Genomic DNA, 72,089 nt, shown 5'->3' on the forward strand with positions numbered 1-72,089 from the left:
TATTTAATGCTCTTTGATCTCTTGTTAACGTTTTAAGTGCTGAATATACTAGTAGTTTGTAGTTTACATTGCATGGTAAGTGCCACTTCATGACCATTCTGTTAATGGAGATCTTTGGTTAAAAGAGAATAGGTGGTCAAATACATATTTATTTGATGTACGTTGTAATTGAATAAGTGTTGTTTTATAAGAACAGGTTAGACCTGGGACTGTGTTTTTAGGTACAGTTGTTAGGTTGATCCGTTACTGGATTAGTAGGGACCAGGTCCACATTTTTAACAAATGCAGTATAACCAGTCTGTTTATTCTGGCTTTTCCATAGCCTCCTCCATATTAATTGTCATTAATTTGCCTGGTCCTATGGAGCTCAATGGGCCAGTTTTGTGCCAATTGTTCCCAAGCAGAGAACTGCTGTTAATATAGACCAATTACTTCACTACAGGGAGATAGGAAAACTCAGTGCCATTCAGGGTCACTGTTTTAAATGCTATTTACTTAATAGAAACATTCACGGAAAGGGTATGTTTTTTTGTTTGCCATGGAGGCATTAGCAAGCCTTTAGTGTACTGTATGATATCTGCAAAAAATGCTCTTTTCAGTTCTGAACATTCTACAATACAATGTCAGCTAATGGTAGTAATGCACCCTAGGCTTTACAATCTCCCACTATTGCGGTATGATATCCCAAACCTATAAAACTCAATTGGCTAGTTGTTTGCAAGCACAATGGTATCCAAAGAAAATCTGTTGGCCTCACAAAAAATAAATAATATCAATTTAGCTTTGTTTTGTTTCTTTTATTTGAATCTACAACCAGAGTGGTGCCATTGCACAGCACATTGGAATATCAATGTATGGCAACACATTGGTGGGATATGGTTTTGCACCTTTGATCCCTGCCATGTTAATCTCCTTTTTATAGTATATCATGTAACAGGGCTAAGACCTCACATATTCTCTTTCTCTCCCTCTCTCTCTCTCTCGCTCATACATATATCATCATGGCTAATTTCTAAAATTTTAGAACTGGACAATGACCTTTTAAAATGGCTGAAGCTGTGACTGGCTGTGACCTTTGAACAATAAGAGCTATTTGTCAGTATCACAGAAATGTGTGCCTCATAATCTCTGAAGAGACGCTAACAACCCCTGTAGGCATTAGAGACCAAATTCAAAGTGAATTATAGAAAGGCCATCTACATTTCATAAACCAGGCCTGGCCAACTGGAGCCAATTCATCTGCTAAGACAAAGGACCCTGCAATCTCCCATTATGACAATGGTTGGAACATTAACAATCTCAGGAACCCAGACAAAGGGATATACTCCCTTTGTCATAGCCAAAGGGAAAATGTGGGAGTCATGCGACATGAATGCGCAAGGGGTTACATAGTGACACCCCCTCCCATGTTTTGTGTGTGTGCAGATAAACTAACTCTTTGAGTTCATCCTTGCTGTGGGGTTGTTAATAGAAATTGGATCACACCTAAACTGAGGGATTGGGAAATACGCCACTGCTTAAAAAGGGGGAAACAAATCAAAACACCTTTCTGTTTACAGACGGGTGGTGAGAGAGAAATTAGTGCTGTTTAAATTAACCTCTCTTCCTGTCTGTAACAATTAATGATCTGGACTTGTGGATAAAGAGTATAATTTCAAAGTTTTCAGATGATACAAAACTCAGAAATATAGAAAACAGTAAAGAGGATAGTAGCAAATTTCAGAAGGACATAAACAGTCTGGTGAAATGGGCAGACTCATGGCAGATGAAATGTAATGCAGAGAAGTGTGAAGTGATGTATTTTGGAAGGAAGAATGAGAACAAGTAACGTAAACTCAATGGTACAGTTTTAAAGGGAGTTCAGGAACAGAGACACTGGGGGGTTTTCATCCACAAATCTTTGAAGATGGCAGAACAAGTCAATAAGGCTGCTTAAAAAAAGCACTTGGGACATTGGGCTTTATACATAAAGGCATAGATTATAAAGAAAGGGTTATGCTAAAGCTTTATAAGTCATTGGTTAGGCTTCAGCTGGAGTATTTTGTCCAATTCTGCTCACTACATTTTAGAAAGGATGTCAAGGCCTCGGACAGGGTGCAGAGGAAGGTTACAACATTATACCAGGAATGAGGGACTTCAGTTAAATGGAGAGACCAGAGAAGCAGAGATTGTTGTCCTTAGCTAAGAGAAGGCTAAAGGGATGTTTAATAGACTTAGAAAGCTTTCTGCATCTAGAGACGCATAAGGCAAACAAAGCACATGCTTACATCAGTTTTCCATAGCTTGTTTTTTCCTGGAACAGGTTGCTAGCCTGAAGCCAGAGGCTATAGCTTGAGCAGCACCACTCCACATCAAGCATGGCTGACCAGGAATCTCCCTCACTCTTACCACCTGCCATAGGCATGTTTGAAGGACTTGCAGGTTGATAATCAACCTGCTTGGTTGTGTTATGAGCGCACCTTCTGTGGCATCAAGCCTGGGAGTGGGGCTCAAACCCAGAGCTTCCTGCTCAGAGCAGGACACTACGCACTGCACCACAAGACCTCCTCGGATATTTAATAGAGGTTATGGAGGATTTTGATAGAGTAAATAAGGAAAAACTGTTTTCACTGATAATAGTGTCAGTAACCAGAGGACACAGATTTAAAGTAATCGGCAAAGGAACTAGGGACAGATGATCTCTTTTTAATGCAGCAAGTTATGATGATCTGGAATACATTGCTTGAAAGAGTGGTGGAAGCAGATTCAATAGCAACTTTCAAAAAGGAGTTGGATATATACTTGAAAAGGTTAAAAAAATGCAGGGCTACAGGGAAACAACAAGAGAATGGGACTAATTAGATAGCTCTTTCAAAGAGACAACACAGGCATGATGGGCTGAATAACCTCCTTCTGCATTGTATGATTCTTTAATTAAGCTTTCTTCTCTTGACAAGGAAGTATTCAATGAACGGCATGGCACTGGGAAGTTCTGAGGAACAAAGGGACCTTGGCGTGTATGTCCATAGATCTCTATAGAAGGCAGAGGGGCATGTTAGTGGGGTGGTGAAAAAGGCATATGGGACACTTGCCTTTATCAATCAAGGGAAAGATTACAAAAGTAGGGAGGTTATGTTGGAATTGTATAGAACCTTAGTGAGGCCACAGCTGGAATACTGTGTGCAGTTCTGGTCGCCACAGTATAGGAAGGATGTGATTGCACTGGAGGGGGTGCAGAGGAGATTCACCAGGATGTTGTCTGGGATGAAATATTTAAGTTATGAAGAAAGGTTGGATAGACTTGGGTTGTTTTCGTTGGAGCAGAGAAGACTGAGGGACAACCTGATCGAGGTATACAAGATTATGAGGGGCATGGACAGGGTGGATAGGGAGCAGCTGTTCCCCTTAGTTGAAGGGTCAGTCACAAGGGGGCATAAGTTCAAGGTAAGGGGCAGGAGGTTTAGGGGGGATGTGAGGAAAAACTTTTTTACCCAGAGGGTGGTGACAGTCTGGAATGCACTGCCTGGGAGGGTGGTGGAGGCGGGTTGCCTCACATCCTTTAAAAAGTACCTGGATGAACACTTGGCACATCATAACATTCAAGGCTATGAGCCAAGTGCTGGTAAATGGGATTAGGTAGGTAGGTCAGGGGTTTCTCACATGTCGGTGCAGACTCGATGGGCTGAAGGGCCTCTTCTGCACTGTGATTCTGTGATTCTCACACAGCACCAAATGTTCTGTCACACTTGTGCAGGAGTTGCACTGCAGAGTCATGTCTGTACCACTTATGAGAGTTATTCAGTCCCTTTCCCTCGTAGGATAAATTCAGGATTCAATAGCTTGGCATTGATTATTTATATAGTTTAACACTGCAGTTTTACTGCATGTTTTGTATCTATGAAAAGCGTAGTGCTGGCTCAGGCTGCGCAGTATATTCTGCCCAAGCTGCATCAATTTGTGTTTTTTTCCTGCGCAGGACCACCTGGGAACATTGGTGATGCAGCATCCACACAGTACATCAGCTGCAGTATAACTGCGACAATTATAAAAAGAGAAAGAATTCAGATATTCCTTGAGTTACTAGTCAGAGGAAAGACTGACAACAGTTGCTCACCTCTTTGCTCACCTCTTTTTCTAACTTCAGAAATGTTGCCACCAATCAGAGGTTGACAAATAGAGCTGTCTACATTTTCAGTTCCATAGATAGGTTGGAGAAGTTGGGACTGGTTTCCTTGGAGATGAGAAGGTTGAGAGGAGATTTGATGGAGGTGTTTATAATCATGAGGGGTTTGGACAGAGTAGATAGGGAGAAACTGTTCCCATTGGTGGAAGGATTGAGAACAAGAGGGTAGAGATTTAAGGTAATCGGTAAAAGGAGCAATGGTGACATGAGGAAAAGCTTTTTCACACAGAGTGGTTAAGGTCTGGAATGCACTGCCTGAGAGTGTGGTGGAGGCAGGTTCAATGAAGGCATTCAAGAGGGAATTGGATTATTATCTGAAAAGGAAGAATGTGCAGGGCCATGGGGAGAAGGCGGGGGAGTTGCACTAGGTAAAACGCTCCTACGGAGAGATGGTGCGAATGCGTTGGGCCAAATGGCCTTCTCCTGAGCTATAACAGTTCTGTGATTCTGAGATACATCTGGTTGAGGTCAAATGCCTAAAACTACGTTTAGCCGATTAAAGAGCAGAGTGAGCAGGCAGCATGACTTAATTCGTGCTGGTTCAAAATTAATACTATCATCCCAATACAAACGATATAATTGAGGCACGTACCTGCCACAGTGCAGCCCTCTACTGGAGAAAACCTCAACTCCACAATTCAAAGCAAACAGGTACAATTTGGTACGTTAATACCTATGCCTCTTTTAAGTACTCTTGATATTTTATATTAAGCTAATAGATATGGAACGTTGTCGTCGGGCAGGTGTGTTACCATATAAACTTGAAACGTATCTTTACATACATTTTGGTCTCTTGGAAAGATTCCAAACTGCTTTACATAGAGCAAGTATTCGACACATATTGGAAATTGGTAGTACCATGGGATCTTTAACATTTCTCTGAGTCACTGGAAAAGAGAGGCAGGTTTAATATAGCTTCTGAAAGACATCACCCCTGATCGCTAGAGTGCTAGTCAGGATGGCATTTGAACCAACAATCTTCTGGTTCATAGGTGAGAAGTTACCAAACTGAGCTGGTGTATAATGAAAGGATACAGTCGCGACAACATTAGAATGTTTGTGACCTTGTGTTTGTGATTGTACTTTAACATATAAAACAGCCTCTCCTAAAGTAAATCTCTCATTCAGTCAGATCGTGGCGTGCTGTAAATAAATAAACCTGAGCGAGTCAGTCCAGGTCTTGAAGAAGTCTAGTTGCAGTCTGACCCACCAACACTGGACAGAAGAAACAAATATATTAAAATTAAAGCTATAACATTTCTGCTACCTCAATCATGACATTAAAAAAACACTGCTGGAGAATTGCCCCTGGAATCGGTGCTTCATCTGAAGACTCCTGGGCAGAAGGGGGAATAATAGCAGACAACTGAATGATTTAAGCCACACAACTTAGGAGTCATGATTGTCGCAGGAAATCCAGCAAAGGAAACATCCGAGCAAAGTGACTGACCGTAACAAAATAATTTTGAATGAGTTCCTAAACACCAGCCTAACGACCAGTCAGTAATATTTGCCATCGTAGTTTTTGATTCCAAGATTTGTACCGCTATAGCTTTTCCGAGGCAATTTAGTTCGTTAAAGATAAAAAAGATTTAACTTCTTGCCCTGCATGTGGGAGAATGTCACATCCTGTGTGGGGTCGTGAATATCCCCTACTGAAGCCACAGGCTATTCTAGATAATACTGTATGTTACTGAGCCTACTATGGGCCTACTTTGTGTAAATTGACCATAATCATATATCCAGAGAATATCCTGGGCATGGATCTGTTTCCCTTTTTATCAATATGGATGTATTCTACTCAACAATAGGTCTTTTAAACCTTCAATTTCCCTTGAATCGAATTGTACGTGTTGGTGTTCGGCGTTTACACGAAGGTTGCAAGTAATATTATTATAACATATCTCTGAGTGTGGACAACTCTCCAGGTAAAGCAACCTTCCCGGCTTCCTTAAAAACCTTCCTTCTCTCATTGCTGAGGAAGTTACGATCGGTTTTTAATTAGCTGGGTAACTATCCTCAAATGCGCCCAGGGAAACTCGCATACAGTCCAGAGTATCCCTAATGCTCATACACTACTGTGGCCAAATATAGCTTTCTCCTTCCCATATTCTACATTATGCCAGTTCTTGATCCCAGTTAATTCTCAACCTTGATCCTGCTTTTTGAAACGATCTCACCAGACAGATAAACAAACGCCTCTTTTTTTTACCTAAAGGCAGCTGCACTTAATCTTCCAAATGTAACTTTCTAACTAAGGTCACTGTTGTCGCTAGAATACATATTTTGATTTGTAGCAAGTTCAAAAATGATCTATTTAAGCCAGCTCCACGTTTTCAACAAGAAAATAGGAAAGAATTAGGAAATAGGAAACTAGAATAGGAAGCATACTGTCTAACTGGTGGTCTATTAACATTGAATTCTAGTTAATTTGGTTATTTAAAAAATATTAATTTAACAAAACTTTCTGCCGTGCGACAGTCACTTCAAATGGCAGAGCCCTGTGTTGCAGTTTGGATGCCCATGATTAATTATGGTTAGCGATTGTATTGATTGCGATCTGTAGGTCTCATTTACGTGTTTATCAAGTTAAGAGGAGAATTGATAAACATGGTACATCGTCTGCAGCGCGAGACAAGGCAGTCTGCACATAATTGTCTGATCACACTGAAACACAGTGAAATTATATTTTACTGACCATCTCAGAGGTGTGTCAGTTATACCACGGCGTGGAAGAAACGTGGTTTAATTGTTTGTTTTATGAAGCATACGCCCCTGTAGTATTTATCTACAGACACATAAACAAGTTGGGTGAAGTAATTGTGCATTTATTTAGAAAAAAAATGACACTGAAAGGCTCGTTCGTTCATATGCGAATTCAGAAGAAAACAGAGCCAATACTGGCGTTCAAGTATGATTCATTCAGTTAATTTTGGTGAATATTGCGTTAAATTCTCCAGTCAAAACAGGCAGGAGTTACATAGGGAAGAAGTGCGTATTCCCAGGCTCCAAGTTGCAAGTTGTTTCATTCGCCTTGTTGCTATGTTAGTTGCAATTGGCGCTGGAAACGGGATTATATATGTAAATAGACTGTGCTTCCTGCGTGTCCGAATCGACATTGTGCTATTTTAAAAAGGGGGAACACAGGGAATTTCACAAAACAGCCACAAAATGAGAGAGAAAGAGAGAACAAAGATCGCTTTGTTGCTGAGCTTTGTCCCAAACGTTTTTCTTTCACTGAAACGCTTTTTGGAAACTCGGTCTCCAAACAATCCTTAAGGTTCTGTGTAAATCAGCAGCGGCTTTCTGTTCAAATCCGAATAAAGTAATTTGGTTCGCAGCACTTCTCCAGAATGAATTCATAGATTGCGCTGAAATCGAAAGCTGTATATATTGTAGGAAACCTGATAGCAGAGGGACATTAAACCAATTATTTGTATTGTTTCTCTCATGCCATGGTTTCAGACAAGTGCGTGTGTATTGAAATTGTACTGGGTGAGTTCTGCAGTTTCCACAGAGGTACAGATATGCTGTGATCTGTGCTTAAATTAGTGTAATCCTCCAGCTAGCCAGAGTGAATAGTCCTTTAAAATTACAAGTACGTTAAATATGAGTTATAGCTATGTTTATTTAAATGCAAACTGCAAATGGTTGCATCACTTTTAAGTGTTGCGATATTGTCACCAACTTTAATGCTGTAGAGGTTGCCTTACTGCTTGATTCTTTAAAAAAAACCCCCGCAGACCTGCCCGCACTTGTGTAAAGCAATCCCAGCCTAGGGCGGTTGGCGTCAGGAAGATGTGATTTCACACGATCTGAAGGCAGGGGTCGCTCAGATTGTCCACAAAATCCCCTTTTCCCTCGTCAGACCTTCTCCAGCAGCCTCTCCGAGCAGACACTTCGCACTGCTTTTCTCACTGACGGACATTGGATCTGGCAGGAGAGAAGGAGCCTAGAGCAAAACTTTCTCTGGCAACCCTGTTCTCTTTCCCAGAAACTCCTTGTCTCTCGATAGATAGATTTTTTTTCTCTGTTGCGGTGGTCTCCGGTAAATCGTTCACCATTACTTCCAAAAGTGAAGACGATTTCTTGACGCTGGCTGCGTCCAGGATCAGCCGGAGAAAGCGAGTGATTGGAGCGGCCATTGGGGTGGCCATGGTCTTGGTTCTGCTCATCGCCATCCCTTTGCTGGTCCAGAGCTCCAAGGCGTCTGCCCACTACGAGATGCTGGGCAGCTGCAGAATGGTCTGTGACCCCTACAGCCCAAAGCCCAGCTCCACGGCGGCAGAAGCCATCCAGGACCTCGCCGTTATGTCCCCGCCACCCTTCATCCACGGGGGCAAAGGCGACCAGGGACGCCGAGGCAAGCCTGGACCCAGGGGACCTCCGGGAGAACCTGGACCCCCAGGTCCAAGAGGTCCACCTGGCGAATGGGGGGATCTGGGTAAACCGGGACCACCTGGGCCACCGGGATCAGGTACAGGGACATTCAGCACAGCCTTTCACAGCCCTAAGATCGCCTTTTACGCCGGGCTCAAGAAACCGCACGAGGGCTACGAGATTCTTAAATTTGACGATGTTGTGACTAACGTCGGAAACCACTACGAAGCTTCTACGGGCAAATTCACCTGCACGGTGCCCGGGATCTACTTCTTTACTTACCATGTACTGATGAGAGGAGGGGACGGGACCAGTATGTGGGCAGACCTGTGCAAGAATGGCCAGGTAAGTCCAATACTCAAACAAAAGCTTGCAAAGTTAACTCAGTAAGAAAAAGTTCCGTAGTTCTATCCAGCAAACTTCAACAGAGATACTGGAACGACCTGGTTTGAGAACTCAGACATACTTAACTTCATATTCAGGGAAGATTCGTTTGTTGAAGAGCAAATCTACTGATTTTCGGGGGGAGTTGTTGCTGGGGGGTGTGGGCGGGGGGAGGATAGCTGTTGGATGGATTACCAAGTTTGCCTGTCGTTCTTAGCTATTTTTCACTCTCCTTTCTCCCCACTTATTGCCTTTCCTTCCATGGTACGGAGCGACGTTCAATAACATAAAAGAAGCCTGGCCCCACGCATCAGACAGAAATAAGGACACAATTCCAAAGAGAGTTCAAAGAGACGAAAGGTCCGTGCGGTTAAAAAGGGTTGTGTGTGCAGAAGTGTTGCATATATGTATCATTAGAATCATACAGTACAGAAGGAGGCCATTCGACCCACCCTGCCTTTGCGGATCTCTTAAAGAGCTAGTCCCTCACCCCCGCTGTTTCCCATAGCTCTGGAATGTCCTTCCTCAATATACATCAAATTCCCTTTAGAAAGTTACTATTGAATCTGCTTCCATCACTTTGAGGCAATCAGGCAATGCATTCTAGATAAAAACAACTCATGGAGTCAAAACAAAATATCCTTATATTTCCTCTGGCTTTTTTTGTCAATTAACTTAAATCTTTGTCCCTTGGTTACCAGCCCTCCTGCCAGTGGGAATAGTTTCTCTCTGTCACACCCATTAAATCTTCCCTTAAACTCCTTTGCTGTAAGGAGAACAACCTCAGCTTCTCTAGTTTCCCCACATAACTGAATTTCCTGATTCCTGGTACGGTTCTGGTACATTCCTTTGCACCCACTCCAAGACCTTGACATCCTTCCTAAAGTGGAGTGCCTGAAATTGAACACTATTCTAACTGAAGTCTAACCAGTGGCTTATATAGATTTATCTGAACATCCTTGCTTTTGTATCTTATGCCACTGTTTATAAATCCCACGATCATGTATACATTTTAATGTGTGTATATATTATACATAATTATTACTAATATAATTATTGTGCAATGACAAGCAAAAAATATGTTCAATGTAATTCTGCGTTAAAAGTGTAAAGTGTACATCAAACCTGTGTAAAGGAAGAGAAGTGTTTGCCTTTTTTTGTATTTGTCCCCCATAATCCAACTGTATTTTAGTTTGTTTTGCATTTGGGAAATCTTGCATGAGCCCATGGTCACTTCCTATCAAAGTAGCATACATTCCAGGCTGGACTACACACCTGGAAAAACGCAATGCTGTTTACTACTCAGCTCTAACGAAAAGCCATGGAGAAATATCCGTACTTTTAGTTTAACGTTTCATTAGCCACAATATCCTATTTCATAAACATTTGTGGATCCATCATCTTGCAGTCTTGCTACTCAATGCAACCGTGATGTCATGCACTTGCCGCAGGACTGTAGTGAGTCTGTGGGCTGGCATATGTCATAAGCTGCTGATGTCACCCAAAGCTGCTACCTCGGTCAGCTGCATTGGCAGTCACCTTATGGAGAGAAGATTTTGCGCTTTTTGTTTATGTTTCATTCGCTTTAGACTATGACTGGTAGGCTGCAATTACCTATCAAAACCCAGGAGTGTTCAGACCTGTGGGTTACATTCAACTCCCGAGCTCTGGCAGTCTGGTCTGCAAAACCCACGCAACTCAACGCTATTGCTCTTATATATCTTATTTGCTGCTTTGGCCGGCATGGATTTTAAGGGTCTGGAACACTGTTTGTCACATTTAAATCCTAAGTAGGAACACCAAGATCTGTTAGTATCTGTAACTTGAGGTATCTACAAATTAATGTGTTTAAACTTCATATGTTCTGTACCTTCTCTGGTAATGCACTTCACAAAGCCTTGGATTTCCCTAATACTCTCAAGTAAACTGATGAGATTCAGGCCCACATCAAAAGCTGTCATCCCGCACAGTGGGATTTCTCCAGTGCTGCAAAGAAAGAGATTGGCACAAGTGCAAAACTCCAGGTACTGACCAAGTCTTTCAACAAAACCTTTTAAGCAGCTTTCTACATACTTTTCCCCCATGCACTGTCAAGAACTAGTCACAGCCTAAAAGCATGTGGAAATATGGAATATTTGCTAAATAACAAATAGTTATTTAAATATAAATAGTTATTATTTACTGTTGATTGGTATTAGAAAATATGCCACCTGAAACATTATGAGCAGCCATTGCTTCTGAGCTAGAGTGTTGGAACTAACTAACTGATTTTACTGGGAGCAGTGGGGGTGAAGGGTGGGGCCCCTGACACCATTGTGGGGACAGAGCCTTGTGAGCAGCTGAGGCGCCTTTTCTCAACTTCAGTTCACAACTAACAGTCAGTGTGCTTTGGATAATATCTTATTCACCCAGGAGGAAAAGGAACTGAATGTTATTTTTGCCAATAATATTACACAAAAACATGTACTGGCATTCTAACGTGGTTTAAATAAGAAAAGTGTAGTTAAACATTTTTTGGTAGAGATGATATTCCTTTAATAACTCCCAGTGACTTGATTACCTTGGCATAAGCCATACTGCAAGCCCTTTGGGGAATACACTTAACTAAAAGTATCCTAAATGCAACAAAATATGACATATTTTGGGGGTACAAACTGCAAACAGAAGTATAGTGTCACTCACTTCATTGTATAACTCAAGTAATTGCATGAGAATCACAAGTTCTGAATCTTATTCCCATTGTTTTCTTCATTAAACATAAACATCTGAATTAAATGCAGTTACATGCATAAATTATTTGTTTTCAAATTTGTTCCATTCACTTATTTAAAGATTCCAACAATTTTCTGTCCTTAGTCAATGTAACAGGAGGGCAAAAATGTTGTGAATAAAGATGAGTGTAGGAATAAAATCAAGAATTAAACTGCTTTGTTGATGCTCTTCCCAACATACTTTTTGAAACAACAGATTTGACGTAGAAATACAAATGGGATGTGGGATTAATTATGCTTAACTGCATAACCTATTTGATTGCATAAAATCTTTGGTCCCTGCATCATTTCTCATATATTTGGATAGTAGTTGGTTTTCATTTCTTTTTCACCCGCTCTTTCTCTCTTTCTAGCAATGTAACAGTGCTTTTCCCATTTTACTGTGATCATTGTTTTTAGTATTATTTTATTAGAAATATTGCTTCTTAAAAACAAACAAAAGTGTCTCTGTAAAGCACTTTGCCCTTCTTGCTTGTTCCTTCCATGGCCTTCAACCTGTGCTGGACTTACAATGTCTTTTCAGGGTCAACAGTTGAACTTTGCTCTCTCAAGCATCCCCTTTCCTCTTTATTTTCTTGAATTGTGAATTCACAGTGCATGATAGTTTCTCTGCCCTCATCTGCTCTATAGTCCTGTTTTACTTTGTTCCACCTGATTGGTTTTGTGCTCTCCTATAAAACTGACATCGCTTTAAATTTAAAATATAAATCAAGGCAACGTGACAACCTGCTTTTCTTTCCCCCCATCCTTTTGTGGTAATTTTGCTGTTCATCAGGATGAAGATTGTCAGTGATTGAAAATGGGACAATTTTCCTCTTCCGGCAGCTAGTATCCAGCATCCATCAAGGATTTTCAGGTTAGGTATGGTTTGGCTAGATGCAGAGTAAAGCTTCCTGTACTCTGCTCAGCTATGTGCATTAACCCCAATCTGAGACGAGCAGCCTCCAGCACACCACTGTAATGTTTCCACTTCCCAACGCAGCCACCTTTATGACCTCTCCAAGTAAGATTGTCAATTTGATGGCAATTAGTACTCCACTTGCACTGTGCAAGCATGTCTACAAGGAACAGGGTCGTAACCATCCAACCTCATTTGGTATAGGCCCCTTATCAAGAGGAACATTTCAACCCATCTCTCGTGGCTGAAGTTGAACCCACTACACAGGTGAAAGGGTGATGTGCTAACTGCCTGTGGACCCAATCCTTGTGATTGCTATTTTTGACACCAAACACTGCAGCCTTGTATTGGCTTAAAACCTGTATGTACTGCACATTCAGCAATGTTACCCTTCTCAAGGACAATTTGGGATGGGCAACAAATGCTGGCCTAGCCAGCGACGCCCACATCCTATGAAAGAATTATTTTTTAAGTGTCACTAGAAGGGAATGTAGCTTAAGCTGTTACTTGATTATTAATTGCTGGAACACTTATATTGTGGAAAGAGGTTACAAGACCCATACATCTAACAATTTTCCCAATTTCAAAAATAAGGTGCTCACAAGAGCATTAAATAAACTTTTAAAAGAAATCCACAGTCCATTTAAAAATGTTCAAGTTATCAAATGACAGTACCTACTACTGGTCACCCAATTAAATATAGGAATAGCCAAAGCTAAAATTAATACATGCAGGATATGAAATCTAACACTATTCAGCAGCTGGCGAGAAAATAAATCCTTCAAAGAAGCTGGGCTTCCAGGGTCCTAAATCTACTAAAGAATTGCAAACTCGGTTAAGACTGTACTGGTTTATACCTTTTGAGAGGAGCTGAATAAGTATGTGTTAAGGAATGGGATTGAAAATAAGCACAAATGGGGATGATCACATTTTGTGTGAAATATGATGATTCCTGAGCTAATGGGACCAATTAACTGTCACATAAAAGAAAGCAACTGGTGTGAAATGTATAATGTAATATCATTTTAAATGGTCATTTTGGAACTTGAATCAATTTAATTTTGTGGTGGGGTTGGGAGAAACTTTGTCAAAATTTCCTCAGTCCAAGGTACAGTAGATTGAGTATGACCTGCAGAGGGTCATTTGATGGGCTGTATTTGGAATATATCATATTCATTGAAGAAAATCTGATTTCCTCCATTCATGAAGTCACAGGAAGGGTCTTTGTAGATAGCCAATAACCAGTAAATGTGAAGCGTAAAATATGGCAACAAAGTGATAACTTGAGAAACACCAGTAAGTATTGAGGTATCTCTCTCTTTAACATCTAGGATTATGTGGCATTTCATACTTGCCTTTTATCCTTATCTCATGAATGGATATGCTGACCATCTTTATTGGTACTTTCTCTGCAATTTGCAATTAATTAGGTGCATATGTTGAAATTTGTTGTATATATGGCTTTTAGTTGAGTTAAAGGCATTTATAAAATTAAACTGTTACTTACGCAGAGTTGGACTGATTGGATGTCTCTTTGAAAGAGCTGACACAGGTAATATGGGCTGAATAGTCTCCTTCTGGTCTGTATGATCTGTGATTCTACTTTAATTAGTTAACTGCATTGTGAAAAATTGCGGCAATGTACAGTTGCCACAACTGCCAATGTTGCAGCACAGTATTAAGGGCTTACAAGTAAATTATTCTAGCTCTCCCCAGTAACTGAGCTTTCCTCCTCCCTAACTGTCCCCATTTGACACAATCACTGAAAAGATTACCAAAAATCTCTAATGTAAGACTTTAAATGATAGCACAACATGTGATCTGTGAGATATTTGTCACATCTCCACAATTATCTTAAAATGAAAAACGTCTTTAAAAATGATATTGCAAACATGTGGAATAATTAAAGCAGATCACAATCAGCAGTGATGGTATGATGAATATCATCTCAAGACATCAACAATAACTCATTTATGACTTTGTTACTTGCAAGTTATCCCTTCAGCCTTACTTGTGCAGGTATTTATCATACCTCATTGCTGTCTGTGACATCTTCTCTATATAATAAAATGCAATTGTCTTTTATTTATGAATTGATTGATGGGCTTGTCCTGGGTGAATACAAGAGAGGCTAACTTTACATGTGTGTGGACAAGAGCTGATTGAGGGGAGAAATTTGCTTGTGCATTGAAGGGTGACCTTTCTACGCCTAAACATGCTGTCTTCTCAATTAGGTCCTGATCTATAAGTTCTGTTGTACAGTTTGGCTTTTCTTGTATTCAGCCAGGACAGGTATGATCAATTGACCTATAGCCCAAGGACAATAAAACATGTTTTTCTTCAAAGCTTGTTATTTTAGTAAGTTTTCCTTGGAATAGAAATATGGTTTTTGGGAATAAAACTTGCCTACTGATGCCCAGCAGATGTACAGTGCTGCACAACCATGTGGGGGCACAGAGAGGTTAATCTTGGGCTCGTGCTTGTTATTCGCTATATGATGGGTTCACAGCATCAGCGGCGCCTTCATGGTGAAAGGTGCAAAAATGGAGGTGTGTGCTGTTCCTCATGGGGAGAGAGGGATGGAGAATCAAAAACTGAGCCAAGTTGGGCCTGAAGTATCCAATTCAACCCCGGTGCTACTGGCATAGTACTAGAACTATCCTGGATTCCATGCACTAGTATGGAGTATAACCAAATATTAGTGAAAATATCTCAATTTATGGCAATTTAATAGGTGCTGTGAGAATCCTGTCTACTTGAGTATTAGATTTTGCTGTACAATTCAGAAGTCTAAGGCACTAACCAAACTCCTTTCATTTAAGGACCTTATAGTCAGGAGACAGAGATCAGTTGGACTGGATTCAAAAACAGATCCCTGAGATGGAACAATAGCTTACCAGCCCAATGTACAAATCATAAAACACAGTATTCTAGAAGCCCACACCATCCAAGAAAGCAATGAAACTCTCATTCTCTCTTGCAGGCTATATTTAAACCCAAGTAACAACTGTAAAAGGATAATGTTTTGGTAATTAAGTGATCTAAACCTATAGTCCCACCAGCGTGCTCCCTCTACACAGAGAGAGCCTTACTATCGAGGTTGATTTGAACCTTTGCCTTTGTCAATGACCTAGTGCCCCATCAGATAAAATAAGAGATTTGGGTACAAAGAGAAACAAGGAAAATATCCTAATCAAACCCCCATTGAAATTAGACTTCCATTGTTTTTTTGTTGCTTGGATTGATCCCAAATCTCTAAGTTGATGGGAGAACATCCTAATTTCCTGTTTTTAAAAATACTAAGAAGATAGTACGAAGTGCACGAAACGACTTCTTTGACAACAAATATAAAATTTGGATATAGTATCATGTTAAATGGCTTGAGTGTGAACTTCATGGGGCATATGGAAGTTACTATTCCCCTTGCTCCCATGAATTGAAAAGTAAATATTACAATCCACTTGACTTGGAAAAAATGGTTGGTGTATGTCCCATCCTCAGTGAAAGAGCTGAGGATGACAATGCCCAATTAAGAAAAGAGCTGGTGTAAACAGATTACTACCTGGATACTCTTCATTTATGACTAATAATATAGTCAGCTTCAATTATGTACATAGTTTGTTCTTTGCTCTACTCTATCCTTATACGTTTCCAGTATATCCCCATTATCTCCCTGCTCTGTATTTCTTCATCTGCTGGCCCTGACCTTCCTGGATCTATCCTTCCCTATCTCTTGATATTAACCGTACACTCTCCTGGCTGAGTTTTCTATCTGCTGGCCCATCCTGCTGTCTTCCAGCTTTGTCCTTTTTACTTTCGCATTGTAGCTCTGTAATCCAGGGGTTTCAAAGCACACATCCACCAATGCTATTGCTTTAGAAAAGCTACTTTTGTGCATTGGCACTTGAAAAGGTTCCTATGTACTTTGCAACTACAATGAAAGAGCATTGATGTTGATTTATGTACCAATGATTGCTGATCTCTGCTTCAGCCTAATAAATGTAGCTTAATTTCCTTTACATGTGTGTGTGTTTGTGCACGCATGTGTCTGCATCCATCCACCCCTCTCACTAACAAGCGTGCAAGGGCAGCTAGAAATAATTCACTCTCCAATGTTCTGTCCTCCTTTCAGAAGTAATACCTCCCGGCTCAACCTGGCACCTCTTCCTGACAGCCTATCTAAGATCAGGAACTCACTGTGTGGAGGAAAATGCAGATCTGAGCCCATATCCCACCATCCAATGGTGTACACACCACAGTGGCATTCTAAAGCATGATACTATCAGCCACAATTCCATATTTATTAATGTGATCGATATTGATATGATAAAAAATTGCAGAAAAATGATGCACGCTTTCAAAGTTCAAGGGCACTCAGTGGCCAAAAGTTCACGTTTCCAAATGGCCTTGTAATTCCTGCAGGAGACTGACAGAACCCCCCGGAAAAAGGAAAATACTTGGTTGCAGTGAACTTCTATCCATCCTTTACAGGGCTATGAGGCAGATCCAGCAACTCTGATGCCATAAACCAGGAGTTCCTGCTCCTTGGGCTCTAGTGAAACTCTTATGTATCAATGGTGGCCAAAAGCTGAGTGAGTGGAGATGTAGCAGCTTCCATCAGGATGGATGTGAACCTGAGCAGTAGAATCTAGACTTGGGAATCTTTGTAGATACTAGTAACAAGTCAGGTGAAGTTACTAGGAAGATGGAGATGGATCTTCCACCTTGGATAAGGACAGGTATGGACTTAACTCTAATGCCCACTATGACTGAAAAGGCTGTTGATGTTCACTGTCTATGGTCACACAGGAGGAATCTAAACTTGAGCAAGGTACAGGAGAAAGGAGGGTGCATGTGGAACTATAATCCAATAATGCTTTGCACCTCCCAGGAGAAGAGGGAAACAAAGGAGCAAAAGTCCAGATTTTGTTGTTTATTGGCATTGGTTTCCAGTGCTGCTAGTGTAAATGCCAAGTGCTGGTCAGCTTCTCAATGTGCTTCTCCAAAGAATGGCATCAAACCAGCTGTTACTGGCACAAAATATGAATGCAATTCTCCAAGTGTAAATTGCTCCTACTTAGCAAACTATATCATCATAAATTAAAACTTTATGCAGCCATTTAAATGGAAATAAGACAGGATAATTGGGCAATTTACTTTGACTTATACATAAAGTTTATGGGATAAATATTTAACATTTCCTTGGAAATTACTTGTGGTATTTAAACAGCGACTTAAATCAGTTTAACAGTAGTAAACCAGTGCGTCTCTTATGGTTTTAATACAAGTTACATAAAGCTGAGTGTTAATGTTTATGCAGCAAGTGGATTTATGGATTTCTGCTGTATTTCGCTCCAGCTAAATGGGATGATTTCCAGAGCGGTTTCCAGATGCTAATTAAGCCAACTGAAACTCAATCCCTGTTGAATTGATTGAGATATTTAAAAATACGAACGTATTTGAATTCGGATTCCCTTCACCATTTCCAAATAACTCAGAATCAGTGAAGACATTAAACCAATTTTCAGAAGGTGACTTGATCAGATTACACAGAGGTAATAGTTCTGATAGGTGGAAACTGCTGAGAGCTCAGTGTTAACTGTGGCAAGTGATTATAAGGTATTACATGTTTGAATGCTTGTTTTTTGTGTCTACATTAATAAGTGGACATCATTGTCTACTTCTAGTATCTCTCAATTAACTAGATCCCAGGCTTCAAACATGACATTCTATTGCAGCACTATGTAGGGGTTTTGTTGCATGTACACATAGGGAGCACAGCATCGAGTTACAATGTTTGTACTTCAGCATTTAATTATTGGGGAAAATAATTCATAATAGTACTGATTGTCATCTCTTTTTTTGTCCCGTGGCTTTGATTTATTTTATTTATTCATTAATTCATGAATGTGGTGTCACTGGTTAGGTCAGCATTTATTGCCCATCCCTAATTGCCCTTGAGAAGGTGGTGGTGAGCCGCCTTTTTGAACCGCTGCAGTGCATGTGGTGTAGGTACACCCACAGTGCTGTTAGGGAGGGAGTTCCAGGATTTTGACCTAGCATAATGAAGGAAGGACAACATATTCCCAAATCAGGATGGTGTGTGACTCGAAGTACTTGTCAGCTGGCAGTGTTCCCATGAGCCTGCTGCCCTTGTCCTTCTAAATAGTGGAGGTTGTGGGGTTGGGATAAACCTTGGGGAGTTACTGCTATGCATCTTGTAGATGGTACATACTGCAGCCACTGTGCATCAGTGAAGGGAATAATTGTTTAAGGTGGTGGATGGGATGTCAATCAAGTGGACTGCCTTGTTCTGGATGGTGTTGAGCTTCTTGAGTGTTGTTGGAGTTGCACTCATCCAGGCAAGTGGAGAGTATTCCATCACACTCCTGACTTGTGCCTTGTAGATGGTGGAAAGTATTTGGGAAGTCAAGAGCTGAGTCATTCATTGCAAGATACCCAGCTGTGACCTGCCCTTGCAGCCACTGTGGCTGTTGCAGTTTCCAGCTTGCTGATGGTGAGGAATTCAACAATGGAAATATCATTCATTGCCATCACTGTTGGAGATGTCCACTCTGTGGTACTTTGTGTGACGTGAATGTTACTTGCCATTTATCAGCCCAACCTGGATGTTGTCCAACTCTTGCTGCATCTGAGCATGGACTGCTTCAGTATCTGAGGAATTGCGAGTAGAACTGAACTCTGCAATCACCCCCCCCCCGCTTGTCTTTAATCCTTCCTCCCTCTCTCCATTCCTTAGGTACGTGTTCACGTATATGAGGTCTCCCTTTGTGTACTTCATTTGCCGAATTCCCTTCACCATGTAATCTAAGTCACCTCATGTGCATCCTGAGACAAAATAGGAAAACAGGGCTATCTCTGTCACCCTTTTACCCTGAAACTGGTCTATTATCACTATAACAAGGTGTATTGCCTCTCAGGAGATCTCCTGGATCTGTCTCTTGCAACAGGAGGAATTCATGGTATATTACACGGTGCATCATCACACAGGCTGAACAGCATGAATTCACAGACATTTAGGATAGGTGAGAGGCAAAACTTAGAAACACCATCAGGCAAGTGCCTTGTGCACTCCAAGTATCGTAATGCATTTTGGGTGCGTGGAGCCTGTGAATAACCTACAGCCTGTGCCAAGCTCTGTAACTTGAAAATAGAAAGATTGAAGGAAATTTTAACTTGCAACGGGGATGGGTGTAGGAGGTTAAAATAGCAAAAAAAATGATGGCGCGTTGAAAAGTCAACAATTTTGTGCTCACCTCCACATTTAACCAGTGCACATTTGGAGGCCCACAGGAAACCCCCATGGGACTGGCAAGTTGGCAATTATAATATGTGAAGTAGCAATTGAATTAAAATTTAACCCTGTATCCTGGTGTTAACTGCAGTGCAAATGTTTCCCACGGTGTCTAAAACATGCCAGGGTCAATAAGGCGAGAGCACAGCAGGGTTTGTTAGGGCTGTGAAATTGACAGGCTGGAAAGTCTTTAAGTAACTGAAGGAAGATAGCTCCCCCTTTGCCTAAATGAAAGACTTTCATTCTCAGGACTTGTGCTGAGAGTGTTCTTTCATTGCTTTAGAGATGATTTTCAAGACTTTGAAGATAATTTCTGCTATTTTGGATTTTTTTGACTAAGATCTGCACTTCCCTACTGTCAGCCTTCACTGCAGCATGGGCTCAGTTTATGCACTCTGCTTTGAACCTCTCGTGAGGACCAAAAGGAGCAGCACCAACAACACCAACAGCACCAGGAGTAACATCACCAGCAACAGGTACAGCCTTCTCCTCGGCCACCTGCCACTCCATAGGACAGAGGAGATGGAGGGGATGACACAGAGCTCCAGCTCGTAGGAGGTGATACACCTGACTTAGGGTATGATTCAGGCAGAAGGTTAGTTTTCTCAACATGACAAAGAAACAGTGCCTCAGGATGCTCAGGCTTTCAATGCAGGTCATTGCTGACATCTTCAGGTTCCTTCCAAGTGGACCAGCTGGGCATGCATTGCCAGTGGGCATCGAGGTCACCACAGCCCTGCATTTCTTTGCCTGCAGCTCCTCCCAGGGATCTGCTGATGATATCCGCAGGATTTCACAATTTGTTGCTCACAAGTGCATCTCCCAAGTAACCACTGCCATGTTTGCCAGGGTTGCCACTTACATCCACTTTGTTACACCTACGGCCAGTTAAAACAAGAAGGCTCTCAGATTTGCTGAAATGGTTGGAACCCCACAAGTCCAGGGGTCATGAATTGCACTCATGTGGCAATCAAGGTGCCCTCGGATCATCCAGGAATATTTGTCAATCAAAAAGGATTCCACTCCAGCAATGATCAGCTGGTATGGAGCCACCAGAAAGTATTCATGCTTGTCTATGCAAGATAGTTTGGTAGCTGCCAGGGTACCTGCAGCTGCTCACCTAGCTGCTAGAGATGCAATCAATAGACTCATACATAATTTAGCTAACCTGAGTCTGTGAAGCCATATGACACACCAGTGCTGAACCCACTGCCAATACCTACCCCGCCATGCCCTGCCCCACAGCCCACTAACACAAAGCATTCCCAGTCAATAATCCTTTCATCTCATTGACACTCATGTCTTCTACTCTGGTCATTTCCTCAAGATTGGTGGCCATTTGGCAGCTGAAAGGCAACAATGGAGATGACAACAACAACTTATGTTTATATAGTGCCTTTAACATAATAAAATATCCCAAGGCCTTGAGCAGAGTCCACACTTCCATGTGACCTTTCTCCATCTTCCCTCACATGGTCCACCTGCACTTCCCCGCTAGCCAAAACCTGGAGAGCATTTTGCTGCATTTCAGTGAGATGAAGTAGTCTGCCATGTTTGATGCTCCATGCAGGTGAGCACTCTTCCAATGGTGGTGGCCATCAACACAAAGACCTGAGACATGGCGCTCATGCTTGAGACCGACCCCTCCAATCTCTCTCCAATGGCTCATAGTACCTTTGGAAATTCTTACAGAAACTCACATTTTCTGCTGCTGCTCTCGAATATCCACTTCGTGGATGACTCCCTAGGGTCAGCATCTGTGCCCAGCTAAACAGAGCTTAGAGCATCCTGCACCTTCCGACAGGGACTCTTACCGCAATCCCGGTCTCTAACATCTGCTCCTGCTCACTTGTGATATGTGGCTCATCATGTGACAATGTAACTACCTTCCTTGATGGCCTCACTGAGACGTGAGTATCTGAGCTGGTGGAGGATGTGCATGAGTTGTGTGGTGATGCTTCCTCAGAGCACGTGACCTTCTCTGAGGACTCCTTGCCCTCCTTCCACTCCAGTTCCTGCATAATGCTGGAAGGGCCTGTGGGAGATCAGTGTCATGAATTAGAACTGACAAGGGAATAGATTCAAAGTCTGTGCAGATGATATTTCAGTTCGTGGTGACATCAATTCAGCATGAGTGAATGTTATGTACCAAGTGTTAGCGTGATATCTAATTCTGCCACAGGTACCTGAGAGTTGGGAGACACCTAACTCTCCATCTCCGACGGTCATGCACTCCATCAATCTGCTGATCTCCACGACTACTTCCTCCACAATGATCAAAGTGGTGATTACTGGAGGACCTGGTTCTCTACCTCTCCACAGAGTCCTGCGCTCCCTTTGCAAGGAAGGAAAGCAGATAGTTATGAATCTAAGAAATGGAATGTTTTGAGAGGATTGAAGAACAAAATTTGTGCAGGATAACCATGAGGGATGGATGTGAGGTGGCAAAAAAATGTGGGTGAGTGTTATTTGTGGCTGTTCAGATGGGGATGTGAGGAGGTGCCTTGGGAGAGAAAGGAATGGATGGAGCTGCAAATAGTGTTGGTCTGAAGAATGCTGTGCAAGGGAACAAAAAATGCTGGGAAAGTCAGTGTTGGGGTTGCCACTTGAATGCGGGATGTCATTCACCTTTCCTGCCCTGTTGACGTAACTGAGGCCCTTTTGCCACTGTGCAAGGACCACATTCCTGTTCACCTCCTCAGCCACTTTTAACCATGCCTGCTTGGCTTCAGAGGTTGGTCCCTTCAGTCTGCTGGGAACAGCCCATAGCATGACCTCGAGGGATGCCTCAGAGAACCAGAGGATAGCCTCATTGCACTTGCTCTCTCTTTTCTGACACTTCTCTAATGGATACATTCCGACCCCTGTTAGACTCCCTTTAAATAACTGTCAGATGCAGGTCATCCTTGGACCCATCTGGTCCAATTGGGTCAGGAAACCCAGAAGCGGGATGCTAATTCTGTGGCTGAGTTAAAAAGCCATGTCAAAGCCTGATCCAACAACATTTGGTTTCCTGACCTGCTGTTGTCACCCCCCTCACTGTTTTAATTTTTAAAAATTCTCCCCATTATTTCGCTAGGGGGTTTTAGCATTACAGCTGGCATGTTGTCAGAGTCCATAACCTTTACTATGTCCAGCGCACTCATCCACTTCTCAATGTCACATGGAGTGAACCGATCTGGCTGGACACTGGTACCTTTAATGCTGGAGACCTTGGGAGAGGCAAAGTGACATCATTCTCTCAATACATTTGGCTTCAGAGACTTGCAAATACTTCACCCTCATTTTTTGCATTTGTGTGCCAGGCTCTACAATGGTTGAGGAAGGGATATACATGGAGTATCCTCCTTTCATTAGTTGCCTGGTTCACCACTACCATTCTCAACTGCATGTAATAAGGCTATAGAACTTTGCTGTGATCTGTTGGTTGTGGAACCACTTAGCTCTGACTACAGCCTGGTGCTTTTGATGTTTAGTATGTAGGTAGCCCTGTTTAATAGATTCACACCTCATACTAATAAGCTCATTATAATCAGCCTGATGCTGCTCCTGACGCACAGTTTACATTGTACTGCTATGCTTGTCTCTTTATGGGGTATGTGGAACATTCCTTGTTCCAGTCCTACTCTGGCCCCCTCCCACAACTATTTCTCCGGTACATCGATGATTGCTTCGGTGCTGTTTCATGATCTCATCTGGACCTGGAAAAATTTATTAATTTTGCTTCCAATTTCCATGCCTCCATCATTTTCACATAGTCCATCTCTGACACTTCCCTTCCCTTCCTTGACCTCTCTGTTTCAATTTCTGGTGATAGACTGTCCACCAATATTCATTACAAGCCTACCGACTCCCACAGCTACCTTGACTACAGCTCCTCACACCCCGCTTCCTGTAAGGTCTCCATCCCATTCTCTCAGTTCCTTCGCCTCCATTGCATCTGTTCTGATGATGCTACCTTCAAAAACCGTTCCTCTGACATGTCCTTCTTCTTCCTTAACCGAGGTTTTCCACCCACGGTGGTTGACAGGGTCCTCAACCGTGTCTGGCCCATCTCCTACCCATCTGCCCTCACACCTTCCTCTCTCTCCCAGAAACATGATAGGGTCCCCCTTGTCCTCACTTATCATCCCACCAGCCTCTGCATTCAAAGGATCATCCTCTGCCATTTCCGCCAACTCCAGCATGATGCCACCACCAAACACATCTTCCCTTCACCCCCCTCCCCGGTGGCATTCGTTCCCTCTGGGACACCCTGGTCCACTCCTCCATCACTCCCTACACCTCAACCCCCTCCCACAGCACCTTCCCATGCAACCGCAGAAGGTGCAACACCTGACTCTTTACTTCCCCTCTCCTCACTGTCCAAGGGCCCAAACACTCCTTTCAAGTGAAGCAGCATTTCACTTGCACTTCCCTCAATTTAGTCTACTGCATTCGCTGCTCCCAATGCGGTTTCCTCTACTTTGGAGAGACCAAACGCAGACTGGGTGACCACTTTGCAGAACACCTTCAGTCTGTCCTCAAGCATGACCCAGACCTCCCTATCGCTTGCCATTGCAACACACCACCCTGCTCTCATGCCCACATGTCCGTCCTTGACCTGCTACGATGTTCCAGTGAAGCTCAATGCAAACTGGAGGAACAGCACCTCATCTTCCGACTAGGCACTTTACAGCCTTCTGGACTGAATATTGAGTTCAACAATTTTAGATCATGAACTCTCTCCTTCATCCCCACCCCCTTTCTGATCCCCCTTTTTTCCAATAATTTATACAGATTTTTCTTTTCCCACCTATTTCCATTATTTTTAAATGTATTTCCATCCAGTTTTATCTTTACCTTTTAGCCTATTTTGATCCCTTCCCCTCACCCCACCCCACCCCCACTAGGGCTATCTGTACCTTGCTCGTCCTGCTTTCTACCCTTCATGTCACCTATTAGCACATTCCTTAGATAATATCACCACCTTCAACACCTCTTTGTCCTTTTGTCTATGACATTTTTTGGCTATCTCCACCTATCACTGGCCCTCTATCCATCTCTACCTGTCCCAACCCCCTTAAACCAGCTTATATTTCACCTCTTTTCTATTTTTACTTAGTTCTGTTGAAGAGTCATACGGACTCAAAACGTTAACTGTGTTCCTCTCCGCAGATGCTGTCAGACCTGTTGAGTTTTTCCAGGTATTTTTATTTTTGTTTTACACTATACATTCTGGTTTGGTCTCATGGATTGAACTAACGAATTAAACGAACTTGCTGGACTTTTTTGAGGAGTTAACAGAGAAGGTTGATAAGGGCAATGCTGTTGATGTGGTGTATATGGATTTTCAAAAGGCATTTGATACAGTGCCACACAAAATTCTAGCTCATGGAATAAAAGGGAAACTAGGCACTTGGATAAGCAATTGGCTGAGTGACAGGAAACAGAGAGAAGTGGTTAATGGATGTTTTACAGATTGGAGGAAGGTTTGTTGTAGAGTTCCCCAGGGTCAGTGTTGGGACCCTTGCTCTTCCTGATATATATCGATGACCTAAACTGTGGTGTTTAGGGCTTGATTTCAAAATTTGCAGATGATATGAAGATTGGAAACGTCGTCAACTGTAATGAGGATAGTCTTGAACTTCAAACAGATATAGACATGTTGGTTGATTGGGTATATAAGTGGCAGATGAAGTTCAAAGCATAGAAGTATGATTCGATTCTTTTTGGCAGGGAGAATATGGAGAGACAGTATAAAATAAAGGGAGAGACTCTAAAGGAGGTGCAGGAACAGAGGGACCTTGGTGTATATGTACATCAGTCATTGAAGGTGGCAGGGCATGTTGAGAGAGCAGTTAATAAAGCATATAGTGTCTTAGACTGTGTTAAAAGGGGCATTGAGTACAAGAGTAAGGAGGTCATGTTGAACTTGTATTAGACACTAGTTAAGCCTCATCTGGAGAACTGCGTCTAGTTCTGAGTGCCACACTTGAGGCAAGATGTGAAGGCACTGGAGAGAGTACAGAGGAGATTCACAAGAATGATTCCAGGGATGAAGAAATGTAGCTATGAGGATAGTCTAGAAGATTGGGACTGTTTTTCTTGGAAAATAGAAAGCTGAGAGGAGACTTGATAGAGGTATTCAAGATCCTGAGGGGTATGGACAGGGTAAATAGTGAGAAACTTCCCACTCAAGAGAGCATCAGTTTCAAAATAATTGGCAAAAGGAGTAAAAGTGATGTGAGGAAAAAATTTTTCACCCAGAGGGTGGTTGGAGTCTGGAACGAACTTCCAGCGAGGATGGTGGAGGCAGGTTCGACTGAGGTATTCAAAAGGGAATTGGATTGCTATCTGAAGAGAGAGAATGCGCAAGGTAATGGGGATAAGACAGGGGAGTGGGACTAGGTAGGATGCTCTTTCAGAGAGCCAGTGCAGACTCGATGGGCCAAATGGCCTCCGTCTGCACTGTAAAAATTCTGTGATTCTGTGATGAATGGTAATGGAGGAATGAGAGATGTATCAGGGCATGAGGTTATAGATTGTGTTAGTGGTATACAATTCTACTGCTACTGATTAAATGCATAGTAAAATGCCAGTGTTGTAGTGCAGAATTTGTTGATACTGTAACCTTACTTTTCTACTCTTATCTGTGGTTTCAAAGAGTTTGTACATTTCAATTAAATCTTATTGATGCCAAATTTTGGCCTGCTAAATCTGTGCTTAGCCTGTCTCAGCATGGTGGTAGTGCCACACAACATAATCGAGGGTACCCACATGGAGGAGAGATTTTGTCTTCACAAGGACTATGCAGTGGTCACTTCCAACAGTGCTATTGTGGGCAGACATGTCTGTGACAGTTGATACTAACAATGGGTACCCAAAACAAGAAAGTGTTCCACTTGCATGTATTGACACCTCTTACCTTAATAACCATATCTTTCAACAAAACATGTTTTGCTTAAAGCACCACACATACTTGCCAAACCACATAAAATACCCTTGTGCAACATTCTGAAATAATAGGCATTGATTTCATGTCCACCTGACTCACTAATGGAGATACAGTATATAAAACACCCTCTGTAGGACACAGTCCTCTCTATATGATCATCTGCTTTATAGTAATTTTTGATGTAATACATAATATTTATAATTTCAATATAGCAGAAAAACTGCATATAATGCCATCTCTGTATAAGTAGTTCTTACAAAAAGATAATGAGCAGGAAAAGGTGTATTGAGGATAAAAATAAATCAAAAAGGACCTCATACTGTAATTGTCAAGTGTTCAAAAAGTGTAAACTGGGTGATGCAGTGGGTGAAAATACTCTCCTTTTGCTTCTGGGATCTAGCCTTAGTCCAGACTGATAAGGTGAAAGTCTTATCTTGCTGATGGTTGTTAAAGGATTCTAAGTGAAAGGAATTTGGACACAGACTAGTTCCCAGTAGATGCAAGTCTGCAGCAGAAAACTGCCCATCATTCAACCCTAATTAGCACTAATTGGAGAATCTCACTCAGAGAGGCTGTTAGGATGGCTGTTGTGGGAAGTGAAACTGCCATCTTGATTCAATGAGGGGCACTCTTTTGAGCTTGGGGGTTATGGCAATTAGGGCAGCATGGAGGGAGCTCTGAACTGCATCTAATCCATGCCAATTCTGACCTAGAGCAAGTTGCATGCTGATTCTGGGTCTAAAGCACTGAAAAATGCTTCATTCCCTACCACATCCTTGATCTGGATCGGCTCAAAATTCACCAGGAAATGTTTTAATTTATAGGTGCATAGTTAATTTGGGTGCAGCGTAACACCAATTAGACATTTGTGCATGGTAGTATTTTTGCTAGTTAGTCCCTGTTATGCTTTATATCTCTGTACTTCGACAGATTGATGTAACCTCACAGCCTAAATATTCTTATATGTTGTAAATCCATTTTTAGATTTTTAATATCGATTGTTGTTCATATCATTGCAATAACCAAAAACAGGAAACTGATGGAAGGGAGGGAGATTTTATGAGGACACCTTCATTCAGGTGTATTTGACAATTTAGTAGAATGCTCTTCCCCTTTAACATTTAAATCCCGTATTGTGGTTAGATGTGTTCCTTTATTCATAATACTTATAATTCAATGCACCCACTTGCAGCATTTGCAGCTGTGGGGTAGGCATCAATAAGATTTAATTGAAATGTACAAACTCTTTGAAACCACAGATAAGAGTAGAAAAGTAAGGTTACAGTATCAACAAATTCTGCACTGCAACACTGGCATTTTACTATGCATTTAATCAGTAGCAGTAGAATTGTATACCACTAACACAATCTATAACCTCATGCCCTGATACATCTCTCATTCCTCCATTACCATTCATCACAGAATCACAGAATTTTTACAGTGCAGAAGGAGGCCATTTGGCCCATCGAGTCTGCACTGGCTCTCTGAAAGAGCATCCTACCTAGTCCCACTCCCCTGTCTTATCCCCATTACCTTGCGCATTCTCTCTCTTCAGATAGCAATCCAATTCCCTTTTGAATACCTCAGTCGAACCTGCCTCCACCATCCTCTCTGGAAGTTCGTTCCAGACTCCAACCACCCTCTGGGTGAAAAATTTTTTCCTCACATCACTTTTACTCCTTTTGCCAATTATTTTGAAACTGATGCTCTCTTGAGTGGGAAGTTTCTCACTATTTACCCTGTCCATACCCCTCAGGATCTTGAATACCTCTATCAAGTCTCCTCTCAGCTTTCTATTTTCCAAGAAAAACAGTCCCAATCTTCTAGACTATCCTCATAGCTACATTTCTTCATCCCTGGAATCATTCTTGTGAATCTCCTCTGTACTCTCTCCAGTGCCTTCACATCTTGCCTCAAGTGTGGCACTCAGAACTAGACGCAGTTCTCCAGATGAGGCTTAACTAGTGTCTAATACAAGTTCAACATGACCTCCTTACTCTTGTACTCAATGCCCCTTTTAACACAGTCTAAGACACTATATGCTTTATTAACTGCTCTCTCAACATGCCCTGCCACCTTCAATGACTGATGTACATATACACCAAGGTCCCTCTGTTCCTGCACCTCCTTTAGAGTTTCTCCCTTTATTTTATACTGTCTCTCCATATTCTCCCTGCCAAAAAGAATCGAATCATACTTCTATGCTTTGAACTTCATCTGCCACTTATATACCCAATCAACCAACATGTCTATATCTGTTTGAAGTTCAAGACTATCCTCATTACAGTTGACGACGTTTCCAATCTTCATATCATCTGCAAATTTTGAAATCAAGCCCTAAACACCACAGTTTAGGTCATCGATATATATCAGGAAGAGCAAGGGTCCCAACACTGACCCTGGGGAACTCTACAACAAACCTTCCTCCGATCTGTAAAATGTTTCAGAGATTGAAGTAAGGCTAAAACTCGAACAAGAACCTTAGCAAAAACAAACTGTTTGGGAGAGAGGGGCACCTGTCCTCACATTGTGACTGCCATTTGTCCCTACCTACCTTTCTTCAAAGTGATATTTGTTCATACTTTAGAGTAAAATGCCAGCGTTGCAGTGCAGAAGTTGTTGATACTGTTTCCCTATTTTCCTACTCTTATCTGTAGTTTTGAAGGATGTAAATTTCAATGAAATTATGTTACACATCTACTGCTTTGGAGATTGAATTAATTTCACCAAATTAGTGCTGCGATAGTATCACAAATAAGTGTCAAGCTCCCTCTAGAAACTTAAGAGTAAGTACATGATATGATGCAAGTTTTTGCTGCCTTGGGAAATCTCTGGTTTGAGTTAGTTGATCTCAGGTGAGGCTTTTGCATTGGCCTTGGAATCTCAGGACCATAGACAATATGAAGCAGCTAGAGTTCCTCCTTTTCTTTGCCATACTATGGCTTCTGTCAGTAAATGGATAAAATTGGTGAAGCCTAAAATTGGATTTGGCTGTGAAGATCTCTGTAGTCAAATAACCTGCCAGGAGTCACTTTTAAATCTTGCACATGACGAGTAGCTACTTGAAAAAGTTACAAGAGTGTTGCTGTTGTCCATGGAACCATATCCAGCATGAGTTGGTGCTTTCACAAGAGGAAATAACATTGGAACAAAAAAATCTCCATGATATTTTATTTTCTAATCAAAATATCTTATAAATAGCCTAGAGTTGTCAGGTGATGAAAGAACATGACACCTTTAAAATTACAATACCTAATCCATTTTCCCCCCATTTAACCCAAGTCAGAACCCAGTGATAACTGGGTAGCTCATTTATAGGAAATTGACCTAAAATTGACTAATAAGTCAATGATAATGAGATACTGTCACTTTAACTGACTGACAGTGGAAGCTGAGATCCTTGCTGTTTATTGATTTATGCTGTCTTAGTACTGGGGATGTTGGCTTTCATGCAAACAGACATCATTAAAGTTTACTTTTTTTAACCTTTGAGTAAATGATATAATATTGAATATCAACACATGTCACTTACCTAACAAGTATTGAAATGGTGTTGGCCTAATTAGCTGCAACAGATGGGAAGATTTGACTGCATCTATTTCCAGTTCACAAGTCTCTCCAGTTATACTGATATTTTAGAGAACTTAGTTTCTTTCTTTTGAGGATAATCCTCACAATTCATATTAGTACTTAGTATCATTATGGGGAAAGAATTTCACTGCTTGTGATGTGTATCACTATTGTACATGGATTAAAAATGAAATTGTGTACAAAATTACTACATGTAGTAACCAGAGAAATTCTTGGCTTTGTTTCTTGTTGCGTTAGGTGAGAAACGGGAAAGTGAATGCAGTAGTCAGGGTTCAGCCTATTGTACTGTAAAATCACATTGAGATTCAGTTCTGGAGTACAGCAGTTCCATACCACTGTGTGGAACTTAGCTGAATGCATGCTGAATAACTTGGGTGCCATTTAAAAAGAGGTTTTCTGCATGGTTTGTAATGTCAGTGCCTCTCACTTTTAACCCTTTACGGGTAACTTCTGGATCAATAGAAATCTCTATGTGAATGAGATGGAAAGAATCTGTTCTGGGATTTATAAACATCAAGGCCCAATGGAATATGAACATCATCTGAACGCCTAGATTGGATTAGTGTCTTAGATAAGCTTGGTGGTGGATAATATTACAATTAATATTCTTTGTCAAATCCATGTTGGCATTGATATGTGACATTTTATTAAACATGCAGGTCTTTTGACATCATTTACTCTCTAGGATAATAAATAACAAAATAATTTGTATTTATACATTCATATTTAAATGAACTACACTATGTACTTACTTTTGTTATGTGTGTGCTATTGCATTGTACATGAAGGTAGAGTTGAATTTCTGACAAACCAGCATGAAGGTGTACTGGACCACATGGCAGAACCAGTACTGCTTGCAGGTTAATTTTAACAGAAATGTATTCACTGTGTTGTACAATGTTAGCATTTAAGCACCCATCTCAATTTTTATTCAGTGAATTCTAGAAATTATGGCATGCTCTGTGGATTTTGTCAGATTCTAATTTATAAAATCAGCAGTAAGAATGAAAGCAAAATCAATTTATTGATCTTGCAGGAAGAAAAGATTTAAACGTTTTTCAGCACTCATGGGGTTAATGTGATCATATATTATTGGTGTCACATAATCCATTTTAAAGGCTAAGGGCCATTTAAAGGAACAAAATATCTGTTTAAACCTTAGAAAATAAAATGAAAATGGATAGCCTTCACTGACTCTGATTTCTGCTCGAGACAAACTTCATTAACACAGTGTGCCTCCAATTAGTTAAGCAGTTAATTTTGTCCATGGGAATTGCAAGTCGGGTTCTTAGCTCTTGCCTAAAATTATCAGTGAAATCTAAACATAACTGTGTCAGCCTGATAACCAGACACTGCTCATCTGGGAATCTTTCCCTTGACTTGTGCTCTTAATCATGATTGTAAGAACATAATTTTAAAAATAGATGCTTTATAGCAATGGATAATCACAAGCTTAGATTAAATTAAATTAATGATGGCACTCAGTCCTACTTATCTGTTTACGTGTAAACAGCAACATCAAAATCCCATTTATCTGCAATGGCAAAATTTTAGTAGCATACTGCCCATCTGTGAAATACTGACCCATTCCTTGATTCTTCCTATTCGATGGCAATACCTAAAATTGAATCTCTGCAGATCATACAATTACCCAGTCACATACTTAAAAGTAGAGTTCTGAAAACATTTTACACAAAATTCTTAAGTGACTACATTTTCCTAGTGTTGCAGGGTGGCCAAGTTTGTTGTAGGGTGTCCAAATTGTACTATTAATGATGGAGTTGATCTGCAGACACTTCTTGGGTGGAAACTTTAAGTTTATTTACAATATACTCAGCAGCAACTACACATGTGCTTTCAACTCCAACTCTATCTCTACACTGACTGCTAAGGTGGCCCACGCTACTCTCCTAGTGGTTACTACAGTTCATGTGATCTTCCTTAACAAGCATTATTCTTAAAGGTACATTACACTAAATAAAACCATAATTACTACATTCCTCCTTTAACTCGTCTATACATATTATATTTACAAGTACATATTTTTCAAGACATACAATATTTACACTGGGTATAGAATTTACAGGTTCAGTCTTTCACATGGTTTCCTGATACGTGTGGAACATTGCAGCTCCACAACTTCAGATTCTTTGTCAGGAACCTCCTTTTCTGGAGTTGCCTGAACATCAGGTGCTTCGGTGGGCACTCGCAGTTCTGTATCCTCAGCTCTTATGGGAACATTAGACATATCAGTCCTGGGTTGAGTATCCTCTGTAGGAAACACAGACCCGGTCATGGTCACTGGTAGTCACTTGATGATTTGTCTCTCTCTTCCTTAAATTGTCCACATGTTTACGGATGATCTGGCCTTCCATCTCCACTTGGTAAGATAGAGACCCAGTCACCGCACTTATTTCACCTGGCAACCACTTTGATCCTTCCTCAAAGTTTTTCACATATACTGTCTCTCCCACAGTAAATTTCCTCTCATGACTATGCCAGTCGTGTCTAGTTTTCTGGTTTCACTGACTCCTTTCCACCTTCCCCTCTAAATTCAGTATTATTGAGCTCAATCTTGTCTTGAGACAGCATTTCAACAGGTGAGGGATAGTCCTGTAATGAAAAAGAAAGCGTGTTAACTTGGTTGCCAAGGAATCATCAGTTAGCTTTTTCATGCCTGCCTTGAACGTTTGAACCGCTCTTTCGGCCAGTCTGTTTAGAAAGGGTGGTATGGTGCAGTTTTCACATGAGTGATACCATTGAGGCTGATAAACTGCTGAAACTCAGCACAGGTAAATGCTGTGCCATTACTGGAAACAACTACTTCTGGTAGTCCGTGAATGGCAAAACTCTGATGTAGTTTCTCAATTGTAGCAGCTGATGCTGGTGACTTCACCTCGTATATGTCCAACCATTTTGAATGGGCATCGACAATGAGCAGAAACATTGTCCCCAAGAAAGGGCCAACGTAGTCAATGTGTAACCGCACCCAGGGTCTACCTAGCCACTCCCATGGGTGTAATGGAGCTGTCACTGGCAACTTTTGCAGTTGCTGACATTGCACACAATGCTTTATTAAACTCTATTTCGCCATCCAATTCTGGCTACCATAGATAGCTGCATGCAATGGTCTTCATTCGGGAAATTCCTGGATGGGCACTGTATAGTTCAATTAAAAGTGGCTCCCTTCCCTTTGGAGGAATGATCACTCATGCACCCTGCAATAAGATGCCATCCTGGCTAGTTATTTCATGTCTTCTGTTGAAGTACGGTTTCATTCAGTCAGATACGGGCTCCTGTGACTAACCATGAAGCACTTGTTCTCGTACCTGAGATAGGACTGGGTCCCAACTTGTCCAGTCTCTGATCTGTCGAGCACATACCGATGTGGAATCTAAGAGATTTAACAGTAAAACAAGTTTCTGTGGAACTGGGACGTGCTCATCATTTTCTTGTAAAGGCAAAAAACTAAGGGCATCGGCGTTTGCAATTTGATTGTCAGGCCTGTGTATGAAAGTGTATTCATATGCTGCCAGAATTATATCCCATCATTGTATTCTTGCTGATATTATGGGTGGTATAGCCTTGTCTTCACTAAACAATCCTAACAATGGTTTGTGGTCTGAAATGATGGTAAAATGGTGGCCATGTACGTACTGGCGAAATTTCTAGACACCAAAGATGATGAATAGGCCTTCTTTCTCTCTCTGTGAATATCCCTTTTCCGCTGTGGTGAGTATTCTTGATACGTAACCTATTGGCTGTTCCATGCCGCTGTCTATCCAATGAGGGAGCACAGATCCCACTCTGTGGGGAAATGCCCCACATGCCAGCACCAATTCTTTCGTCTGGTCATAATGCACTAATATATTGGAAGAGTGCAACAATTGTTTCACCTTTATGAAAGCTTCTTTCTGGGGCACCTCCCAAGACCAACGTTGTTTCTTTTTGAGTAGAGAATGCAGGTGGGCCAGCACTGTAGACAAATTGGGTAAGAACTGCCCATAGTAGTTGATCATTCCTAGGAATGATTTGAGCTCTGAGGTGTTCTTTGGCGCATGTGCCTCTCTTATGGCTCTCACTTTCTCCTCAACCGGGTGGAGGCCCTGTGAATCTACCTGGTGACCCAAATATATTACATCCCTTGCTTGGAACATGCACGTTTCTTTCTAGCGCAGACTTTAATCTTGGCCTTTTTCACTTCACTGTTGACCAGACTTCTCTCAGATGCCAGCTCAACTTGTCGGACCTCAGTGGCTGAGTCTCCCAAAATTTCATTATCTTTCTGCTTCTTGGAAAATTCTGTAACTTTTGCTTCCAAAGCCTCTTTGGCTTAATTTAGCTGATGCTTCATCTCTTCCGTATCTTTTGTTTGTATTTGTTTGCTGCCTCCTGGAAAATTAAGCATTGTTGTGTCTTCTCTGTCAGCTCATTCTTCAGTTTGTTCAGAGAAGTGCTGAATTATTTCTGTTTCTCTTCACAATTTTCCAGAGGTACAAACTTTGACCTGAGGGAATCTTGTAGTGTGTCAAGGTCTTTCAACAGGTTTTCTTTTTCCCTTCGAAAGCTGCTCACCTCATCTCGAACTCTGTCACCAAGCAGGGTCTCTTCCAGTTTCTTCTTTTATTCTTCCAGGTTTTGGCTTAAGACAGCCTGCGTTTCTTCAGGTTGTTGAGTCCTTACACACTCCTCTTTCAAAACAGGAACACTTCCAGCTTCCTTTTGGAATCTCAGTGGCCAATCAAGGTTGATTTCCCTTAGCCAATTTCGCCCTAGAAGACTTGGTCTGTTGCCTCTCAGTGCTAACACTGGTAGCTTTGCCATTTGGCTTCCAGAATGGACAGTTACTCTGCTTATGCCTTTTACTTGAATGTTTTCATCCATATATGTTTTTAGCTTGGCGGCTGTTTGCTCCAAACTTGATGTTCACCATTATTCAAATATCAGAAGGTATGTTCCCCAATTATTGTAGTGGAAGCTCCCGTGTCCACTTCCGTTCTAACAGGTGTGGCATTTACTTTCACTGTGACAAATATTGGTTCTGTATTTCCAACTTTCAGATTAAACAATGAGTAAATGTCTGAATTTGTTGTTTCAGGCTCTTCTACATTGTAGATTTCATTGACCTTCTACTTCTGTCTACAAGCCTGCTTGAATCTTTCCTTGCACTGCCTCATCATATGTCCCTTTCTGTGACAATAGTAGCATTCGATTTTTTTAAACTGCCTATCGCTAAAGGTGGATTGTTTCCATCTCTATTAAAATTATTCTTTGATTTCGCTGCCAAGTTCTTTTTCTTTATTCTCGGCTAGCAGGGGTTGTTTCCCACCTCTCGACAGAGTCTCGTTTCTTCGCACCACTTTCAGCAGAAGTTTCCCACCCGATGTGGTGGGCAGTGCCATTTTCCACACACTGATTTGTTTGTGAATCTTTTACATTGCTTTCCATGGCCAGCATTATCTCTAGCACCTTCTTGAAATCCAGATTCACTTTGGACAATAATCTTTCCTGAATAGTGTCCTCTTTCACACCATACACTAAATGAAGCCTGAGCATGTTGTTCAGAGTCATTCTGAACTCGCAATATTCCGTGAGCTGCTTCAAATTTTCCATGTAGCATACAATTGCCTCACCTGGGGCCCTATTTCGCGCATTAAACCTGAACCTCTGCATCATGGCTGAGGGCTTGGGTTGAAAGTGACCCTTCACAAGGTCCACCAATTCATTGAAATTCTTTGAATCTGGGGCACTGGTTGCTGTCAAACTTTGAATCAGACTGTAGGTTTTGCTGCCACTAGTACTCAAGAGGATCACTTGCCTCTTCTCTTGTTCACTTGAAAAATGAACATGAGGCGTTCTATATATTGAGCTCAGTCATCTGTAGCTGTTTCTAAAGGATCAATTCTCCCAAATTGTGGCATTTCAAGAGAGGATAACTTTTTAAATTCTAACAAAGCTTGCTACTTACAATCACTGGGCGAGGTACAGTGCCGATTTCTTTTTAACTTGATTTCTTCTGTTCAATCATGTTTTATCCTTGTCGCCAGTTTGTTGTAAGGTGGCCAAGTTGTACTATTGATGATAGAGTTGATCTGCAGACACTTCGTAGGTGGAAATATTAAGTTTATTTACAATATATTTAGCAGCAACTACACGTGTGTTTCCACTCCAACTCTAAATCTACACTGACTGCTGAGGTAGCCTGCGCTAATCTCCTATTGGTTACCACAGAGGTGGTCTTTCTTAACAAGTATTATTCTTATAGGTACATTACACACTAAACAAAACCATAATTACCACACCTAGCTGATTGTTCGCCATCAGAATATATGATGAGAATCCTATCCTGCTGAGAATACGACTCCCGCCTTGTTTGGTTGAAAGATGCTCTGACCCCCAAGCTGCCCCCCCAAAGAAAATCAATAATTTAAATGAGAGAAAGGTCAAATGGGTTCCTATACAAGAGTGTGCTCCAACCCACCTGATTTCCAAATATTCATTATGCCCAGGTAATATAGAGCCAGCTCAAGAACTCCTTCTGTTTCTAACCTTGGTACAAATGCAAACAAGAAATGTTATCCATGTTCTTCTTGTTACATGGTAGGTTGTGTGAATTGTGTTAATCCAAGTCCAAGATAATGGAGCTTAACCTTTTAATAGAACCAGTTTCTGTGGTACGTACATTAAGCATAAGTTAACTTTACTTCTGCTTATATGCTGGCTCTGTTAATAGATATAAAATAAATATTATGGAGGGGCTGAATTGTTCTAGTTGCTGTATATAGGGACATTGTAGATGTGTTCTTTTCGAATGCATTTACCATGTTGCAACATACAATGACCATAGCAATTCTTCACCTTAATGTAAAAACAGAAAATGCTGGAACTACGCCCCAGCATCTGTGTAGAAAGAAACAGAGGTAAGGGGCAAATCTTCCAGTCTCCGGATTGTCAGAGACCGGATTAACAACCGAAGATGCGCATCAGGACCCTGCGGAAGCCCTGATGCACAGACCTACATGGAAATTGCCTGACAAGTTTAAACTTCTGATGGGCAATTCCCCTGCTCCACAGGACACTGCGTGAATGCCTCCAGCTCTGAGGTAGAGTCAGAGACTCGGAGATAAATCCACGGTGTTTACTTGGGTAGTTACCCAGGAAATGTTAGACAGATTAAAACCTAGACTAACGTTTGGGTAACTACACAGCTGACCCCCCTCAATCACTCATACTGACCTCTCGACCACTCCCCACAACCCCCCTGACTACCTGACTATCACTCCCAACCCCACTCGGCTACCCTTCCCCAACCTGACCACCCCCTGACCTGAATACCCCCTGACTAGATCTGACTGCTTCCTCGACTATCCCCCAACCACCCATGACCAGACCTGACTACACTCCCTGACCATCCGACTAGCCCCTGACAAGACCAGAAGACCCCCCGACCTGACTAAACCTCTCAACCTGACCTGACTACCCTTCCAACCCCACTATCCTCCCCAACCTAACTACCCCTCCTGACCTGACTATCCCCCTGACCATACCTAACTCCCCCCTGACCACCCAACTATCCCCCACTGACCAGACCCACATACAAACCCTACCCACTTACACAGCTCACCTATCTACCCATCTCACCCACCCTACGACCTACCCACCTACCCACTCAACCACCCACCCACCCTACGCACCTACCCACCTCAGCCATCTAACCACCCTACTCCCTTACCCACTTACCTCACCCGCCCCACCCACTTAACCACGTCACCCACCTACCCATTCGTTCATTCATCCATTCACCCATTCATTCATCCATTTACTAACATTCAGACTGGACATTTAAACTTGCCATACAGCATCTAGTGCCGTAAAAAGCAAGTGCATCCTGTTTTCCCCCAACTCTACTCCGCTTCAATGGAGTTTCCCGATGGATGCTCACTGCCCATTTCTGGGAAAGCTAGGCTCAGAAGGTCCCTGAAGAAATGCGGAACAGCGATGGGTCAGGGGGAACTGATGAGCAAAGTGGCAATTTGACGATTTTTGCCACTGCTCGGAAGATCCATGCCAAAGTTTCAGGTCGATGACCTTTCATCAGACTTGAAAAAGTTAGAGATGTGACAGGTTTTAAGCAAGTCCAGAAGTAGGGAAATGGGGACTGGGAGGAAAGAAAAAGCACAGTCTTCTCCCTATGTTGTCTCATTCTGTGTAAATGCACTCAGAAGGCAGTTCATTCTAACAGCATTAAAGAATTGTTTGAAGAAAGTATGTATGTGCACGTAGTATTGGCATTTAAAAGTACTGTTCCTACTGAATAAAATGCAGCAAAGTTTGAAAAAAATCAGAAAGCTGGTGGAACATTCCCAAGTTAAATGTTTAATTCTGCAACACCTCTGCAGGGTGACTGCACTATTTTTAACTTGTGGGACTCAGAATCTTTATAAATTTAGTAGGATCCTTTCATTATGACTCGCCTTCCACCCAGTAGTAAATTTCCTCTGGAAACTGATTGTTTAATACCTAAAAAACAATATGCTACTGATAGTGATTTCCAGTAACATGCCCCCAAATGCATAAGAGCTAACTCCAGTAACTCATCTGTATCAATCTGTTTGCATTAAATACGAGAGTGTACAATTGACAGCTTGGGCTCTACCGTCTTGCAATAGCATGAATATGGGCATAAACTGTAGAGCAAAAGTAATGCTTCATTATGTCATTTAACTACACCAAGCATTTGGTCTCAAAATACTAATGTAGTGTGCCTTGATTTGCTAAGTTTATTTATTTGAAATGACTTTACAATCTAATACAAGCATTTAATAAATAATTTAATAAATAATATATAATCATATTTTTATCTGTCAAATCGTGTTTGCTAAACCTTGATGTATTTTTGATGAAAAATACATATCTTAAAATAGGTATTTAATAAATTGGAAATACAAAGAATTTACCAAATGAAAAATATCAGTTTTACTGTGGCTTAAAGAAGTGACTGATTATTTATAAATACTTATATTGTTAAATTCAAATGTGATTAGTTCTTTAAAAATATATATCTTAAAATAATTTAATAACCCTCGACATGTAGCCAAATTTACTCACGTGGTTCCGTTATTAAATCCAGAAGAGCCACAAGCTAGGTTTCCTGATCCAGTAATGTACAGAAACAAAGGAACCACTTTGCAGAGCATATGAATTTATTCAATAAACCCATCTACATTCCATATATCTTCCTCTTTCTTTTGGCAGTGCATTTGGAGATCTCTGAGCTAATTAGGCCCTAGCTGTTTCCCCACTTTACTTATGATCAGGACTTATGGGAGCCAAGGGAGCAGGTCAGTGCGGAAGACAGCTGCTGTTAAAGGAGACTAAATGTAGCAAAAAGCTCAGTAGAGACTGAGATAAAAAGATTCACAATCTGAGAAAAAAGAACACATTGACACCAAAGTTACGAAACAGATGAGCTTCAAGAGGGATCCTCTGGAATAACATCACTGAAGAACATCCGAACGTGGTTTCACTGAACAAATGAACATCTAAGATGGCTTCTCTTGGTAGCCTTTGAGTTCTATTTTTTAAATAGATGGTCTTATTTCAGGGGTTGGATCAAGGGTACATAACTAGGGGAACAAAACTTGCCCCTAAAGCTTCCTGCTCCTTTTTAGCAAAGAGCAAAACCATCCAAAAGCAGAACCTGGAACTGAAAGGCTAAAGCCACTTAGTAAGATCAACATTTATTTCCCACATTCTCCCAGGAGTTTCTGTAATCACAACAGACACAATCAAATTCAGCAGCTTATTTTTAAAAAATAGATTAACCTTATCTCCAGAAGCCTGACCATGATTCCATGATAAATGGCAGCGTTGTGGAAGACACAAAGCCACAAAGATGTGGGTGACTTTCTGAGTAATATGTAATGGTGCACTTCCCAACTCAGCCAAAAATCTAAATCATTTGATAATCATTCCGAAGGGCTTCTCTGTTACTCTTATCTTAAACCAATAAACCTCCTTATATTTTCCTTCAGCAGGACTATATGGAATTAGTAGGAGAATCTTCAGTCAACTTCCATTGCATTCAGAAACTTTCACTCACCAGCTATCGCCATAGGTCTGTTTTGAAACTTTAGAATGAGGAATGGGAGAGAATAAAGCAGAATTGACAGTATCTTGAGCAATCAATTAACATATGGCAATGGGACTGACTTGTAGCTGTTTCAGAGAGCAGGCACAGGCATCCTGAGCCTAATGTGCTGTATGATTCTATGACTCTATGGTTGATAGTACATGCTAGCAACTTGTTCATAGGGTTATCTACCATCCAAATGCTCAAGTGATCTAATTCTCAGAAGGGCTCTACTTTGTCATGTGGCAATGATACCCAAGAAGAATAGTATAAAAGTCTTGTTGAATTTGCTGTCGGTGCAGCTGGGTTAATAGGAAAGTAATACAGACCAGCTTCCTTGACCAGCAAATCAGTAACCAACCAAGAACAGGGCAGATTTGTTAATGTCAGAAACTGAAAAAAAGAGTTGTGTGTATTGCCAAAGGCACAGCAACGTGCAATGTTGACTAATTACTGACTGATTCTAGATTTTTCTATAAGTCAGCACAAAGATCAATTATCAGTTGTTTTCTTAAGCTTAAAGTGAATCTATCTTTGACTTATCCTTCATAAGAGATTTCAAGGGTTTGGAGGAAGGAAGCATAAACTTGCTGCAAAAGGATATAATCTTTTCCTGCTCATCCTTCTGCTGGCAGCTGTTGCCTTATGCATTAGATGAGTCCCTCCTTTGTCACATTGACATATTTCTAACATGACTTTGCCATTGTTTAGACTAACTACAAGTTGAAGGAAAATGGTGTTGCCTTTACCAGCATGAAACAAATAAAATTTGGGCACATGATAAATGTACGGCCAATTCAATCCATGCCCCCAAAGATATTGTGAAATATTGTTTTGTGTCAGGTAGGATGATTTTACAGAGTAGCCTCAGCTGTTCCTTTTATGACTATGTTGTGTGATGCAAGCTTGCATCCATCAATCTCAACCAACCCACCCACAGATTATCTAGTCATTATCACATTGCTTATTGTGGGAGCTTGGTGTATGCAAATTGGCTACCACATTTCCTACTTTATGACAGTAATTAGTTTTCAAAAGCACTTCATTGAATGTAAAGCACTTTGGGATATCCTGAGGTTATGAAAGGCACTATAGAAATACAGGTTTTTATTTTTTTTGTTTCACTATCTTTTCATGCAGAAAATGCATGGCAGACCAGACACCATTTGAGGGATAGATGGTTAACGTTTTGAGCATCCCCTCTTTTTGGTGGCATTCCCTGAGTTTACTTTGTTAGCCCTATAAAGGAACTTCTTCAGCCTGACTCTGATTATAATGAAGGAGCCCACGAAAACATTAATCTTTCACATGCTAACTGTACTGCTATGGATCTGCAGCATTTTCTGTTCCTATTTCAAATTTCCAGCATTTTTTTTTGCTCTTTCTCACTTTTATTTGCATATTATGGGTCATGAATCTGTATGAATTCATGTTTGGATTGTCAGAAATGTAGTACTAAGATTAAGTCATCATTAACAATTTCCATTCCCAAATCCTGGCTGATTGAAACCGGATATTAAAATATTGCACCAGGAGAACAGACAAGAATTTGTACATCAAAGTTTTGTTTCTATTTTAAACTATTTCCAGAGATTATAAAAAACGTCCAAATGTTGCTCTACATGTCTATTCTTTAATTCTTGGCATTAAATGACTATTTGAGCCTCGGGGATTGTAAACCACTATTGATTGTTCCTCCAGCTCTCTGTGCAATTTTTCACCAGTGCTACCTCAGCATCAGTCAATATTTGGACAATATGAGACAGTTCTATTTGATTTAAGCCAGATTGGATTTTTCCTATTTAGTAGTCAAAGTGGATTCGAACAGTTTTCTTTAGGTATTCCCCTTTTAACAGTTCTACTAATATAACACTCTGCAGAGTAAACAGGGTTCCACATGCTAGGACATATTTTTGTTATAAACACTGCCTATTTACATGTCCATTCTTTTTCCTTCAAATGTCCCTCAAATTCCCGCTTCCCTCCTTCTATCCTGAAATAATTAATTCTGTGCTGGGGTATGAATCTACGGGCTGCAATTGTCCTCCGGTGCCTCCTTTAATGGAAAAAGGTTTTAAAGTTTAGCTGTGAATATTTGTTGGCATAGCAAAAGTCATTAACATTCTCAGATATCACATATTTGCATGTTTCTCATTAGTGTACAGGGGAATTCTTTCCATGTGATGTCAGTTACTAGCCATATCACAAAAACTCAAACAAAAGTTTTTCTTTGCTTTCTTGTGCAACAAAAGACAACAACTTGCATTTATATAATACCTTTAACATCATAAAACATCCCAAGATGCTTCACAGGAGCATAATCAGACAAAATCGACACCCAATCAATGTAAGAGACAAAAGCTTGGTCTAAGAGGTAGGTTTAAAGGAGTATCTTAAAGGAGGAGAGAAAGGCAGTGAAATTTAGGGAGGGAATTGCAGTTGCCTGTTTGTTTATTTAGTAACATCTGCTGGTCCTCACACTGTGGTTAAGCAGGATCTAACATGCATACAAAAGCAAAATACTGCGGGTGCTGGAAATCTGAAATAAAGCCATAAGTAAATTCTAGAAATACTCAGCAGGTCTGGCAGCATCTGTGGAGAGAGAAACAGAGTTAGCGTTTTGGGTCTGTGAACTTTCATCTAGTGTGCATGCATACCTTTATACTCTATCCTCTAGAAGAAACATGTGCTGTATATGTGGCAGGGATACACTCACATTCACAGGCTGCTCCACCAAGTTTTCCCATTGCTGCATGCTCTTGACAGTTACCCTCTTACAAGAGGTCACACAAGTAGCAAGCAAGCTTAAAATTGGAATAACATTGAATTTACAGCAGAGCAACTGGTCTGTGCTGGTGTCTATGCTCTATACAAGCTTCCTCCCACCCTACTTCATCTAACTCTAGCAATAGAATCAATACTAAATCATAAAGAGGAAGGTTACAAGAAATGATGTTTTTCTGAAGAGTTGTTAGAATGTGGCATGCCTTACTACAGGTGGTTATTAACTCCTTCACAAATTAAAAGGAAATTGAATAAACATCTAAAGAAATGAGGAAATATGAACAGCTGTAGGGAAAGAGTAGGGAAATAGGATTAAACAACTGCAATGTGGAGTTAGCACTGATGTGGGCACAATGGGCTGAATGGCCTTTTTCTGTGCTGAAATTTCAATGATTCTATAGTAAATCCTGTGACTAAATAATGTCCATAACAAGACTGTCAGTGCTGTAACGGGCAGGACACACATGACAAAACGTTTATCGATTAAAAAAATCAAGATAGTATGCAGATTCCATGCACCTTCTACCCCAGTTGTTTTTATGACATTCACATGATGCTTCAATGCTCAGTGGTGGTATCCATTTTAAACTTGCAGCATATGAAAAATAGAGGTGTCCATGTGCTTATGTTCCTTATGTGCAAATGTATCAAAATTTTCACACATTGCAATGTTAATTAGAGGTCAGAATGTCCCAATCAATCAATCTGCTTTAAAAACAAAAAAACTGCGGATGCTGGAAATCCAAAACAAAAACAGAATTACCTGGAAAAACTCAGCAGGTCTGGCAGCATCGGCGGAGAAGAAAAGAGTTGACGTTTCGAGTCCTCATGACCCTTCGACAGAACTTGAGTTCGAGTCCAGGAAAGAGCTGAAATATAAGCTGGTTTAAGGTGTGTGTGTGGGGGGCGGAGAGATAGAGAGACAGAGAGGTGGAGGGGGTTGGTGTGGTTGTAGCGACAAACAAGCAGTGATAGAAGCAGATCATCAAAAGATGTCAACAACAATAGTACAATAGAACACATAGGTGTTAAAGTTAAAGTTGGTGATATTATCTAAACGAATGTGCTAATTAAGAATGGATGGTAGGGCACTCAAGGTATAGCTCTAGTGGGTTTTTTTTTTATATAATGGAAATAGGTGGGAAAAGGAAAATCTTTATAATTTATTGGGAAAAAAAAGAAGGGGGAAACAGAACCCCCTTTCTGTTTCCCCCTTCTTTTTTTTCCCAATAAATTATAAAGATTTTCCTTTTCCCACCTACTTCCATTATATAAAATAAAAAAAAAACCCACTAGAGCTATACCTTGAGTGCCCTACCATCCATTCTTAATTAGCACATTCGACTGTTCTGTCGAAGGGTCATGAGGACTCGAAACGTCAACTCTTTTCTTCTCCGCCGATGCTGCCAGACCTGCTGAGTTTTTCCAGGTAATTCTGTTTTTGTTTTGGATTTCCAGCATCCGCAGTTTTTTTGTTTTTATCTATACCTTGAGTGCCCTACCATCCATTCTTAATTAGCACATTCGTTTAGATAATATCACCAACTTTAACTTTAACACCTATGTGTTCTATTGTACTATTGTTGTTGACATCTTTTGATGATCTGCTTCTATCACTGCTTGTTTGTCGCTACAACCACACCAACCCCCTCCACCTCTCTGTCTCTCTATCTCTCCGCCCCCCACACACACACCTTAAACCAGCTTATATTTCAGCTCTTTCCTGGACTCGAACTCAAGTTCTGTCGAAGGGTCATGAGGACTCGAAACGTCAACTCTTTTCTTCTCCGCCGATGCTGCCAGACCTGCTGAGTTTTTCCAGGTAATCAATCTGCTTTGTTTTTCTGTAATGCAAGACATCCTGTCATTCTGCAGTGGTCAGAGTTTGTCAGTTACAAAGCTTCTTAATTATCAGCATAATTTGTATTGCTCTCCAATATCAATGCCTTTGCTATGCCTTTGGCTCAGGAACATATGGTAGGCATTGGGTAAAGATTTGACTGTCTACTCATGCCTGGGATAGCATGTTTTGTGTATCTGTCCTGGTGTCAACTCCTCTGCAGATATATTGTTAAATGATCTAGATTACTGTAGATATCTATTGTCATCTGGGAGATAAAGTGTGAAAGCAGAGCAAGCTATGTCAATGATGGAGGGGTTGGTATTTGACTTATCTTGTATCTATGGGTACAACATTTTGTAAATAGTGCAATCACTGGTCTAAAAAATGTGCATCAGCACAGGGAAACAGTTTGCATGTGAGCCAAATTCCAATGTCAGTTTTTACATTGATAGAACACAGTGAGCCACCAAATCCAGCTTTATGTAACTGAAAGGATTAAATAAAAGGGCTTGAGGAGCTATGTCATCTTAGTGACCTAGGAACTACAGCATAGCATGAATCCATATTCAAGTTTCAATACAATTTTTATCCTGGCTATGTGGTGTTGGATGTGAATAAAGAACCCATGAGAAATATGCCATGCAGTTATTCCGAAAAACAACATTGTAGAAGCATTTATAAATTGAAAAAATGTAGATGACGTGAAAAGGTCTTTAATACAGAAGGTAATCAAGGTTTGGAAGACAAGATAGACTGAGAAGTATGGTTCATGTGATGCCAGGCTCAGGTTTTAAATGCTTGAAAATTTAAGGAGGAAGAGAAGAATGAGGGGGATGAGTTCTATATTTTGAGGATCTGAGAAGAATGATTCCTGATATCTGCATAATGAGGATACAAGGAAGATAAAGAGCACTGGGGACAGTTTAGAGGAAACAATATAGAGAAAGCTTTAGAATCCCCAAGGCCACAGTAGTATTGATTTAAAAAAATGATAGGAAATGTTATGATGGTGAAACCTGTAAGCTAGAATTTTTCTTTGTATGCGATGTAGGGTAGCAAAAGAGTGCCAGAAGAACTTTCTCCTGACATGAGAGCATTATTCAGTTTCAGTTCTAAACAATTCAGTGAGGCAGTATAGTCAGATGCCGTCTGACATGCCATTAGGTTACTCTGGATGAATTCTTAGATGCAGAAAAAGAAAATTGCTGCATCTTCTAGTCATCTTTCACCTTAACAACAGCAAACAAGACAACATGCAGGATAGTTTTCTTTATATATAGCTCTGAAGAATAGCATAATGCCTCTTCTAAGCTGCACGATTGATCATGTGTTGAGAATGTGAAGAAGGGGGGGAAAACAACAATTGGTGCTGACAGTTGATGCCTTGGGATCTGTCAAGGGTAGACTCAGGGACACGTCATATTAGAAAGTGCGGTCCTTGGCAGTGCTGAATGTTCCTGTCACGCACTGAGCAGCAGCACTGTACTGTAGAAAACATTTTTTTTTAAATTAGTGCGAAAGACTATACTGTTGTGTAAAAAAGATATATTTTACCTAAAAGCATAAATATTATGCTGTGTGATTATGCAATTTAACTGTCCATTCTGGTATATTTTCATTATTTATGATATAGTTCAAGTCCAGTATAGAAAGTCTTGTCCTAAAGGTTGGAGAGGAATTTAGATAATAAGCAGAATTCCTAAATTTTATACCTGGTATTATACTGAACCAAACTGATCAGAAAGATCCAGTGATTCTGTTCCTGGTATGTGCTGCATTAGATGATCTCAGACAGAATGAGGTTAAAGGACTTCTAACTTTTGTGCAGAAGTTACATTTGGTGCCAGAGCTGGGAAGTGTACAGGTTGTGGAAGTCAGCAACAGGGTTGACTGTGGTGCCCTCCCAGGTAGAAAAGCCTGCTAATGCTCAAGGTGCCTGTTGTCCATGGAGCAATGCCCCAACACAGATTAATACCTTCTGGAGAGCAGGGGAGAAAACAGACTATAAAGCTTAAATCGGTTTCACTATAAAGCTGAAAATAGTAAAACAAAATAAATAAAGATATTGGGAGAAAATTTGGCATATTGAAGTTGTTTGGAGCCTGGATTTCTGTTTTAAAGAGCTGAAGTGAGCTGGGCATATATAACCTGGGTCATAGCCATGGGTTTTGGCATGAAGACCAGGTAACAGAAAATCTTATAACACAAAGCATTGGCTTTAATTTTATTTACTTATTTTGTGCAAGGAAAATTTCTCCCTCACTGAGATCATTATTGTCAAACTATCAAAATAATCTTGTTTTAAATTATACATAAGGGCCTACAGTACACATTTGCTAGTGTTCATTGTACACAGATCTGTTCTGTTCCAGTGTATAAACTTCTGTGGCTGCCTGAGGATTTGCAGTTTTGCTGTTGTGATTCTGTAGACATCTCAAAGGATTGTGGAAACTGTTTTAAGATCTGTTTCTTAGATCATGTGTAAATTCCAAAGGATTTGTACTAAACCCTAAGACAGTTTCATAGCTCTGTGGTCATTTCGGTACAATAACTGGTTTAAGAATTTGGTTGAAGATGGGCATTTTATTACAGATCAATTTAGAGAAATCCATTTTTAATTATGAACCTGGATGGAACACTCATGTCTGATATGCAACATCATTCCACACAGCAGCTCATTGTGTGACAGGTCTGTGATATCCTGACTGGGATTGGCTTTGCTCTGAACACACACACACCCTAAAAATAAAGCTCAGATTAAATCTGTATGATCATTTTTTTTCTTTTAATAGTTTGTTTTAAAATTGCTTGTAGTGTGTGAATTCATTACATTACCCAATCCCTCCAATATTCCATCCAGTTTTATTCTGGAATCGGTGTTCCATGTGTAGCGTTTGCCTCAGCAACAGAAGCAAGTAATACAAATGTGTTAGGGGTCTGCTACCTTTAAGCAAGGTCGATGTTAGCTTAAATCCTCAATTGAAGGAAATTTTAAATCATCATAAGAACTTAAATCAGCTATGCTAGTTATTGACTTGACCTTAGGATAAAATATACACTCTTCTAAGAGTATTTAGATTAAACAAATATATCCCAGAATAAAACATGCACGGTACATTAAAGAGTAACCTCTCTCAGAACTTAGAATCTCATGATTAAGCATTCTAGAAGAGTTAGGGTCTGTGAGGTTTACAGAGTGAGAATACAACCTTTTATAATGGTTACTTTATAACACTTTATTATAAGCTTAGATCTTGGATTACATTATGGTAATGTTTTGAATATTGCAGAGTGTAAATGCAAGATAAACTAAGTCACCTAAATTTAGTAAATGCAAACTTTAAATCAACTTAGAGAATAAAGATAGGATATTCAAACAAAAAATAATTAGTTCTATAACCACAATCAAAAGTATAAAGTGTAGTTTCTACTGTCTTTGTCTCAGCTATGAGGAAACCTGTCTAAGGTCTTGACTCAATGATAGTCCTGTGAAATCTGACTGATTTGTTTACTTAAGTTTCTAATATTAAGAAAATCTGTTGCTTTGAGAATAACATACCATTGTCTGTCTTACTGTTAGACTGCTTTGTTCTGAATAATTCTTTTGAAGCAAAACAGCATATTTTTCTAAAAAGCAGATGCAATGTTTTGAATTGTTTGTTTGATTCCTTGACTGGAAAAGCCTGCTCTCAAGGACTTTGCATCTTTGTATGTGTGCGAAATTAATGTGTGTGAGTTTCTCAAAAGAATTTTAGCTGAGTTAAATTTTTAACCCTTTCATGTACTGAGTCAAATCCTTAACAAATGATAACCAGTCCAGCTTGTGATCTGTTTTGATGCATTTCACATGTGAACGTGTCAGAAATTGAAGCAGAACAAGCAGACACAGACCTATATCATTCCTGAGCTCTGCTTGGTTACCTTTTGGTGAGAAAGTAGGGAAAAACGAGGCCAAACTTTCTCTCAGGAGAATAATTTGATTATAGGGTCAATTGGATATGGTTCGTGGGAAGAAGAAGATAGGAATGCCAAATGGCCTTATCTGATCACACGCTCTCTCATGTTCTCAGTGATGTTTTCAATTGTGTGATGCAGCACACTGCAATTAGCAAGTTCTCAATAAAATTCCATCTAGCGAATTTCTAGTAATACTCGAGGAAAGATGCGCTGTGCCTTAATTTCTGAAACATTTGCAGACAAAAAAAATTGGATCTGATGGATGTGCTTCTCCAAAGAGAATAGGGAAACTCAAAGGATAAGTCAATCCTTGCTACCCTAGACAAAAAGCTCTGGCCTTGGTCACCTGTCCATTTTTTTAGTTAGAGAATAGCACAGGGGGAGATGAGAAGTGAAGAAGATAGCCTGAGTGATTGTTTAATCCCACTGATATCTGTTGTATTCTGTCTTGGTTCAGGTACGAGCCAGTGCCATTGCCCAAGACGCTGATCAGAACTATGACTACGCCAGCAACAGTGTCATCTTGCACCTGGACGTCGGAGATGAAGTCTACGTGAAGCTTGATGGAGGGAAAGTTCATGGCGGCAATAACAACAAGTATAGCACCTTTTCCGGTTTCATCATCTACCCAGACTGAGCAAAGGTGCCTTTGTGTCCTTTTGCAGACCAACCAGGGAGGAATGTGTTTAGTATCGATCAGAAGGTCAAATGGAGCACAGAATTAGCAATCCCCCAACTCCTAAATGTTCAATAGATAAATGAAAGATTCTTTTGCAATATTATTTCTTGCTTCACAATAAGTTATTTTTTATTTTAGTGTATCAATCGATCCATTGACATGATCTGACCTTTTAACAATGTGAGAGAAGTAAGTAGAATACTGTGATATGCAAAGGCAATGAATGGCGCTAAAAAAAAACAGTATTTAAAAATCCAAAGGGTTAAATAATGATGAACACCAAATAACTAACATGGCACAATCTGACTTTAAGGCAAGCATATGTGCCAGAGCATATTTGATATTCACTTCGATCAAATTCTTAACCCAGCAGTGTGCTTTATACATTTTGACAGGTAAAGGCTCCATTATTTAACCTAAAGAACAAAAAGTCCCAAATCCTGATCCTGCATCTTAAATTTCCTTCCGGCTTTATGTGTGTCATATCCCACTGGATGATGCCATGTTTGTATCAGCAATGGAAACAGCCTGGGTGTCAATCAACCTGTGACATCATCAGTGGTGATATCATCTACTGAGAATAGGGGCAGCAACATAAACTTGGTAAGAAATCTCTAGGCCCTGTCTGCCTGTTCCAGTGGTTCAGGTGGATGATAAAGACCCTATGGCACTATTTCCTCCCTCAGCTAACTACTACAAAAAAAATGATTAACAGGTCAATCATCTCATCGCTGTTTGTGGGATCTTGCTTGCGCAAAATGGCTGCTGCATTTGCCTATGTAACAACAATCACTGCACTTCAAAGAAGCTCATTGTGATAAGGCGCTATATTAATGCAAGGCTCTCTTTTTTTCTTACCTATTTTAAATGGCGCTGTTTTTCCAGGTATAACTATCTATGCTCCCAGCAATCATGAAGGTCAAATTTATGAAATGTTTGTTCTTATTACTGGCTGCGTCCCTGTTGCTAACATCACTTTAATATGCAAAATAAATAAGGGGTCCATGAGTTAACGTGAAAATGTTTGCTTTCAGTATTATTTAGGTTGGGGATTCACCTCCTGCAGGTCACCAGTTCTGGTCTTACCTTTATCGCTCACTTGCACAACCCCGTCACCAGACCATCACTTCTACTCTTCTAGGTGCAGTGAAGTCACATGACAGAAGTCAGTTTCTGTTCATCAGGAAGATGACTTTCTTTCATCCTTGACAACATTGTATACCTTGTCAGTGAACCAATAAATGGAGGGAAATTCTGATAGAGAGAAGAAATACCAGGGTACATGTTCTGCTGCTCTCGTACAATTAATATGCTTGTGCTAAATTACCGTGTGCTTTTTAAATCCAAGTGCACACAGAAATTTCATACAGAGACGTTGAGCATTTATATTGAGATATTTGTAGAAAACTTGTAACTCAGCAAGAGAAACCTAATTTTACTAAACCTGGCTGAAGTTAGAATTTGGCAGAATCTGGTGATACCAAAACCCCTGCAACAACTGCAGGATGGGAACTGGTCTATTAAGTGTTTCTTTCTGCTTGGAATTTCTGTACATTTGTTCACTGACAGTAAGGACATTGTTAATTACTATTGTCAGAAGGATTGTAGATGAGCAGATCTGTCATTCTTGCCGACTTCCAGGTGTTTTGCCTGCATGGCATTCCCACACAGATCTACAACATTACTGAATTGGACTCTATAAATGAAAATGTTCAAGATGCTTAATTTGTTGACCATTCTGGTTCCCAAAATTGTTTCTTATGTTTGCACACACTTATGAGTTTAGCAGTTGAAATTCTTTGTTGACGAAGATATTAATTGTTGAGAAACGTCTTCTAATTTTGAGCTTGCATCCCATGGAGTGCAAGGTTACTAGCAACTAACCCTGTGAAAAATACAGCAGACAAGAACATCACTGTTTGAGGCCTTGAATGATGCCTGTTGGTCTATATATGAATACCAAACCGCAAAAACCCAATACTTTTGTTGGCTGATTCTGTTAACAAGTGCACCACCTAATTTTAGCACTGTGTCGAATTAAGTTAAACTTTTAGGTGGCCCCTTGCAAATTCTGCACAGGTAGCCATTCAAAACACTAAAATCATTTGACAAATTATTTACCACAAGGATTAATCACAAGATGATACCTTCATGTAAATAGGGCCTATGTGATTGAACTGAAAGGAAGCAAATTTGCCATGCATGCTAAGTAGACTGATTTGTACAATGCACGTATCATGCATAACAGCATAAGCACTGTAAGTTAGTTTGTACAAAGATATACACACTTTGCCCAAGATTCATATGGTTTCTCTATCCATTTGAAATACTCTACAAATGAATCCAGTTTCTCCCACCACAGATTGCCCTGTTCTCAAATAGCATCTCCTCTTTGATGGTGGCTGTAGAATGAATGGTGACTCTCTCTTTGCTAGCTGCAAGGATCCTAAGTGAAATGAGTTTGGACAATTTCAACCCAGGTAATTATTTCTAACAAAACCAAAACTTGTTTTTTGCCTAAGTTTTCCTAATGAGTTTGTCTGGTAAAATGATCTAAGGAAAAATAGCTTTAGTTGCCTACCCCACAGAATCCCTTGTATCATTCTGCCACTCACCTGTGATAGTAAAGTGAATCCTGCTTTTGTTTCTTTTTAACACCCCCACCCTCCCCTGCTCCAGTGCAGCATGAAAGATTGATATTTACTCCTATAGTTAATTTCATCATGTTGGCTTCCAAAGACATCAGATAATAATGTGACACTAAGTAACTTGCTCGAAGGAAAGTATGAGTGTGGACTTTGGGTGAGGTCAGGATTGACTCATCCATTATGGTCCTCACAGCCAAATAGATTGCTAGCACTTACTGTCTAGAAGAATGGTCATGTGGAGTGAGATACCAGAGGGTTGCTGATGCCAATTTTATATAGATATGCATATAAAAATAAATTGGGCACAGAATTATATAAGACAGATACTGTACATTGTACATAGTATGAAATAGAATTGCAGGAACACATATCAAGGAAGTATATAGGTAAGATGTATACCGCTTCTACAGGAACCGTACATAATTTATATGGTTCACTATCCACTTGAGATGCTAGACAAATGTGTGCCAGCTCCTTCGTTGCCAAATCAGCGAACTCCTCCCAACAAACATTGTCCTCTCCATTGACAATGCTCTCTTGCTCTCAAATATCAGCTTGGCTTTCTTTTTATTATTCATTCACGGGATGTGGGCTTCGCTGGCTGGGTCAGCATTTATTGCCCATCCCTAGTTGCCCTTGAGAAGGTGGTGGTGAGCTGCCTTCTTGAACTGCTGCAGTCCATGTGGTGTAGGTACACCCACAGTGCTGTTAGGGAGGGAGTTCCAGGATTTTGACAGTGAAGGAACGGCGGCGATATATTTCCAAGTCAGGATGGTGAGTGACTTTGAGGGGAACTCCCAGGTGGTGCCCTTGGCCTTCTAGATGATAGCGGTCGTGGGTTGGGAAGGTGCTGTAAAACTTGGTGAGTTGCTGCAGTGCATCTTGTAGATGGTACACACTGCTGTTACTGTGCGTCAGGGGTGGAGGGAGTGAATGTTTGTGGATGTGGTGCCAATCAAATGGGCTGCTTTGTCCTGACCGGTGTCAAGCTTCTTGAATGTTGTTGGAAGTGCACTCATCCAGGCAAGTGGGGAGTATTCCATCACACTCCTGACTTGTGCCTTGTAGATGGTGGACAGGCTTTGGGGAGTCAGTAGGTGAGTTACTCGCAGGATTCCCAGCCTCTGACCTGCTCTTGTAGCCACAGTATTTATATGGCTAGTCCAGTTCAGTTTATGGTCAATGGTAACCCCCAGAATGTTGATAGTGGGGGATTCAGTGATGGTAATACCATTGAATGTCAAGGGGCAATGGTTAGATTCTCTCTTGTTGGAGATGGTCATTGCCGGGTGCTTGTGTTGCACGAATGTTACTTGCCACTTATCAGCCCAAGCCTGGATATTGTCCAGGTCTTGCTGCATTTGGACATGGACTGCTTCAGTATCTGAGGAGTCACGAATGGTGCTGAACATCAGCAAACATCCCCACTTCTGACCTTATGAAGGAAGGTCATTGATGAAGCAGCTGAAGATGGTTGGACCAAGGACACTACCCTGAGGAACTCCTGCAGTGATGTCCTGGAGCTGAGATGACCGACCTCCAACAACTACAACCATCTTCCTTTACGCTAGGTATGACTCCAACTAGCGGAGAGTTTTCCCCCCGATTCCCATTGACTCCAGTTTTGCTAGGGCTCCTTGATGCCACAGTTGGTCAAATGTGGCCTTGGTGTCAAGGGCAGTCACGCTCACCTCACCTCAGGAGTTCAGCTCTTTTGTCCATGTTTGAACCAAGGCTGTAATGAGATCAGGAGCAGAGTGGCCCTGGCAGAACCCAAACTGGGCGTCAGTGAGCAGGTTATTGCTAAACAAGTGCTGCTTGATAGCACTGTTGATGACCCCGTTCATCACGTTACTGATGATCGAGAGTAGACTGATGGGGCGGTAATTGGCCGGGTTGGATTTGTCCTGCTTTGTGTGTACAGAACATACCTGGGCAATTTTCCACATAGCCGGGTAGATGCCAGTGTTGTAGCTGCACTGGAACAGCTTGGCTAGGGGCGCAGCAAGTTTTGGAGCATAAGTCTTCAGTACTATTGCCAGAATATTGTCAGGACCCATAGCCTTTGCAGTATCCAGTGCCTTCAGCTGTTTCTTGGTATCATGTGAAGTGAATCGAATTGGCTGAAGACTGGCATTTGTGATGCTGGGGACCTCCAGAGGAGGCCGAGATGGATCATCCACTCGGCACTTCTGGCTGAAGATTGTTGCGAATGCTTCAGTCTTAACTTTTGCACTGATGTGCTGGGTTCCCCCATCACTGAGGATGGGGATATTTGTGGAGTCTCCTCCTCCAGTGAGTTGCTTAATTGTCCACCACTATTCACGACTGGATGTGGCAGGACTGCAGAGCTTAGATCTGAACCATTGGTTGTGGAATCGCTTAGCCCTGTCCATCACTTGCTGCTTATGCTGTTTGGCACGCAAGTAGTCCTGTGTTATAGCTTCACCAGGTATGCCTGGTATTACTCCTGGCATGCCCTCCTGCACTTTTCATTGAACCAGGGCTGATCCTCTAGTTTGGTGGGGGATATGCCGGGCCATGAGGTTCAAATTGTGTTTGAGTATAATTCTGCTGCTGCTGATGGCCCTCAGCGCATCATGGATGCCCAGTCTTGAGTTGCTAGATCTGTTCGAAATCTATCCCATTTAGCATGGTGGTAGTGCCACACAACACAATGGAGGGTATCCTCAATGTGAAGGTGGGACTTTGTCTCCATAACGACTGTATGTGGTTATTCCTACCAATACTGTCATGGACAGATGCATCTGCAGCATGCAGGTGAAGATAAGGTCAGGTATGTTTTTCCCTCATCACCTGCCACAGACCCAGTCTAGCAGCTATCTCCTTTAGGACTCGGCCAGTTTGGTCAGTAGTGGTGCTACCGAGCCACTCTTGTTGATGGACATTGAAGTCCCCCATCCAGAGTACATTCCGTGCCCTTGCTACCCTCAATGCTTTCTCCAAGTGGGTGTTCAACATGGAGGAGCACTGATTCATCAGCTGAGAGGGTGCAGTACATGGTAATCAGCAGGAGGCTTCCTTGCCCATGTTTTACCTGAAACATCATGGGGTCCAGAGTCGACGTTGAGGACTCCCAGGGCAACTGTATATCACTGTGCCGCCACCTCTGAGATTGTGGTAGTGGTGTCTGGGACATTGTAAGATGATTCTGTGAGGATGACTATGTCAGGTTGTTGCTTGATTAGTCTGTGAGATAGCTCTCCCAATTTTGGTTATGTAATAATGTTAGTAAGGACGACTTTGCAGGATCAACAGGGCTGAGTTTGCCATTGTCAGTGCCTCAGTCGATGCTGGTGATCTGTCTGGTTTCATTCCTTTTTTGAGGCTTTGTAGCAGTTTGATACAACTGAGTGGCTTGCTAGGCCATTTCAGAGTCAACCACATTGCTGTGGGTCTGGAGTCACATGTAGGCATGGACAGCAGATTTCTTCCCCTAAATTGATCAACAATCATTAAGCTTTTGATTCCAGATTTTTTTTTATATATTGAATTCAAATTCCACCATCTGCCATGGCGGGATTCGAACCTGGGCCCCAGAGCATTACCCTGGATCTCTGGATTGACAATACCACTATACCATCACCTCCCATCACTTGACAGCTTGAGTCTCACTTGAGTCAGAAATTTGTGGGTTCAAGTCCCAATCCAGCAGCTGAGTACCTAAGATGGGCTGTCATCCCAGTACTGTATTGAGGGAGTAGTGCAATGTCAGAAATTCCATTCTTAAACCAAGATGATAAACCAAGATCCTGTTCAAGTGGATGCTAAAGTTTCCACTGGCACTATTCACCCAGTGTCTCAGCTAATAGTCCTTCCTCAACCAACATCATCAAAACAGATTAACTGGTGAATTATTTCACTGCTGTTTGTGGGATCTTGTGCGCAAAATGGCTGCCACCATTGCCACATAACAAGTCACTTTACTTCAACAAAATGTACATGAAACACTAAGAGATGTGTTTTTTCTCCTTTCAAAGAATGTGGGCGTTGCTGCTAACACCAGCATTTATTGCCCATTGCTAATTACCCTTGAGAAGGGGGTGGTGAGCTGCCTTCTTGAGCCGCTGCTGTCCATGTGGCGTAGGTACACCCACAGCGCTGTTAGGGAGGGAGCTCCAGGATTTTGATCCAGCGATAGTGAAGGAACGATTATATATTTCCAACTCAGGATGGTGAGGGGAACATGCAGGTGGCGGTGTTCCCATGCATCTTCTGCCCTTGTCCTTCTAGGTGGTAGAGGTCGAGGGTTTGGAAGATGCTGCTAAAGTCTGTGAGAAAAGTGAAAAGACACTCTATCAATGCAAGCCCTTCTTACACATCAAACTGTTTGAATAATGCATCTAAACAGTACAATTCCTTAAAACCACTTGGTGCTGCCAGCAGCCCCCAAGATCAGTTTTACAAGGCCTTGTTACTGGTTTCATTCTAATATGCAAAATAAATCAGGGATTCTATAGGTATCAGAGTTAAAAACTTTTTTGTCAGAAGCTAGGCAGGGAAATTTGTTCTTGTAGGTTCCTCCAGCTCAGGTCTAGTCTTTATCTTGCCTTTATCTTATGTGTTAACATCTTAACAATGTGTTAAAGTTTCCCTTGACACTACTGGAAGTGCAGGGAGTTCCCCAGTTTCATGGCCAACATACTTCCCTCAACCAACACCATGAGATTAACTGGTCATGCATCTCATTGCTGCTTGTGAAATCTTGCTGTGCGCAAAATGGCTGCTGCATATGCGTTTCTGTGAATAGTTTCAATTGTTTCTGAGGGATGTGATAAGACAACATATAAATGCAAGAAATTTTGATTTTTCTCTCTCTTGAACAGGAGCTTCTCTGCAGTGGCTACATAGTTTAGAGTGTGCACATGAGTATTTAAATTTTACCTGATGTGCGTTATCCAGTAGTATTCATGATATGACTCGAGAGCCAATTATCACCCACTACTTCTGTGGCCCCCAGCAGACTCTCTTCTCAATGTGTTTCAACGTTGCCATTCCCAGCCTGTTCCACTGTGGCATGTTGACAAAGTGGATTTCAGTGTCATTCCCACTCCCTTTCTTGCTCCCCAGCAATAGAAAGCAGTTTTTTAATTCTTTCATGGGACATGGGCATCACTGGCAGTGCCAGCATTTATTGTCCATCCCTTATTGCCCTTGAGAAGGTGGTGGTGAGCTGCCTTCTTGAACCGCTGCAGCCCATGTGGTGTAGGTACACCTACAGTGCTGTTAGGGAGGGAAATAGATGCTATCAGGTGGTTGGATATCCCAACAATTCAGAGGAAAATATGATTGCATTGAAACTAACTCCCATCATTCTGCAGTGCAGTGTGTTGGAGACTATTTGAAATTGGCCCTTGAATAAGACAATGTTTAGCATTGAGTAATACCAGTAAATGTAAATTGTGACACTGGCTCACATTAGCTTTTACCTTTATTTAACTGATTAAATGACAGACACAAGGCAGTGCCTTACAAGGTCTTGCAAACAATATAATTGACTATGAAAGTGAAGCAGAGATTGGACAACATTGTCATTCACTGCACCACTGTCTGGGAACTAGAATTACTTTGATGTTAGTGACTTTCATTTCAAAAATGTTATGCTTTTTTTTAAGTGATCACTTTAGCATTATATTGGTGACATACCACATGACGAAGGACCTCTGAGGATTCTGGCCTTTTTTGTCTGGTGAATAATATAAATCCTTCGCTGGTTGCCAGGTGATACAAAGTTCTTGCCATTGGTCTTGGCTCCTCCTTCACAGTGCTTGATGTATTCCTAAACTTCCAACTTCAATATTCCACAGTGAAGCAGCAAATTAATCACAGGCGTTGATTAAAGTCCACGGTTTCTGCAAGTGATTGATTTGTGGGATTTTGTTGTTCTGCTTGGATCACCACAGCCTAGCTTCCCTGTGAACAGAGATGGTCATTAGTAAGCAGAGCATCTTGAGGAGGAATGTATTTCAAGTAGCGCAATGTGAACAAAGTATTGCAAATTCTCACTGCAGCAAGTCTATATGAACCACAGGAGGGGAGCTGGTCAATGTGCTCTACAATTGTGAGATGATAACAACCATTTTTGGCTACTTGGACAAACAAGTTACATTAAGAAATGAGCAAGGTGTCTGATTGTTACTTAGAATCATACAGCACAGAAGGAGGCCATTCAGCCCATCATGTCTGTGCTGGCTCTTTGAAAGATCTATCCAATTGGTCCCACTCCCTTGCTCTTTTCCCACAGCCCTGCAAATTCTTTCCCCTTCAAGTATATACCCAATTCCCTTTTCAGAGTTACTTCTGAATCTGCTCCCACCATCCTTTCAGGCAGTGCCTTCCAAATCATAACAACCCGCTGCATTAAAAAAAGTCTCCCCATCGCCCCTCTGGCTCTTTTGCCAATACTATAAATCTGTGTCCTCTGGTTACCAAACTTCCTGCCAGTGGAAACAGTTGCTCCCTATCTAGTCTATCAAAACTTAAGGGGAAGAATTCTATCAGCGTCCCCAAGTTGCTCTTTAGAGTATGTCTTCTTTATTTATGTTTCAATTATATGGTTTCGAATGCCCTGTATAAATTTCAAGAAGCAATGTCCTTGTGAAAAAAGTGTTCGATAAAATGTTTCTTTGCTTGAGGAGGAAGAAGAACTGGCAGAGCTGTGTTGTTTTTAACACAATAAAGTCAAGTGCACATGACGTGTTTCAATTTAATGGATATCATTGCATATCTTTTAAGTCTTCAGTCAGAAACTGCTTTAGGCAATGATGCTTCAGCTCACAGTTCACTCCCCAAAGCAAGGCACTGTGATGGCGTTATCATAGAGTGCCAGTGCGTCATCGGTTATGTTTATGTTTTTTCCATTCAGTGTCACAAACGATATTAGAAAGATGTTACTAATGGAAACAGTTTAGGCCTGGGCAACTTTTTGGATTTAATAAATGGTTTAAATTTCCAAAGCCACATCACGAGGGTTTTAAAACATGCTTTCAAATCAAGTAAGATGAGGTATCTTTGTATGTCATTTTTCTATCCAAATTTATTCATTAAATCTAGCATGCTGCTTCAGCTGAAAGCGCAGGAATTTCCAAGCCGTGGACTTTTCCTTAGACATTATCAATCCAACTCAGATCTGTATTGGCCAACAGGAAACTTCCTCCATATTTTTTAGCATACCGCAGATCGCAGCATATAAATCAATCTTTGAAGCTTTGAGAAACCCTTCCAAAAATGAGGGTCAACTTATGCGCCAAGTTTAAAATATGAACCTCCAGTGTTGGTGTAGGTAGCTGCCATTTTGAAATGTGAAAAAAATAAAAATGGTAATTCAAATTAAATCATTGCCACATTTTGCTGAATGAATTAATTCTATAAGGATAGTCTGAACCACAATCAAAACATTTTAAAAACTGTTAAATCCATCACCTTCAGCATCTGATACAAAGAGTTCATCAAATTAATCCTGAGTCGCTTTAGCTATGGCATCTCTGTGAGGATCCCACTCTGGATCAGATTTGGTGCTTTCAGTTTCAGAATCATCCCTCCACAACAAATCATCTTCCTCATTTTTTGAACTATCTGATGACAGTTTGTGCAATAACAGCATCCCACAATTTGATGATGAGACGACAAAAAACAGCAAGCAGGGCAGTATGTTTGTGAAGGATTCTTCGCCATCAACCATTTTACCCATTCCATTCAGCATGGACATCGTCCTTGAAAGGCTTGTTCAGGCACATATCCAAAGGTTGAACTACGAACGTTATGCTTCCTCCTATAATTTTGGTGTTATTTCTTTGAAGGCACCTCTTGATCTCATCGGTTATATGGGATATGAACATGACCAATACTGATAAGCTGAATTCTTTGTGCAGGCCACTGGAACACCTATTCCACGCATTATCAACCCACAACTTCATTCCTTTTTGTTCCATTCTCGCACCAGTTTTTCACTAACAGCGAATTCCCTTGCTACAGCACAGTTATTTTACGAGTTGGCAAATGTTACAACTTTTAGTTTGAAACTAGCTTATTACTTAATTCTTTTTGCCGGAGGACCCATTTCTGTTCGTCAGTCACCATGCAGGGGCTGTTCTGTGTGGGTGTGTCTTAAACTCCCGCGCATCTTCTTGGCAACGTGGCCTGTATCACTTACTTGATCCTATGCACCGACTGATAAGGTGAGTATAACCCTAAACATATTTCTGAGCTGAAAAATTGAGGCTGCCTGCTAATGCCTAAACATGCATTTTGGCACCGAAAAAATGGTGTCATCTTATGCGCTGCATCGACTAATACATGGTGATCTATGGGAGTGGTGTGTCTATGATGATTTTTCTGGTTCCCTGACTGGTGTACAACAGTCTACCACTAAGAAATACTCCATCTAGTGGCCCAGCTGAGATCTGGTGTGTCCAAATGTATCTTTCTTCAAGTAGATTTATTTGGAATTCAAAAAAGTATTGCTCCAGGAGAGGATGTTTGATCACCTGGATGTTGCAAGGACTGAAAAGTTTGAGCTTTTAACAGGACAGGATACAAAAAAATCTTGTGTGATATATGTTGTGGAAAACGTGGAGCCAGGTGACAAGCAAAAGAATGAATAGCAACCTGGTTACAAAACAGAAAACAGAGGTTAGGGATTAAAGGTAGTTAGTCAGATTGGCAAATGGTGTTCCACAAGGATCAGTGTTGGGACCACTGTTCACAATTTCCATTGAATGATTTGGACTCGTGAATCAGAGTACAATTTCAAAATTTGCAGATAGCAAATTGGGGGTTGTGGCTAATACAGAAGAGGGCTGTGACAAAATACAGGAAGATGTTAATAAACTTGCAGAATGAGCATGTAATTGGCAAATTAATTCAATATAGATATGTGTGAGGTAATACATTTTGGTAGGAAGAATAAGGAGGCCACATAATCCTTGGAAAATAAGTGCCTAAATGGGATAGAGAAACGGGGATCTGGGAGTACAAACATGCAAATTGCTAAAAGCAAGATGCAGGTTATTAAGGCCATGAGCGAAAAAACAATCTAAACACTGGGGTTCATTTCTAGACGGATAGAATTTGGTCTCCATAAAAACTAGAGAGGCTGCAAATAAGATTTACTAGAATGATGCCAGAGCTGAGAGGTTATACAGATCAGGAAAGATTGAACAGGCTAGAAATGAGAAGAGTGAGGTGGTGACTTGATAGAGTTCTTTAAGATTATGAAAGGGTTTGCTAGGGTAAAAGTAGGGAAAATGATTCCATTTGCAGGCTAGATCAGAACTAGGGGGCCATCAATTGAAGATAGTAACTAATAAATCCAATAGGGAATTCAGGAGAAACTTCTTTACCCAGTGGGGTGTTAGGATTTGAAACTTACAACCACAGGGAGTAATTAAGCTGATTGGAATTGATGCATTTAAAGGGAAGCCAGATAAGAACCAGAGGAAGGAAGAAATTAAAGGACATTAATTGGATTAGATGAAAGGGATGGGAGGAGGTTCATGTGGAGCATAAATGCTACTATGAAAGTCCTTCACAGCTTCAAATACATCATCCTCTATCCCATGTGTTAAAACTTGTGTTGAAATGACCCTCTACTAACCCATTCTTTCCTAGGATCTCAAAGCTGTAGAACTCTTTCTTTGTCCTCAGTTATTCATTCCTCAGGGTTTTTAAATGCAAGCTTGGTGTCACCTAATCACTGCTTCCCGATTTACCTTGCTTTCTCTTTCTGTTTCACCTCAGTGCTGTCCTGCACTATGAGCTTTTGCCCTTCACCTTGAGTTCTGAATAGGGGACAGGAAATGAACTCGCCACCAATTAAGGGCCCTAAGCTCCCAAAGGAGCTTGTTCAGGGGGCTATCCATTTGGGATTGCAATTTTCAATGTCTTTTCCGGCAAGCTCAAACACTCTGGTGCACGTTAGTGCACAGCTGTTGGGTTTGTTGCAGGGCCCAAGTAAGTTTGTTTTTATTTGTTTTAAAATCAAATTTGAGGGGCCAACTAGCGCCAAGACTAGTGCTGCACCTTAACTTGTCATCCATCACTTCTTTCTATCCTGTTTGACCTCTTGACCTTCTGAGGAACTGCCTGCTCCATTCAGCAAGGCAGCGGCAGCCCCCAACATGGCTGTCACCTGTCTATGCCACTGGGCAGACAGCTCCCACCTCCTGGAGACGCTGGACACCACTAATTAGGTGCTGAGCCTGCCTCCTGCCCAGTTAGGGCATTGGCATTTAAAAATAGCACTGACTGCAAGAACGATGTAGCTGAGGCATAGGGCCGGGACCCAGAATTGATCCTGATTCCTGACCCTGCTTTGAAAATCCAGCCCCAAAAATCTGTCTATCTCAGCCTTAAATATGTTCAACTATAGAGCATCCACAACCCTCTGGGGTAGACAATTCCAAAGATTTACAACCCTTTGAGTGAAGTAATTTCTCCTCAACTCAGTCCTAAATGATTGACCTCTTAACCTGAGACTGTGCCCCCATGTTCTAGATTCCCCAGCCAGGGGAAACAATCTCTCAGTATCTACCCCATCAAACCCCTTCAGAATAGTGTACGTTTCAATGAGATCACCTCTCATTGTTCTAAACTCTAGAGAGTGTAAGCCTAATTTATTCAGCCTCCCATCATAGGACAACCTTCTCATCCCAGGAGATGTATGGTAATAAAATGCTTCTATTCAAAGGAAAAAATGACAGTAAGTCAAGAACTAATAAAAAAAATGTGTTATTAGATCAAAACGATAGGAACTTATTGAATAGAAATGAGATGATCTACAGATATGAGTGAGAGGACAATTGGTTGCAGTTGTATTTAATTGTTTGATGATGAAGAAGAAAATGTAAGTTCCAGCACATCCAAGATTGTTTTTAAATTAAAAATACTGCTTTTACTGGTTCTTACTCTCTGATTCTTCTGACTTTGTAGCAGCTCCATGATGTAGAGTGAAGCTGTGTATAGTTGTTGGCTGGCTGTACTTTCCCTAGGCCACAGTGAATGCATCTACTACTTGGCTATGGTCCCAAGCAAGCGCAAGACCACTTTTTTTGCCCAGGTCGCTGCAGCAACCCCTCTTTTTGCATACACGACAATATACTTACAATTCCATGTATGGAAGTCAAGAAGCCAGCAAATAAGAGTGGAGGGGAAATGCAATGGAAGGCTTTCCTAGCTTGGTAGCCTAAGTACAATTACGGCCCCATCGATTTTTAAGGAAAACAGAAAGCAAACTCCTGTATTAATAACGGCAAAAATGTTTGAAAAACAACTGCAAATGCTGGGAATCTGAAATAAAAAAACCCAAAATGCTTAAAAGAAACACAGCAAGCCTGACAACATCTAAACAAAATGTATGTTAACACTTTGTGTAGAGATCCTTCATCAGAGTTTTTAATGGAGAAACTGAATTTGGAAAATGAGAATGTTGCACACTGGGACTAATTGAAACTGCATCTCACTTTCCACTTACAAATGTTCAAGGATAAAGTATATTGAGATTGATTCTTGACCAAGCAGAAGTTTTTCCCCTACTACTGTCAATGCCATGTTCTTAGATTTATTGCATTATTAACATGCTTTCTGTCTTCTCCACACGGTGTGCCTTACATGAATTTGTACTACAATCATATCTGAAGGAAAAGTAGCCTGTGCTTGCTGCTTGCCCTTCCAGAGCTCTGTATTGTTCTGCAGTTGCCTACACTGTTTAATTAGAGATTTTCAGTGCAGTACAGCTCCCACAATACTGCATCAATATCTAGTTCCCAGTATTGCTTAATTTTCATCATTTTTACCACACAAGGTGAATATTGTTCACAGTGGATGTTTTGCACTTGCTAAGAACAGTTGTTGGTTAGAGTGGAGAGGCCATTGGCACACTTTGGCACCAAACCATGATTTCACCTTGTTTGCCATTGACTAAACTTGCTTGGAAACCTGTGATGTTTTGTGTTTAAATTATTGTTTTCAGTAGGGTGAAGACTACCCATTCGCACAAATAGCTTTGAATGGAACATCCCAATCAGCAAAGTTCTCCAATGGTGATGGATTGTGTGATACAGTGGGCTAGGCATATCTTTTCATCTCTGGAATGTGGACTCAACCTCAACTCAGACTGAAGGGGTTAAATGTGATCTCTGCCTGCTGCCTGTAAGATTTCTATATAATGCAAGTTGGGCTATTTTCAAACAGTTCTCTTACAATCAGATACCACCAATATTTTGGCCATCTTGTTCCAATTGGCCATTTGGGTGGCTGGTGTGCAAAATAGTAATTTTGCAGTTAAGGGAGTTTTCTGAGGTTGGCACGCTCTTGGAACTTCACACAGCAACTAACTGTGCTAATGCTGACCTGAGAGTGCTTCCTGCTGACAATGGAAGGCTCACCAGTGCCCTGTTAATTACCAGATTGGCTCCTAATTCAGAAGTTCTTTGCCAAAGGAGACAACACAGTCTCTCACCAGCTTTCCAGCTGGCAGCCAAGATTCCCCACGTCTCCATCAAGATCCCCCCCACAAAGTCAGTGAGTAACACTGTTGGTTGCAGACTGTAGACTGACTGCTGGGTGAAGCACAAAAAAAATGGGACGGGGTACCTGGTTATTTTTCCCCATAATTAGTAACTCACTAACAAAAGTGTATTCTCAGAAATGCCATGTTTCAAAACTGTGTTCCGAGGTTTCCTTAGTGGGTCATTAATTACAAAGAAAAACAGATGTTTTCCCATTTTTACATGAATTTATCTACGTGTTTATCCATTAATACACAAATGGGCACTGGTGTTAATATCAGTATTCAAACAGTAAACTCCACCCAATGATTGTATTGCCTCAACTGGAATTTTCTGGCCCCGTTGGTGTCAGGCATCATGGCGGGGTTGGGGGGGTGGGGGGGAAGAGGAACGACAATATGGCGAGAAGGCCAGAAATTGGTTTCACGCCAACGTGAAAGCACAGCAGGATCATCTGATGGTGTCCGCCATGGTGGAAAGCAAAACCCACTGGAGGCCGGCATGGACCTGCTTTACATCCCGCTAATGGGATGCAAAGTAAGGCCCGACTGGGATTGATCCCCCCATGCCATATTAACCGTTGTGCCAGCAGGAAAACACACTAGTCCAGAACACATCTGGGAGGGAAGGAGTTCAGAGGGGGGGAAGGAGTTCCGAGGTGGGGTAGGTGTCTGGGGGAGGAGGGAGTTCAGAGGGGGAAAGAGTCCAGGGGGAGGAAGGAGTCTGGGGGGAAGAGGGAGTAAGGGGGAAGGCGGGACTAAGGGTGGAGGAGGGACTAAGGGCGGAGGAGGGACTAATGGTGGGTGATATCCAGGTGAACGTGCAAGGGAGGGGTCTATGGAGTCAATGACTGCCTCGTAGGAAGCGAAAGGAGGGTGGACCTGGTAGGAGGGAATGGTGAGTATGAAAGGGGGCAGAGGGAGCCAGAAGGGTGGGAGGGTGAGGGTGCTTTGGTAACAGTAAAAGGGAGGGTGATGGGGGTTGGTGGGGACTCGGAGGCAGACATGGACCCTGGGGGTGGGAAGGAGGCGGCTGAGGAAGTCGATGTGGATGGGGGTGGGGCTCTCAGGAAAGTAGGGAACATGTACATTTACCTGGACATCCCGGAAAGACAAGGGTTTGGATTGGTAGGTGACGGTGGGGAGGTGGAAAGTGATGCCATGGAGGTCAGCAGTGATGGAGGAAAGGACATGGGTGACTGGGGGAGGGAAAAGGACAGGGGAGTTGAGCAAAAATCTGACTACAACCATCTTTGTCGAAACTGAAAGTGAGCGGAGCCTTGTGTTGGATGGGCATAGGTGCTACGTGGGACTGTGACCAGTGGGTGGGTGGAGATGCAGGTCGGCTCATATGGATAACTGAAGGAGAACCCAGTAGGCAGCATTGAAAATGCTCAGGACAGTGAGATGAGTGTGATGGATAAAGGCTCCATGTGTGTGGGAGAGGCTTACATGAGGCTCCGAAAGGCCCCCTCACACACACACACGCTTCTCCCTCCATAATGACTTGTGGTCCAGCTGCGTACAGCTGAACTGCTAGTGGTGGGGGCGGGGGTGATGCGGTGGGAGGACTTGCAGAGCCTGTCAATGAAGCTGAAAGACACCATTACACATTATTCAGTGAAAGTAAATATATTTTCAGATTATAAAGTGACAATGTGATCACCCATGCAACCACTTGTTATCAGAATCTCTTAACTTTTCTAGACCTACCACTTCTTCTAGGTGCTGCCCTGACATCCGCAGCAGGGGTGGAGACAGCCTGTGCAATGGTTGGCCCTGTTGCTTCTGATGACTTCGGCGTGGGTCCTCTGGAGAGCCGAGGCCTTGGGGGCCCTGACTTGCTTTGACCGTCCTCCTGTCAGCCAGTTGCTCCCTCTGATGACAGAGGATGAGGTTGAGGGTGTCACAGGCAAAGGGGACTCGGAGGGAGAGGGCAGCCTCTGAGATTCCTGAGTGGATGACCCAGGGGTGTCCAGCTGCCGCTCCTCCTCCCTTTGGGAGCCTGAGGCCCCGGCCCAACTCCTTGAGGGGAAGGAGCACCTGGAGGGACGTTGAGGTGCCCTGTTTTCCTTTCACATCACCACTGCAGGAACTCACCCATGGCTACCGTGATGGAGTGCTGGTCTGCGCACATCTGTGTTCTGCTGGACCAAGGTCTCCATGGCATCTGCCATCATTCCCATGGAGACCTCCATACGCGCACACATGGGCACCACTTCATCAGAGAGCAGACAGACGTACTCCTCCGACTCACGTGCCACTCTGCTAAGGGCTTCCAATAGCTCTGCGTGATGTTCCCCCACCTTCTGCTGACTCTCCACGATGAGTTGGAAGGCCAAATCCAGAGGCTCATCATCTGACTCGGACCTCACAAATGCCTCTTCGCCAGCTGTCCTCCAAGTGTTGGGCAGCTCGGCTGAACCTGCCTCTTCCTGCTGCGGACATGTGTCCGTGTGGTGACCACCAGACTGTGAACCCGAGCCTGCTCTAGATCTAGGTCCCACCGAGATGTGTGTCTCTGCGCTGGTGCAGGGTGTTGGTAAGCGCTGTGATGGGTCTTCCAGGCTGCTTATTTCCAGCTCTTCAATGGAGGAGGTGTCCTCTTGGCTGGAGGTGAGGCTGTGGATGGAGCTGAGGGACTGACTGGCTGAGGGTGTCGGTCGCTTGGCAGAGCTCCCTGTGAACCAAAGTAGAGATAATTAGTGCACGGCAGCAGAGTCTAAAGCAGGAGAGAGAGCACTCACAGTTACATTGAGAGAGGGATGATGTGGTGCAGGATCTTCACGTGGGTGTTCACCGCTGACCTCACCGTCACCACAGGCACAATCCATGTCCTCACCAGTCAGCGCGATGGCTCATTCCTCAAAGTGAGTGAGGGGCCTAATGTGGGCCACTCCACCCCCAGTCTGGGACCTCTCCCTGCTGTTGTGAGCCAGCTTCTCCTGTATGAAAACAGATGGAGAGAGTGTGAGCAAGTCATTTGGCACTGTGGAATGTTTGTGTAGTGAGCAGGGCCATGGACAGGATGAGGACGTGAGCTCCAGAGGGTATGAGCCTGATGGAGATGTGAGAGTGTGTGAGAGTTAGTGGTGTTGGCCCTTGAGGTGTGAGATCCCTGTGGATGTATGATGGGTTTGTGAGTGTGTGAGTTGAGAGTGAGTTGAGGTTGACTTACTCTGGTGGAACAGATGAGAGCATTCATCCTCTTCCTGCACTGGATGGTTGAGCTCCTCTGTGCTCCTGCGGCGCTGATCGCCGCTGCCACCGCCTCCGAGGCTGGACTGGTGACTGGCGGACCTCCTACAGCCAGAGCGGGGGTAGAGGAAATCATGGTGGCCTTCTACTGCGTCCAGTAGGTGCCTGAGGGAGGGGTCACTAGATTTGGGGGCAGCATGTCTCTTCCCTTTGGCAGCCATGATTTTGCAGCAGCTTCCAATCCCTTAGAGAGTGCTCGCCTTGTGCAGGGGCACCCTTTAAATATGGCGCCCGGATTACTGAAGGCCTGAGGTGATGGCGGGGCAGGACTCAGAGGCTGCCCCGCCAGAAATCTGGTATGTTTCCTGGGAATGCATTATTAATGAGGCAGGATGCGGCGGGAATGGGTCGATATGGCACGAAAAGCCACCATTGCAGCCAGTGGGTAAAACGTCCTTTTTCCCAGCTGCTACCACATTTACTACAAATCTAGGATGATTCTGCCCAATGTGTTCCACAAACCTCCGATTTTGTAGCTTTGTGGCTATTTTGAAGTCCATATTAGTGATTTATTAAAATAACAAGATCACACTAGTGCACCTAAATCCACAATCTCATAATTCAGAAAAATGAAATGTGGGGGAAAACTTTCTCCCCATCAGGTGGGCCGGTCGGGAGCGGGTTCGGAGCTGATCGGTGCCCGCGATGGGCTGCACGCCACCATTTTATGTGGGCAGGCCAATTAAGGCCCGCCCAGCGTGACGCACACCCAGTAGCGCTCAGCACTGCCTGTGCGGGCAGAGGGAGGAGGGAGAGTCGGAGCCTGCACTCTTTCTGCGCACGTGCGTGAAAGAGCGCATAAATCTCCCTAAGGCACAGAGCTGCCTCAGGGAGATTAAGTTGAATTTGAAACTTCAAAATAAAAAAAAGCTAAAAATCATTTACACATGTCCCCGCTGTCACATGAGCTGGGACATGTTTATCAAATGTTTAAAAAATATTTATTAATTTAATAAACCCCTCATGAAACCACATCCCACCTGTGGATGAGGTTTCATGAAAAATGCAAAGGCCGCCTGGGCTCTTCATCTGCCCGCCAGCCTTAAGGTTGGACAGGCAGCCCTGTCAATTTGGTAAATTAGCTCATTAATGGCCTTAACAGGCCTTTGACAGTTCGGCAGCCGACTCTGGTGCACACCCGCCAAACGGAATATCGGAATGACGCGTGGTGATGTCGGGGTGCCTGTGGAATCATTAGCATTCTTAAATACAGCAAACAGATATTCACTGTGCTGTAATTGTCTATGCCCTTTCTCCAGTATTAATCCTTTTTTTCCACATTTTGGCTGTAAACTCCTGAATAATTTTAATTTAAATATCATTACAATAATTCCTTTACTGACCTGCTTCTGAACAATTGGCTTCCCTGAACGGTTTGATTCTGAATTCAGTACAGTCTTCCCTCATTATAAGACCAGTCTTGCTTACCAACCCTGTTCCCTTCCCTATTAAAAAAAACACAGGAGATGGATTTCTCACGCTTGTTCCTTTTCATATATTCCACACGCTAACAGAGAACTAACTGCTATTTCTGCACTGATTTCTCCCTCAGCTCATGGTGCCACTGGGTCACCTGTACTGTGACATCAAATGATAACATTGAACTGTGTTCTGGTTTTCCTCCTGCTGCTGCATTAGGAAAACTGCTAAAGACCATAATAAAGGATAAAATTAGTGAATACATTGAAAGGTATGGGCTAATCAAGGACAGTCAACACACATCTGTAAAAAGTGGGTCATGTTTGACTAATTTAATTATTTTGAGGAAATTACCAAGCTTATAGATGGGGAATATATTGGAAGTGATGTATTTGGACTTTGAAAAGCATTTGATAAGGTGACACATGAAAGGCTTGTGAAGTTAAGGCCTATGATATTAAAGGTAAAGTTGTGGGATGGATAGAGGAATGGCTCATGGATAGATAGACATTGAATTAATTGGATTTCATGTAGTTAACGGGGTGCCCAAGGGATCTGTGTTGGGATTGTCTTGTTCTCTGTATACATGGACATGGCCATAGAGGGACCAACAACAAAATCTGATGATACCAAACAAGCTGTGAGGAATAATGTACTCTTTATCTGACATTCCAGGGATATAACTCAAGTTTACTTAGCTGCTCATTATAACTCACATTTTTCGTCCCAGGTATTGTCCTGGTGAATCATTGCTGGACTTTCCTCAATGGCAGTACCTCCTTCCTATGGTGTACTCTCAGAACAGAACACAATATTCAAATGAGAACTAACCAGCACTCTATAATTGCAGTAGTACCTCCTCGTTTTAATATTCCAAACCTCTTGTCATAAAACCTAGAAACCCATTGGCTTTTTGCAGCTCTGAACAAGTTTTTAATGACTACCGGGATACCTGTCTTTGTTCATCCATCTCCTCTAGCGATTCATCATTTAGATTTTACTCCCATTCTTGCATCCAAAATGTACTACCTCACTCTTTGTTACATCTGCCATTGATCTATCCAAGCGCACAATTTGTGGCCTTTTGCAATTTTCTCTTCTTCACAATTCACGATACTTTTAGCCCAGTATCATCTGAACATTTAGAAATGCTCTCCTCTGTTCCAAAATTGAGGTCACATTTGAAAAACTATGCCCTCAGCACTGATTTACTTCTTGTCAATCAAAGAATATTCCTTTTATGTTCTAGCTCCCAGCCAGATTCCTATCCATACAGCAAGGCTGTCTCCAATACCATGCACAACAGTTTTAGCTAGCAATGTCTTGTGCAGAATCTTCTGAAAAATCTAGGTGCAAGACATCTATTTATGGTCCTCTAGCTACCACCTCAGTAGCTCTGTCAAATTACTCCAATGATTAGTAAGATGTCAGCTACCTTTCACAAAACTATACTAATTTGCCCCAACCAGCTTATCTTCTAGTATTTCTGCCAGTACTGACCTGAGTGGTTGGATTCTAGGTTTTCTATATAGAAACACTGAAAATGAAAACAGGGAAGTAATAGTGAAGCTGTACAAGATATTAGGTAGGCTGCATCACAATTTTGTGCAGTTGTGGCCACCCTTTTGTAGGGATGACATTGGAGCAATGGAAAAGTTACAATATAAATTCACTCTGATGATACCACTACTGGAAAGATATTGTTATGGTTGACTTGAAGAACTAGGCCTGTATTCACTGGAATGCAGGAGTGAAGGTGAGAGTTTATAAAACGGAAATATGCAAAATTATGAAAGAATTTTCATGAAGATTTTCATTGCTTGCCTTATGATTAGGGGAGGTTAGAAGATTTTTTTTCTATGTGAGATGTTATTAGAAAATGGAATGAAGTTTCACAAGCGGCTATTGAAGCTGCATGAGTCATGATACTTGAGAGAATTAAATATTTGAAGAAAATTGTGAAAACAGGTAGGGAAAGAGCAAGCAAATGTAGAGCCAGCACAGGCCTGATGGACCAAGTGGCTTCCTTCTGTTCTGAAATTTCTATGATTCCATGAACTCCACAAGGAACAGAAACTGCCATATGCCATTAACTTCTGTCTGAATTCATCTGATCATCCGCTGCAATTTCAGCGGAACTATTGAAGAAACAGTACAAACACTGCTTACACAATTTTTATGAGATTTACTTGCATTTTCCACTGAAGTTCCAGCAGACAATCAGGAGAATCTCTGCAGAAATTCAACCCCTACACTGTTTAAAATTTACCTTGTGGACAGAAAGTCATTTTTGTTTTTACTCTGAATAATTGTGTAAAGGCTCAACTTCTTGACCTGTTGTGATGCAGGACTTCGAATTACGTCCAGGCCCAATGGGACTGCTGTTTAACTGGGGAAAGGAGGAA

The 72,089-nt window shown here is 41.7% G+C and overlaps 1 protein-coding gene across 1 annotated transcript; it reads left to right on the top strand.

Moving 5' to 3' along the window:
- Window positions 1-8,311: 8,311 nt before the first annotated feature.
- LOC121273307 (complement C1q-like protein 2) lies at window positions 8,312-49,898 on the top strand. Its single transcript, XM_041180409.1, has 2 exons — window positions 8,312-8,887; window positions 49,612-49,898. The coding sequence occupies exons 1-2, from the start codon at window positions 8,318-8,320 to the stop codon at window positions 49,789-49,791; spliced, it is 750 nt and encodes a 249-aa protein (XP_041036343.1). The 5' UTR covers window positions 8,312-8,317; the 3' UTR covers window positions 49,792-49,898.
- The last annotated feature ends 22,191 nt before the right edge of the window (window positions 49,899-72,089 follow it).

The sequence above is a fragment of the Carcharodon carcharias genome, chromosome X (assembly GCF_017639515.1).
Source record: "Carcharodon carcharias isolate sCarCar2 chromosome X, sCarCar2.pri, whole genome shotgun sequence".
NCBI lineage: Eukaryota > Metazoa > Chordata > Chondrichthyes > Lamniformes > Lamnidae > Carcharodon > Carcharodon carcharias.

What these genes read in the sequence shown, in the direction of transcription:
- LOC121273307 (XM_041180409.1), top strand. Translation starts at nt 8,318, where the DNA reads ATGGTCTTGGTTCTGCTCATCGCCATCCCTTTGCTGGTCCAGAGCTCC. An exon ending in ACCTGTGCAAGAATGGCCAG is followed by an intron (nt 8,888 to 49,611) that starts GTAAGTCCAATA and finishes GTCTTGGTTCAG; the next exon opens with GTACGAGCCAGTGCCATTGC.